The following is a 72,089-nucleotide window of genomic DNA, read 5'->3' on the forward strand; positions in this document are numbered from 1 at the left end:
TATCAGCGGCCTACCAACGAGGTGTACACCAGGCATCTGCTTGCTACCTGCACACAGCGACCCGGAGAGTCGCTAGAGGACTTTCTAGTCACCCTAAAAGTGCTTGGCAAAGACTGCAAATGCAAAGACGTGAAAGCCACGGTATACACAGACGAGCTTATTCGGGATGCCTTTATCGCAGGCCTTAGCTCTAATTACATCCGGCAGAGACTGCTAGAGAAAACGGGCCTAGATCTGACACAGACTGTGGACACAGCGCGATCGCTGGATGTGGCTCAGAAGAACTCTGACTCCTACTCTTCAGGCTGCGCGGCCCACGCCGCCTCGTACGCACCAAGGGCGCCGCCATGTTGGAAGACATCTTCCCCGCCCGGTAGCCCAACACCGTCGGGGCCCTGCTCTCCCCCCAGAAGCCCTACGACCGCCGCGACGCATCGGGGCCCCAAATGCTACTTCTGCGGGCAGCCGAAGCACACCAGGAACCTGTGCCCGGCGAAAGGCACCACCTGCTGTAAGTGCGGTAAGAAGGGGCACTTTGGGAAGGTGTGCAGAGGGAACCCCGCAGGCAAACCCGCCACTGCCGCGTGCGTGCCGTGGGAGCGGCCATCTTGGACGCCATCTTGTCCGACCTCGTGGGGTCCGCCATCTCGCGAGCAGACATCGTGGACGCCATCTTACCCGGCCTCGTGTGGCCCACCATCTTGTCCCGATCAGGGCCCTACAGTGGCGTCGATCACAGTGGACCAGTCCAGACTGCACCCACTATCCAAATCGATGGTGGACATCGAGGTAAACGGGTGCAAGGTTAAATGTTTAATTGACAGCGGGAGCACGGAGAGCTTCATTCACCCTGGTCTGGTACAATGACTCTCTCTAACTATAGTCCCTACTCAGGGCACGATCTCTATGGTCGACAAAACCCAGATATCGACTATTGCGGGTTACTGCGCGGTACGATTGTCCGTTAAAGGCACTGTATATAATAATTTTAAACTGTTAATTATGAAGGATTTATGTGTGAGCGTGATCTTGGGCCTGGATTTTCAGTGCCACCACCAAAGCATCACACTCAATTTCGGTGGGACCCAACCCACAGTGTGCGGTCTGGCTACCCTGAAGGTAAAGCCGCCTTCGCTATTCGCGAACCTTACCCCTAACTGCCGGCCAATAGCGACCAAAAGCAGGAGGTACAGCTGGGAGGACAGGCGGTTTATCGCGACCGAGGTAGACAGGCTCCTGAGGGAGCGCATTATTGAACGCAGCAACAGCCCGTGGCGCGCCCAAGTGGTGGTGGTGAGGGGTAGCGAGAAGAACTGGATGGTGATTGACTATAGTCAAACAGTCAACATCTATACCCAACTAGACGCCTACCCGCTACCCCGCATATCCGAGATGGTGAACCAAATTGCCCAATACCGGGTGTTCTCCACTATCGACCTCAAGTCAGTGTACCACCAGCTCCCTGTCAGACCAGAGGACCGTTCGTACTCCGCCTTCGAGGCAAACGGACGCCTCTACCAGTTCCTCAGAGTCCCCTTTGGGGTGACGAATGGGGTCTCGGTCTTTCAGAGGGAGATGGACCGCATGGTCGATGACCACCGCTTGCAGGCAACCTTCCCCTATCTCGACAACGTCACCATCTGCGGCCACAACCAACAGGACCACGACTCAAACCTCGCGAGGTTTCTGAAAACCGCACAAAAACTCAACCTCACCTACAACGAGGACAAGTGCGTTTTCAACACCACATGCCTCTGCATACTAGGCAGCGTGGTGGAGAATGGGGAAATCGGACCAGACCCCGACCGATTGCGCCCCCTACGGGAGCTGCCCTTGCCCAACACTCCCAAAGCCCTGAAAAGGTGCCTGGGGTTATTCTCGTATTATGCCCAATGGGTCCCTAACTACTCCGATAAAGCACGCCCCCTCTTGAAAGCATCCTCTTTCCTGCTCTCTGCTGAGGCCCATGCTGCCTTCAAAAGCATTAAGCAGGATATTGAGCGGGCCACGCTACAGGCAGTGGACGAGAACACTCCCTTTCAAGTGGAAAGTGATGCGTCTGACTTTGCCTTGGTGGCCACCCTCAACCAGGCGGGGCGGCCCGTAGCTTTCTTCTCGAGGACCCTCCAGGGGCCCGAGATCAGACACTCCTCCGTGGAAAAGGAGGCCCAAGCCATCGTGGAGGCAGTGCGCCACTGGCGGCACTACCTAGCCGGCAAACGCTTCACCCTACTTACCGACCAGCGGTCGGTAGCGTTTATGTTCAATAATAAACAGAGGGGGAAGATTAAAAATGATAAGATTCTTAGGTGGCGGATCGAGCTCTCCACCTTCGAGTACGACATCATATACCGGCCGGGGGCCCTTAACGAATCCCCCGACGCCCTCTCATGAGGGATGTGTGCCAACGCCACCGGGGATCGGCTACAGACCCTCCACAACGACCTCTGCCTCCCAGGGGTCACACGGCTGTTCCACTTCATAAAGTCCCGCAACTTACCCTACTCGATTGAGGAAGTTCGGTCTCTGACCAGGAACTGCCGCACTTGCGCTGAGTGCAAGCCTCGGTTCTACCGCCCTGATAGAGCCCACCTAATCAAAGCTACACGGCCCTTTGAGCGGCTTAGCTTAGATTTCAAGGGCCCCCTCCCGTCCGTCGACCGCAATGTTTACTTCCTGAACATTGTGGACGAATACTCCCATTTCCCACTCGCCTTCCCCTGCCCAGACATGACCAGCGCCACGGTCATTAAATGCCTCAACAGCCTGTTCTGCCTGTTCGGTATGCCAAGCTATATCCACACAGATAGGGGGGGGCGTCCTTCATGAGTGAAGAGCTACGCCAGTACATGCTGTCCAAGGGGATTGCCACGAGCCGTACCACCAGCTACAACCCCCGGGGTAACGGTCAGGTGGAGCGAGAGAACGGGACAGTATGGAGGGCAGTCACCCTAACTCTAAGGACCAAGGGCCTCCCTATCTCCCGCTGGCAGGAAGTCCTCCCAGATGTGCTCCACTCAATACGGTCACTATTGTGTACCGCCACTAATGCCACGCCTCATGAGCTAATGTTTGTGTTTCCCCGGAAATCCACCTCAGGCGTATCCATACCGTCATGGCTCTCCACCCCAGGTCCGATAATTTTGCGGAAGCATGTGAGGGGCCACAAGACGGACCCTCTCGTGGAGCCAGTGCACCTGCTCCACGCCAACCCACAATATGCGTATGTTCGGCACGCCGACGGACGGGAGGACACTGTGTCCATAAAAGACCTCACCCCAGCCGGTAACAACAGCAACAATGACCATGACTACAACAACAACAGCAACAACGACAACAACCACAACAACTATTACCCACCCACTCCACCCACTATTCTTTCATCACCCCTGGAAGAACACCAGCCAACGGTACCCCCACCACCTACTCCTTCAACAACCCCGGTGGCGCCCCCGGCAGAGACCCAGGAGGTCACCTGGGACACCCAGCCGGCAGCCGCGGCACCGCAACCATTACGTCGGTCACAGAGGACTATCACACCCCCGGACAGACTAAATCTGTAGAAGGGGTGAATGTGATGAAATATGTCATTCATCAGACTCTGTATTTAACTACATATATTGTATTGCCTGCTCCTGTGTTTTTACCTTGTATTGTATATAGTGCGCCGCCCCCTTTCTCCCCATTGGGTGTGTCGGCTCCGCCCATACCTGGCCCTACTTAAGACAAGCCCAGGCTTGTCTTGCAGCAGAACAGCAGAATGCTAGGTGAAGACACAGGCATCTTTCTTTGCTAATAAAAGCCTAGTTTTATCCAGTTAACTTTGAGCCTTGAAGTTATTGAGGCGCATCAAAGGGTATACAGGAACAAGAATAGGCATTAAATACAAATGCAGGGTGCTTTTGAGAAAGCTGTACATTTGTTAGGCACAGTTCCAGTACTGTTTGCTAGGTTGGCACCACATTGTAGAAAGAATATCGGAGCCATAGGACAAGTTGTAAAGTAGATTATGTACGATGATACCAGGGATGACGGAATAGTTGTGATGAGAGACTGGGAACTCTCGGTGCAATATTCACTGGAGCACGGGGGTGCTGCGTGGAGGGTGGGCTGGGGGATGTGTTCAAAATTTTGAATGGGTTTCAGAGGGTAAAGAGTGAAAGATTATTTCCAGTAGTCAGTGGCTCAGTAACCTGTAGCATAGGTTTATATATGGAGGCGGGTTGAGGGCGGGCCCGCTCCCGAATACCGCCTCCCAGAAGTTACTATTTTCGCTTGATTGGCCTCATTACGGCCGACGTGCGGGTCCCTCCAGGCCATTGGTTGCAGAGCGTCAGATTCTCGCCTCTGATGACGCGTTGTTTCAGGTAAAAATTTAAAGGGGCCATGTCCCCTTTGCAAAAGCAATAGGTTTTTCCTCTTAAAGGTGCCGGCTGCTGCAGGAATGGCAGCCCCAAAAACTAAGGCTGCACCCAGGTTCAATGAGGGCTCCCTCCATGCTCTTGTGAAGGCAGTTAGAGGACGTCAGGAGGTCCTCTTCCCTGGAAATGCAAGGAGGAGGCCTCCTCAGCAAACCAAGGCAGCTTGGCTGCAAATTGCTGAGTAGGTGAGTTCGAGGTCTGAGTGCAGACGCACATGGGTTCAGTGTGGAAAATGGTTTAGTGATTTGCTGAGATCACCTAAAGTGTGGCCTCTGTGTTCTGGGAAATGGAAGTTCAAGAGTGAGGGCTCAGGGAGAATTCCATGTAGAATGTTGGTGGTGACACTGAGCACAAACCACTGTTTATTGGACAGATGATGCCTGGGGTTTTGAAAATATCAGACTTATATTCATCTCCATGTGCCAGCCGCTTGAGGTTGAAGCGTAACTGTACGTGAATCTGGCATGGATGAGTGCATCTCTTGCCTGACGGCCAGCAATGTGTTTGCCTGCTGCTGGATTGGCCACATGTGGACCTGCAAGGTGTTGCTCCCCGTCCTCCTCCTCATCCTCCTCCTCGTCCTCTTCCTCTTTCTCCGAGGAGGCTGTGTGCTGAGCCATCTGTTCATCCGGCAGCACTAAGCCACGCTGCTGTGCGATGTTGTGCAGGGCACAGCAGACCACGACGATTCTGCACACCCTGGCTGGTGCATACGGCAAGGCTCCTCCAGATCTGTCTAGGCATCGGAAGCGCATTTTGAGCAAGCCGATGGTTTGCTCGATGATGCTTCTGGTGGATATGTGATTCACATTGTACTACTCCTCAGCATCATTTGATGGCCTCCTCATCGGTATCATAAGCCACTTTTTCAAGGGATAGCCCTTGTCACCAAGAAGCCATCCGGAAAGTTGGTTTGGCGGCTGGAAGAACTGAGGCACAGTAGACTGGTGCAGGATGAAGGAGTCATGGCAACTGCCAGGGTACTTTGCACAAATATGCATGATGATCTTCCTGTGATTACACACCAGCTGGATGTTCAGGGAGTGGAATCCCTTGCGGTTGTGATAGGGGGCCCTAATGGCTACACGTGTGCAGTCTATGATGCCCTCCACCATTGGCAAGCCTGCCATATTGGCAAAGCCAACTGCACGCGCTGTCATACTTGGGCCATCCACGGAGAAGTGGATGTAATTGTGCGCCTTTGCAAAGAGGGCATCAGTGACCTGCATGATGCAGGTGTGCGGCCGACTGGGAGACGTCGCAGATGCCTGCAGCTGATCCCTGGAAGGAGCCTGAAGCAAAGAAGTTTAGTGCGGTGGTGACTTTGACAGCAACTGGTAAGGAGTGTCCACATGCTCCTCTGGGCTCCAGGTGTTGGTGCAGCATTGCACAGATGTCAGCAACTACATCTCTTGAAAGTCTCAGCCTCCTTTGGCACTGCTGCTCAGTCATGCTGAGGAAGCTGATCCTCTGCCTGTAAACCCTGTGTTGGTGGTATCTCCTGCGGCGAGGTGCAGCCCTGCACTGAGGCCCTCTGCCCTATGCATCATCAGGTGGGTGAGGAGGATGTTGGTGCAACTGTTGTGGCTGGTTGTGGTGCTGCCGCGGCTGCTCTTCCTCTGTACTGATGGCCAGGGTGAGAGGATATAAATGGTTCCCATCCTGTTGCTATAGATTTCATTTGAGGCAAGAAGTTTGTAAGCGCACAGTCGAAATGGCCTGAAATTATTCTAATCAGGTCACACTACAGATGGCTGTCAGCTTGAACAGTCACAAGGTCAGTAGATTTGCAAAATCTTATCCCAAACCTCCAACAACAAGGTTGTTGCACTTAAATGTCAGCCATGTTACAGGAGTGCTTTTAAAATGCTGCAGCAATGACTACAAATCATGTCCTCCAGCAACTTGTCTCCTTGCAGCTGGCCTGTTTCTGACAAGACGGGAAACAGGAGCCAGAAGCACAAAAATGGGAAACCACTATAAAAATAGGATTTCAACTACCTGTCCCACCGGTTCCAGTCGGGTCAGTTTGGGAGTGGCTGACCTGACACTCACGAAAGTCGCGTGGGGGCGGGATAGAGGCGGGTCGGCAGTCTGAAGCCATTTTTTCCGATTTTCACTGCTGACCCGCCTCCAAACCCGCCTCCTCAGTGCCATTAAAATTGAGCCCCCACAGTCAGGATTCATGTACGAATCATAATGGGGAAATTTTAATAACTTTTCTCCTGTAAAGGATTGTTTAGAATGTGGAATGTATTATTTATTAACACAAATGATAATTGCAGCTGAAATAATCAGGATATTCCAAATCAAAGCAAAAACCTGATATTAAAAAATTAAAGGGTATGGGAAGAAAATAGGGAAATGGGATTCGAGTAGATAGCTCCAGTGTGGAGTTAGCAAGGGCACAGGCACAATTGGACAGCTAGCTTTCTTCTGTGCTGATATTTCGATGTCCTGATCAATGTTTATCACTCAACCCGCATCACTAAAAAAACTGATTATCTCATTGCTGTTTGTGGGAGCTTGCTGTGCACAAATTGGCCATCACGTTTCTTACATTAAAACAGTGACTACACTTCAAAAGTACTTCATTGGCTGTAAAGCGCTTTGGAATGTCCTGAGGTCATGAAAGGCGCTATATAAATGCAAGTTCTCTCCCTCACACATGTAGGAGACACCAATTAAATCTAAATTTCTGATTACAGGATTATGTCAAGGGGATCAGAAATATATCTGATCGACAAATAGGAATTCTTACTGGCTTTCATACAATTGCAATAAATCTACCGTTGCTTTGTATTATGCACTGTTCCCGATGGCGGGGGAGTCCAGAACCAGGGGTCACAGTCTAAGGATAAGGGGTAAGCCATTTAGGACACAGATGAGGAGGAATTTCTTCACCCAGAGAGTGGTGAACCTGTGGAATTCTCTACTACAGAAGGCAGTTGAGGCCAATTCATTAAATATATTCAAGAAGGAGTTGGATATATTTCTTAAGGCTAAAGGGATCAAGGGATATGGGGGGAAAGCAGGGACAGGGTACTGAATTTGGATGATCAGCCATGATCTCATTAAATGGCAGGGCAGGCTCGAGGGGCCGAATGGCCTACTCCTGCTCGTATCTTCTATGTTTCTATGTTTTCCGCCAGAGTCTCTGGGCCTCAATGCCATTTACAACATCATAAAGATGTTGCTCCACTGGAGGGTCTAAGGTGCCAAGCCAATAGAATCATCTTCTCATGATAGGGTTCCTGAATGATGTTTTGAGACAATTTGTCACATTTTTGAATGTGTTGTACCTGGTCAGACATTAAATTCCAAGTTTAATAGTGTTCTGGCCAATATTTATTCCTCAACCAACATCACTAAAAACTTATTATCTGGTCATTATCACATTGCTCTTTGTGGGAGTTTGCACTGCACAAATTGGCTGCCATGTTTCCCTACATTACAACAGTGACTACATTTCAAAAAAGTACTTCATTGGCTGTAAAGCACTTTAGGACTTCCGGGGGTCATGAAAGGTGCTGTATAAATGTGAGTTATTTCTTTAATACAGGTGATTCAAGGTTTTTAAGGTTTTGAAGGAAGGGAAGAGAGAGGAAGGAGGTGTGGCTTTTGAAGAGTGTTCCCAGAGCATGGCATTGGTGAATTAATGATAAGGAGTGAAAGACCAACTTCCACTTTCGGCATCCAAAATCCATATCAAGAGCTGCCAGATCGGACATGATGGATTTGACACAAGCTAAAGGACTGGCCATTCTGCACCAACATTGTATTTTAGAAGAACGCCTCCTACTGGTCTGAATGTTACCATTTCTCACAACAGCCATTAATTCGGAGGTGATCTCATTTTGCCCTTTTACTGTTACATAAAATACCCACTGCAAGGTTACATCTCTTCATTCACATTCTGGTCTACGTTAGCAGTTCTCCAAACTGTGACAATCTCCCTGCACTCAACCCAGAGCTCAATACAGCCAGCACTCAGAGGAATTAGCAGTGTAACAAGGAGGCCCACCATTGCTCAGTGGATAAATAAACTGTCTGGCGTGGTAGTGTGGAAATCAATGGCGAGTAAATAAAAATAACAACAGAAAATGCTGGAAAAACTCAGCAGGCCAGGCAACATCCGTGGAGAGAAATTAGAGTCGATGTTTCGGGTCGAAACCCTTTTTCAAAACAAATAAAACCAGTGTTCCACCCGATCCTGTGGGTTTCCCACTTGGCGAGTCAGGTTAAAATGATCCCCATTGTTTAGAGCATCGCCCGACTAGACACTTCCTCCCCAACCCCCCAGCAACCATGTAATCTCCTGGGAGAGGCAAAAAACAGGGCCAAAGGGGGGGGGAAGAGAGGAGATCTGGATAATTCCTCGCTGACCCCACACCCCACTTTTCTCTCCCCCTTTTCCTTTTGTCTCTATCCCTCCCTGACCGCTCCCTGCCTAAACTTCTCTACCTCTTACCTCCTTTAAGACACTCCTTAAAACCTACCTCTTTGACCAAACTTTTGGTTATCTGCCCTAATTTCTCCTTATATGGCTCGTGTCAATTTTTTTGTCTTATAATACTCCTGTGAAGTGCCTTGGGACATTTTACTACTTTAAAGACACTAAATAAGTACACGTTGTTGTTGTTGTTGTTGGTCGCTCCGGGCTGGCGGGCGTGACTTTCTTTCTGTTGGCTGGCCTTGAACCCACCAGCACATTTGGTCAGTCTGTAAAGGCAATGGAGGGGAAAGAGAGATTGGGAGAGGGAGGGGGCAGTATGGGTCCTGGACACCTCATTTACTGCCATTAACAGTAAGGCGGGCGGCACACTTTCGGTGCGTAATGAGCGCCTGCACTACGGGTACGCGCCATCGAATTTATTGGCCCACATGTTTCCCAGATGTACTCGGCCACTTGCCATAAGTATAAACAATGGGTGAAAGTATGTTCCAGATTACAATGAAGTAGATTTTAATCTTTACCGCCTGGGTGTTAAGTGTTGCTTGGGCAGAGCATTGAAAGGAAATCGTGGCACAGAGAATCATACGCTGATAACAGAACCTGCCTGAATTTCCTTCCATTCATTTCAATAGAGATTAATTTGGGGTTCTGTTACCAGTGTGTGATCCGCCCTACCAGATTTTTCTTTCTCCTCTCCGAGTCTCTCCTCAGGTGATGCCTACTGCCGGGTGGTAAAGACGAAAATGTACCCAACGTTGGATGTGATGACAGGGATGGAACATTTTGCATGGTAGCAATGCATACAAGATCTACACAACAGAACAATTTCCTTCAAATCAGCGTTGATCTCTCCCTTCCTCCTTTTCCTTGTCCGTTTTCCCAGCCTCAGTAAAATGCCGGTTTGTCGCTCAGTCTCACGGTGGGTGCACCCGGAAACGTCACAGACTGGCTTTTCTCTTTGTAAGTGCGATTCTCTTTCATCCAGATGTGAACGGCACTTGCAGGGACTCGAGTGATCTGTGAATGGGAACCGGGTCTGGATCCACCCACAGAACCATGACACCAGCAGATTGAATCAGCAAGGACTGAAACTGATCCAGGCAGCTATTTGACATTTATGACACTTTGTGTTTCAGGGTGAGCGGCTGCAATCATTTAGCACAATTCAGTTTATGGAACTATATATTACCCCGAGTTTCACCAAAGCGATTATAGTCGGCAGCGAGTTCGGTCTGAAGCAAAGTGCAATGATCGCCGCCCATCTCCGCCTCCTCCCTCCCTCTCTCTACCAACCCCACACTACCAGCACTCCATGGACCTTCCCCTTCCGCCTTCTAACACTGATTGTCCTTTATACTACTTTAGGTTTTCTCTCCCCGTGCAATAGTCGACGGGACATAGAAAAATGTATATAGTAATAATTCCCTGAGTATCGCCGTGAACTTCATCGGGAAGTCGCTGAACTGAGGCTGTTCGGCAGCGCAGTGAACGCGGAAACTGAAAGTGGTTTGAATCAAGAAGTGCTGAGGGTGAACATGGCTTCCAGACAGCAGGCCGAGAGTTTGACCGAGGAGGCAATTTGTTCCATTTGTCTGGATTTCTTCAGCGATCCGGTTATGCTGGAGTGTGGACACAACTTCTGCCGCTCCTGTATCACACAGTTTTGGGAAAAGAAGGAGACAAACTCCTGCCCGGAATGTAGAGCGGAGTTTCCGGAAAGAAACCTCAGAGCTAGTCGGGCCTTAGCGAATCTGGCCGAGAAAGCTCGAAAATTAACCCTGAATCCGAAAGAGAAGGAAAGTGAACTTCACTGTGAGGAACATCAGGAAGAGCTGAAGCTGTTTTGTGAAACTGACAAGAAACTGATCTGTCTGATTTGTAGAGATGCGCGGGAACACAAATCTCACAACTTCATGCCCATTGAAGAAGCTGTTGGAATCTACAAGGTAAAAGGAACAGGTTTGTTCACCTGATTATTTTATCACATTTTCATGGTCTAACACTTTTATTCTGTGATTTCCTCTCCCAATCCCAGGGTCAGGTGAAATTTTCCTTAGGTTCTCTCACAGAAAAGAAATCGGCGGTTCTGGAAATGGAGCGGGGGCAGAAACAGAAGATTTCCGAAATTAGGGTAAAGTTTCTCTCTTTGATTTTCTGGGATCTCGGTTAGTTTTGTCCCTTTATCGCGGTACTTATTATTTTTCACATTTCATTTGGTAGGAACAGTCGAGCAGTCTGCAGACCCACATCACATCCGAGTTCGCTAAAATGCACCAGATTCTCAGTGAGAAGGAGCAGCGATTAATCCGAGATCTCAGGGAACAAGAGGAGAGGATTCTAGAATCAATGGAGGAAAATCTCCGTGAAATTCAAGAGAATTTAAATTCTATTCAGGAGAAACTCTCAAAGTTGCGAAAACAGATGGAGCAAAAGGACGGACTGATATTTCTGAAGGTGAGGATTATATTTCAGTTTGGTTCAGTGACACAAATTTGACACAAAACGATGGGAAATAATTTTGAAAATAATGCAGCATTTCCCCAATAATTCAGAACAGATTTAAACCGATGGGGGTGGATCTGTCTTGGATATTAAGGGGATATGGGGATAGTGCAGGGAAGTGGAGATGAGGTAGAAAATCAGCCATGATCTCATTGAATGGCGGAGCAGGCTCGAAGGGCCAAATGGCCGACTCCTGCTCCTATTTCTTATGTCCTTATGTTCTGCCATTGTCACTGAGCTAACTCCCACAATATCTACAGAATCCCGGGACTACCTGCAACCTCCCCGGAATGAGTTATCGTAATAGTGACACTTAGCTTGTATTTACTCTCCTGAAGCTCACATTACAATCCAATTACAGTTACCCATAGTGAGTTTCTGGTAGGGTAGGTGTGAGAGTCACTGGGGGGAATTTTAACTCCCAAAAATGGGTGGGTTGGGATCGGGTGGGAGATTAAAGTGTTAAAAAACTGAATCCCGCCTCCAACCCACCCACTTCGGGTTTTAACGGAGGTGGGTTGGGGTGGGCAGCCAACCCACTCCCAGGCGGTGGGTCGGCCATTTAAATATTGTAATGAGGCTGGCATGCCTCACATTTATCCAGCATTTCAAATTTAACTACGGATGGTCGGGTTTCTAAGGCCTTGGAGAACCTGCCATCTAAAGTAAGGCAAGGACTACTGGATCCAGGAGGTAAGTGCCTTTACATTTACCTCCTGGATCCAGTGTCCCTCCCTCACCCACCCCCCCCCCCCCCCCCCATGATCGGAGACCTCCCATGAGGCCTCCGATCGCCTTCCCTGACTCCCCACCCTGATCCTCTGGCCCCGATGGTTCCCTCCCCCCCGATTCTCCAATCTTCTCACTCCTCCCCAATGCTCTAGCCGCACTCTTCTATCCCAATGCTCCGACCCTGATGCTTTCTCCCCCTTTCATAAAGCATATTAGGAGCAGAGTCAACATGGATTTATGAAAGGGAAATCACGTTTGACAATTTTGAGGTTGTAACTAGCAAGATAAGGTGCCATACAAGAGGTTATTAAACAAAATTAGGGCTCATGGGATTGGGGGTAATATACTAGCATGGATTGAGGATTGGTTAACAAAGAAAACAGAGTAGGAATAAACAGGTCATTTTTGGGTTGGCAGGCGGTAACTAGTGGGGTACCGCAAGGATCAGTGCTTGGGCCTCAGCTATTCACAATCTACATCAACGATTTGGATGAAGGGACCAAATGTAATATATCCAAGTTTGCTGATGATACAAAGCTGGGTGGGAATGTGTTGTGAGGAAGATGCAAGGAGTCTTCAAGGGGATATAGACAAGCTAAGTAAGTGGGCAAGAAAATGGCAAATTGAATATAATGTGGAGAAATGTGAAGTTATCCACTTTGGTAGGAACAATAGAAAAGTAGAGTATTTTTTAAATGGTGAGAGATTGGGAAATGTTGGTGTTCAGAGGGATCTGGGTGTCCTTGTACACAAATCACTGAAAGTTAACATGCAGGTACAGCAAGCAATTAGGAAAGCAAATGGAATGTTGGCCTTTATTACAAGAGGATTTGAGTATAAGAGTAAAGACGTCTTACTGCAATTATATAGGGCCCTGGTGAGACCACAACTGGAGTATTGTGTACAGCTTAGGTCTCCTTACCCAAGGAAGGATATACTTGCCATAGAGGGAGTGCAACGAAGGTTCACCAGACTGATTCTTGGGATGGGGGGGATTGTCCTATGAGGACAGATTGATTAGACTAGGCCAATATTCTCTTGAGTTTAGAAGAATGAGAGGTGATCTCATTGAAACATACAAAATTCTTACAGGGCTTGACAGGGTAGATATAGGGAGGATGCTTCCCCTGGCTGGGGAGTCTAGAACCAGGGGTCACAGTCTCAGAATAAGGGGTCGGCCATTTAGGACTGAGATGAGGAGAAATTTCTTCACTCAGAGGGTGGTGAATCTTTGGAATTCTCTACCCCAGAGGGCTGTGGAGGCTCAGTCGTTGAGTATATTCAAGGCTGAGATCGATAGATTTTTGAATATTATGGGAATCAAGGGATGTGGGGACAGTGCAGGAAAGTGGAGTTGAAGTAAAAGATCAGCCATGATCTTATTGAATGGCGGAGCAGGCTCAAAGGGCCAAATGGCCGACTCCTGCTCCTAATTCTTATGTTCTTATTTTCTAAGTGCCCTGTTACCACATCCATAATAATAAATTCTAGCATTTTCCCTACTATTGATGTCAGGCTAACTGGCCTATAGTTCCTTGTTTTCTCTCTGCCTCCTTTCTTGAATAGTGGAGCTGTGGTTGCTAGCTTTCAATCCACGGGGACCATTCTAGAATCTAGGGATTCCTGGAAGATCAAAACCAATGCATCCACTATCTCTATTACTAATACTAATTTCTTTAAGTTCTTCATTTTCGCTAGACACTTAGTTCCCCACTATTTCCAGAATGTTTTTTCTGTCTTCTAATGTGAAAACAGCTACAAAGTATTTGTTTAATGTCGCTGCCATTTCCTTATTTCCCATTATAATTTCCCCTACTTCTGCCTCTAAGGGACCCATGTTTACTTTTGCTAATCTCTTCCTTTTTACATACCTATAGAAGCTCTTACAATCTGTTTTTATCTCTCTTGCTAGTTTACTCTCATTCTCTTTTCTCTTTCTTTATCAATTTCTTGATCATCTTTTGCTGAATTCTAAAATCAACCCAATCCTCAGGCTTACAACTCTTTTGTCAACATTATAAGCCTCTTCCTTTCATCACGGTTCCCATGGATTGGAGGGTAGCTAATGTAACCCCACTATTTAGAAAAGGTGGTAGAGAGAAAACGGGGAATTATAGACCGGTAAGCCTGACATCGGTAGTGGGGAAAATGCTAGAGTCCATTATAAAAGATGTAATAGCAGAGCACTTAGAAAACAGTGACAGGATCGGACAAAGTCAACATGGATTTACAAAAGGTAAATTGTGCTTGACAAATCTACTGGAATTTTTTGAGGATGTAACTGGTAGAATAGATAAGGGAGAACCAGTGGATGTGGTGTATTTGGACTTTCAGAAGGCTGTTGATAAGGTCCTGCATAAGAGATTGACGTGCAAAGTTAAAGCACATGGGATTGGGGGTAAGGTACTGACTTGGATAGAGAACTGGTTGGCAGACAGGAAGCAAAGAGTTGGAATAAACGGGTCTTTTTCCGAGTGGCAGGCAGTGACTAGTGGGGTACCGCAGGGATCGGTCCTAGGACCCCAGCTATTCACAATATATATTAATGATCTAGACGAGGGAACTAGATGTAATATCTCCAAGTTTGCAGATGACACAAAGCTGGGTGGGCGTGTGTGCTGTGATGAGGATGCAGAGAAACTCCAGTATGATTTGGACAGGTTGGGTGATTGAGCAGATACATGGCAGATGCAGTATAATGTGGATAAATGCAAGGTTATCCACTTTGGTGGCAAAAACAGGAAGGCAGATTATTATCTGAATGGCAATAGATTGGGAGAAGCGGAAGTGCAATGAGACCTGGGTGTCCTTGTGCACCAGTCGCTGAAGGTAAGCATGCAGGTGCAGCAGACAGTTAAGATGGCAAATGGCATGTTGGCCTTCGTAGCGAGAGGATTCGAGTACAGGAGCAAGGATGACTTGATGCAGTTGTACAGGGCCTGTGAGACCACACCTTGAGTATTGTGTGCAGTTTTGGTCGCCTTATCTGAGGAAGGATGTTCTTGCCATGGAGGGAGTGCAGTGAAGATTCACCAGACTGATACTGGGATGGCAGGAATGACGTATGAGGAGAGATTGGGTCGATTGGGCTTATATTTGCTGGAGTTTAGAAGAATGAGAGGGGATCTCATTGAAACTTATAAAATTCTAACAGGACTAGACAGACTAGATGCAGGAAGGATGTTCCCGATGGCGGGGGAGTCCAGAACCAGGTCTAAGGATAAGGGGTAAGCCATTTAGGACAGAGATTAGGAGGAATTTCTTCACCCAGAGAGTGGTGAACTTGTGGAATTCTCTACCACAGAAGGCAGTTGAGGCCAATTCATTAAATATATTCAAGAAGGAGTTAGATATATTTCTTAAGGCTAAAGGGATATGGGGAGAAAGCAGGGACAGGGTACTGAATTTGGATGATCAACCATGATCTCATTAAATGGCAGAGCAGGCTCGAGGGGCCGAATGGCCTACTCCTGCTCCTATCTTCTATGTTTCTATCTAATACTATCTTTAACTTCTCTTGTTAGCCACAGTTGGACCACTTTTCCCGTGGAGTTTTTATTCCTTAAGGGAATGTATATTCATTGCGAATTATGAATTAATTCTTTGAATGTTTGCTATTGCTTATCTACCATCATATATTTTAATCTAGTTTCCAAAACTACCCTAGCCAACTCACCCCTCATACCTACGTAGTTTGCTTTGTTCAGATTTAAGACCCTAGTTTTGTACTTAACTAAATCACTCTCAAACTCAATATAAAATTCTATCATATTATGATCTCTCTTCCCCAGAGGCTCCTTTTCTACAAGGTTATTAATTAACCCTTTCTCATTGCACAATACTAGATCTATAATAGCCCTTTTCCTGGTTGGTTCATCAACATACTGATCTAGAAAACTATCTTGCATGCATTCCATGAACTCGTCCATCACCCTATTACTGCAAATTTGGTTTGCCCAGTCTATATGAAGATTAAAGTCCCCCATGATTGCTGTATTTGTTACATGCAACTCTAATTTCTTGATTTGTACTCTGCCCAACACTACAACTACTGTTAGGGGGCCTATAAACTACACCCACCAGTGTTTTCTGCCCCTTGTTGCTTCTTAGTTTCACACAAACTGATTCTACATGTATGCATCTATGCTATTTGCCTCATCTATTCTATGTGGTAGCGAGTTTCACATGCTAACCACTCTCTGTGTAAAGAAGTTTCCCCTGAATTCCCTATTGGATTCAGTAGTGACTGTCTTATATTTATGGCCCTTAGTTCTGGTCTCTCCCGCAAGTGGAAACATCTTCTCTACATCTACCCTAACAACCCCTTTCATAATCTTGAAGACCTCTATCAGGTCACCCCTCAGTCTTCTCCTTTCTAGAGAAAAGAGCCCCCAGCCTGTTCAATCTTTCCTGATAGGTATAACCTCTCAGTTCTGGTATCATTCTAATAAATCTTTTGGGCACCTTCTCTCGTGCCTCTATATATTTTTTAATAATATGGCTACCAGAACTGTTCACAGTCCTCCAAATGTGGTCTAACCAAGGTTCTACACAAGTTTAACATAACACCTCTGCTTTTCTATTCTATCCCTCCAGAAATGAACCCCAGTGCTTCGTTTGCTTGTTTATGGCCTTATTAACCTGCATCACTACTTTTAGCGAGTTGTGTATCTGTACCCGCAGATCTCTCTGTTCCTCTACCCCATTTAGACACTTATTTTCCAAGGAGTATGTGGCCTCCTCATTCTTCCAACCAAAATGTATTACCTCACACTATCTATTTTGAAGTTCATTTGCCAATTACACGCCCATTCTGCAAGTTTATGAATATCTTCCTGTATTTTGTCTCAGTACTCCTCTGTCTTAAACTACTCACCCCAATTTGGTGTCATCTGCAAATTTTGAAATTGTACTTCCGATTCCTGAGTCTAAATCATTTATGTAAATGGTGAACAACAGTTGTCCCAGCACCGATCCTTGTGGAACACCACTTCCCACCATTTGACAATCTGAGTAACTTCCTTTAACCGCTACTCTCTGCTTTCTGTTTTGTAGCCAGCTTGCTAACCATTCTGCTACTTGTCCCCTGACTCCACATGTTCTGATCTTAGTCATGAATCTACAATGCATTACCTTATCAAAGGCTTTTTGGAAATCCAAATATATTATGTCTACTAAATTACCCTTATCTATCCTTTGCTACTTCTTCAAAGAATTCAGTTAAGCATTACCTTCCCTTTTGGAATCCATGCTGACTACTCTTTATTATATTTTCAGTTTCTAGGTGTTTTTCTATTACATCTTTAATTAAAGATTCCATTATCTTTCCTACCACCAATGTTAAGGTAAATGGTCTATAGTTCCTTGGACTTGTTCCATCTCCTGTTTTATATATAGGAATCACATTAGCTGTCTGCCAGTCCTCCGGCACTATTCCCTTTTCTAATGAATTTTTATATATGTAATAGTGCCTCTGCTATCTCTTCCCTAACTTCTTTTAATATGTGCGGATGCAATGCATCCAGGCAAGGGGTTTTATCCTCTCTAAATTTGATGAGTTTATCAGTTATCTCCCCTTTTCTATCTTAAATGTCTTTAGATCCTTTTTGATCTCTTTTTCTAATGCCATGTCCACCATGTTACGACACAAAGCTGGGTGGGCGTGTGTGCTGTGAGGAGGATGCCGAGAAACTCCAGTATGATTTGGACAGGTTGGGTGATTGAGCAGAAGCATGGCAGATGCAATAGAACGTGGATAAATGCGAGGTTATCCACTTTGGTGTCAAAAACAAGAAGGCAGATTATTACCTGAATGGCAATAGATTGGGAGAAGGGGAAGTGCAACGAGACCTGGGCGTCCTTGTGCACCAGTCGCTGAAGATAAGCATGCAGGTGCAGCAGGCAGTTAAGAAGGCAAATGGTATGTTGGCCTTTGTAGCAAGAGGGTTTGAGGGTTTGAGTACAGGAACAAGGATGTCTTGCTGCAGTTATACAGGGTCTTGGTGAGACCACACCTTGAGTATTGTGTGCAGTTTTGGTCGCCTTATCTGAGGAAGGATGTTCTTGCCATGGAAGGAGTGCAGCGAAGTTTCACCAAGCTGATACCTGAGATGGCAGGAATGATGTATGAGGAGAGATTCGGTCAATTGGGCTTGTACTCGCTGGAGTTTCGAATAATGAGAGGGGATCTCATTGAAACTTATAAAATTCTAACAGGACTAGACAGACTAGATGCAGGAAGGATGTTCCCGATGGTTGGGGAGTCCAGAACCAGGGGTCACAGTCTAAGGATAAGGGGTAAGCCATTTAGGACAGAGATGAGGAGGAATTTCTTCACCCAGAGCGTGGTGAACCTGTGGAATTCTCTCCCACGGAAGGCAGTAGAGGCCAATTCATGAAATATATTCAAGAAGGAGTTGGATATATTTCTTAAGGCTAAAGGGATCAAGGGATATGGGGAGAAAGCAGGGACCGGGTACTGAATTTGGATGATCAGCCATGATCGCATTGAATGGCGGAGCAGGCTCGAGGGGCCGAATGACCTACTCCTGCTCCTATCTTCTATGTTTCTATGTTACTTTCCCTGGTAAATACCAAGGCAACATAATTATTTAATATTTCTGCCATTTTGCTGTCATTACCTGTTAGTGGCACTATCCCTATCCTGATTTTTCTTTTGTTTTTTGTGTCTGTAGATCACTTTACTATTTCTTTTTATATTCCTTGATAATTCAATTTTGTAGTTTCTGTTTGCCTTCCTAATTTTTTTGACTTCTTTCCTAACCTTTTCATATTCTCCTTTGTCATCCTCTTCTTGGTTGTCTATGTAATTAGTGTATGCCTTTTTCTTTAGTTTCAATTTTGCCCTTATTTCTTTATTCATCCATTGTGTGTCATTACTGGCTAGTTTGTCCTGGCTTTTTAGTGGGATACATTTCTCCTGGACTCTATTGATCACTATTTTAAATGTTTGCCACTACTGTTTGTCTAGTTCTATTCTCATCCCCTTAAAATCAGCTTTTTTCCCAATTTACTACGCTGGTCTTTGTCTTACTTATGTCTTTCTCAATCTTTATCGTAAACCTTATTGTGCTGTGATTGCTATTGCCTAGATGTTCCCCTACACTTACTTTTCTTATCTGTTCTGGTTCTTTTCTCATTATTAGATCCAGTCATGCTCCCTCTCTTGTTGGACACTTTACATACTGGGTGAGAAAGGAGTCCTGCACAGATTCTAAAAACTCTATTCCCTGTAGCCTTTTTGCTGCCTCTTCTTGCCAGTTTATTTGGGGGTAGTTAAAATTTCCCATCATTATTATTCTATGTCCTTTACTCGTTTCACATATTTGCTTACATATTTCTTCCTCCAATTCCTTTCCACTGTTCAGGTATCTGTAGTATACCCCTTTTTAGAGTGATCGATCCCATATCTTTTATTTCAATCTGTATGGATTCTGTTTTTAACCTTCTGTTAGTTATGTTTCTAACCTTCTGTTACATTCTGAGTAAAGAAGTTACTCCTGAATTCCTTATTGGATTTATTAGTGACTATCTTATATTGATGGCGCCTAGCTTAGGACTACCCCCAAGTGGAAACATCTTCTCTACATCAACCTTGGCGAACCCTTTCATAATTGTAAAGACCTCTATTAGGTCACCTCGCAGTATTCTGGTTTCTAAAGAAAAAGAGTCCCAGCCTGTTCTGTCTTTCCTGATAGTTGTACCCTGCCAGTTCTGGTATCATTCTTGTAATTTTTTGCACTTTCTCCAGGGCTTCTATATCCTTTTTGTAACATCCTCTTTCTATCTGTGTGTCAGCAGCAGTGAGAATTGGGAATTATCAGCAGCTTGTAACAATCTGTGTACAGTTCCTACTGTCCGGATATAGACGCTCAGTCTCTGTCAACTCAGATTGTGTTTTATTTATTTCAGGAGGAAACTCGTCAAAAGAGGAGGTAGGCCATGTTCTATACTGAAACTCTGCACCGTTTGGTAAAATAGCTCAGAAAAGTGTTTATTTTATATCCAACTCTTTAATATTTGCAGGATTAGCGAGGACGGTAATATGTTGTCATTAGTAGATGCCGCCCTGTCTATCGAAAAATTCAACGGCCCTTTACAGTACACCGTGTGGAGAGAAATGATTGATGCCATTGACCCTGGTAAAACATATTCTCTTGTTCTGATTCATAACTCATTTCTTTGTATAACAAATCAGATTGTACCAGAGTATCTTTTAGTTCGAAGTGGTTGCAAAGGAACGCGTTTTATATTGGCCCTGAATAGAATAGAAGTGGTGAACCATTGTTTGGTGGACTGGAGGAAGGTATACAGTGGTGTTCCCCAGGGGCCATTACTAGGACCACTGTTTTTTGATTATATATTAATGATTTGGACTTAGGTGTATAGGGCACTATTTCAAAATTTGTGAATGACACAAAACTTGGAAGTATAATGAACAGTGAGGAGGATAGCAATAGACTTCAAGAGGACATAAACAGGCTGGTGGAATGGTCGGATGCGTGGCAGATGAACTTTAACGCAGAAAAGTGTGAAATGATACATTTTGGTAGGAAGAACGAGGAGAGGCAATATAAACTAAGGGGTACAATTCTAAAGGGGGTGCAGGATCAGAGAGGCCCGGGGTATATGTGCACAAATCGTTGAAGGTAGCAGGGCAAGTTGAGAAAGCGGTTAAAAAAGCATACGGGATCCTGGGCTTCATAAATAGAGGCATAGGGCAGAATTTTCATTGGGTTTGGAGGCGGGATTGGAGGCGTGAGGGGGTTTAAAATCATGAAATCGGGGGGCTCAAACCCATCCCGACCCAACCCGCCTCCATGCCAGTTTCAAAGGAGGCGGATACCCGACCTGTGCTGGGACCCGCCTTCCCGAAGCGGGAAGGGGATTAGTGCCAATTAACTGCCTGTTAACAGGCAGTTTTTAGCCCAATCCTTATTTTTATCCCTGAAATGTGGGATTCCCGACGGCTCCAAACCACGCCAAGTTAGCGCGGCGGACCGTCGGGCTGAAGGACTTGGAGGGTTCGAGATGTCAGTGATTGATGAGTGCAGAGGTGTGTTTGGTGTGTGTAAAGTGTTTAAAGAAGTTTTACTTACCTTTACAGCCTTCCTTCCTTCAGGTCTCGGGAGTCCCTCATCTCACCGGCACAGAAAGCAGAATGGCCACGAGCTGTCAAAATCTGCAGCATTCAGTTTTCTGTTCTGGCGCGATCTCTAAATCAGCCTGAGAGGAAGGAATTAACTTGGAGTACAGATTGTCCATGTTTGACAGCTTCAAAGCTCTTGACAGATGAAATGTCAATCTGTGATGTCACCTGTTGCCGGGTGGCCCTTAATTGGCCTGCTGAGCGGGCTCAACAAGGTCAATCGAGTGAAAATCGCGTGGGTTGGCCACAACTCGATGGAAGCGGGACTACAACCCCAAAAGTTGTAGTCCCGCCTTCTACACGCCGCCAGTATCAAAATCCAGCCCATCGAGTGCAAAAGCAAGGAAGTTATGATGAACCTTTATAAAACACTGATTCGGCCATAACTGGAGTATTGTGTCCTATTCTGGGCACTGCACTTTGGGAAGGATGTGAAGGCTTTGGAGAGGGTGCAGAAAAGATTTACAAGAATGGTTCCAGGAATGAGGGACTTCAGTTACATGGATAGACTGGAGAAGCTGGGGTTTGTTCTCCTTAGAGCAGAGAAGATTGAGAGGAGATTTGATAGAGGTGTTCAAAATCATGAAGAGTCTAGATAGAGAGAGAAACTGTTCCCATTGGCGGAAGGGTCGAGAACCAGAGGACACAGATTTAAGGTGATTGGCAGAAGATCCAAAGGCGACATGAGAAAAAACTTTTTTACGCTGCGAGTGGTTAGGATCTGGAATGCATTGCGTGAAAGGGTGGTGGAGGCAGATTCAATCGTGGCTTTCAAAAGGGAATTGGATAAGTACCTGAAGGAAAATAATTTGCAGGGCTACAGGGAAAGGGCTGGGGAGTGAAGCTAGCTGAAGTGCTTTTACAGAGAACCGGCATGGGCTCGATGGGCCGAATGGCAATGATTCTATGAAAAGTGCTATTCAGGCACCAAATCCACCTTCTAAAAAGTATCACCTTCAACTAGTCAGCTGAAAATTTCAGCTCTTGCAACATGACCAAAACAGGGATTCTCAGATGAACCACTGCCTCCAGAAACCAGAAATACTTTGCAGAATTCAGCAAGCGGTAATCCACCCCCACTCCCTTCCCTTCCCAGTGGAACCATTCCTCTTCTACAGTACGGCATCCTCCTGATGTGCCATTCTCATGTCCATGACCAAGGTTGGGACAGGAAGCCTGGGAACAGGCTTGGCCTGCCCGTTGAGGGAGGAGGAGTGGCGAGGGGTATGGAGTTAGCTGGTGCTCAATGTGGACATAGTTAGCAAGCACTGGATTGCAATCCACTTCCTGAAAGTGACACCAAGGCTCATTCTCTCAATTGTCTTGAGGAAACATTCCACTCGCCCTAGATGAATGTCTTTTGTGCATCTGAGGAGAGTATCAGGATAGAGGTGTGACGGTGGTGCATCACATTGAATAGCCGCTGGTGTTACGCCTCTGTGGAGCGGTTCTTGTTTACGCTCCCTCTGCAGAGTTTTTTAAAATTTAGTTTCCCTTCACTCTCTTTCTGCAGTAGTTCCCTTCCTTACTTTTTCTCTTCTTTTGCTATTTTTCTTAGCTTCTTTCTTTCTCTCTGGTTTCGGTATCTTTCTCCCTCTCCCCTCATCGGTCGCGCTTATTGGTGATGTCGGGGGTTATGCCTGCAGGGTGAGATTGTGTCTCCGAGCCACATCGGAGCCTCTTGGCGCTGGTTCCTTGTGTATTTCTAAAGGCCTGTGGGTCATTCTATCGGCGCTGAGACCCACAGGAGACTGGGGGGGGGGCCCACAGGAGACGGGGGGGGGGGCCCGCAGGAGACTGGGGGGGGCCGCAGGAGACTGGGGGGGGCCGCAGGAGACTGGGGGGGGCCGCAGGAGACTGGGGGGGGGCCGCAGGAGACTGGGGGGGACCGCAGGAGACTGGGGGGGGGGGGCGCAGGAGACTGGGGGCGGGGCGCAGGAGACTGGGGGGGCCGCAGGAGACTGGGGGGGGCCGCAGGGTTCCTTGTAGGGGGTCAGAATCGAAGCAGGACGCCAGGGGCTGAAGAAAAGGCAAAAATAAAACACAATATTTGTCAAGGAAGTCGAAGCCCTGAGTCCCGAGGAGATTTACCAGGATGATACCAGGGATGAGGGAGTTCAGTTATGTGGAGAGATTGGAGAAGCTGGGATTGTTCTCCTTAGAGCAGAGAAGGTTAAGGAAAGACCCAATAGTGGTATTCAAAATTAGGAGAGGTTTTGATAGAGCAAGAAGAGAGAAACTATTTTGTGGGTCGGTAACCAGAGATCATACATTTAAAATAATTGGCAGAAGAACTAGAGGGGAAGTGAGGAGATTTATTTTCACAGAGGGTTGTAATGATCTGGAACGCGCTCCCTGAAAATGTGGTGGAAGCAGATTCCATGGGAACTTTCAAAAGGCCATTGGACATGTACTTGAAGAGGACTAATTTGCAGGGCTATGAGGAAAGAACTGGGACTAAATTGGACAGCTCTTTCAAAGAGCTGGCACAGGCACGATTGGCCAAATGGCCTCCATCTGCATTGTAAAATTCTATGATAACATGCGCCTGGTCCCCATTCAGCACTTACTGGGTTGGGAGATCAGAGAGGTTCCAGGACCATAAACCCCTGTGGGAGCAGGTTCCAATAACAAGACCTGGAGCCCTTTAAAAACACTGGAATTCCCAGGAATCCCCTGAGTGGGCACTTTAAAAAGAAAGTGTTTGAATAAATCACAGCAAGAAACTAAATCACTGACTGTGTTTTTGTAACTTTCCCCCAGCTCCAGCCTCTCTGACTCTAGATCCGAACACAGCGAATCCCCGGCTCATCGTATCTGCGGACCGGACCAGTGTGAGAGACGGAGACAAAGAGCAGCACCTTCCTGATACCCCGGAGAGATTTGATTCCTGGGCCTGTGTGCTGGGATCGGAGGGATTCACATCAGGGAGACACTACTGGGAGGTAGAGGTGGGGGACAAGACTGATTGGGTTGTGGGAGTGGCCCGAGAGTCTGTCAACAGGAAAGGGGAAATCAGACTGAGACCGGAGACTGGATTCTGGACTGTGTGGCTCTTCCCTGGAATTGGCCATGTTGCCTTCACCTCCCCGTTATGGACTCCCCTCATCCCGAATTTGAAGCTGCGGAAGATCGGGGTGTTCCTGGATTATGAGCGCGGACAGGTGTCATTTTACAATGCGAACAACATGTCCCATCTCCACACTTTCACCCACACTTTCGCTCAGAGACTCTTTCCGATCTTCAGTCCAGGATGGAATTATGGCGGGAAACAATCAGCACCGATAACAATCTGCAGGGTTAAAGGTCACTGACAGGCACATTCCGTAATTCCAAACTGCCTGCCCGCCTCCTGCCAGCTGCAAACTGATGGGTGTCGGTCTCGGTCACAGGTGGTGCGGGTGGTCCCAATGTCACCTGAGGTCAGGGCGGCTACAACCGAGTGACATTATCTTGTTGGTGAAATTTGTTGTAAACACTTTTTGTGAAGATTTCTTGGGCTCGTCAACAGAATTCTTTCAGATCGTGCTGATAATTTTTTCCAGAAGAGGAAATTATCATGAAAATATTTACACCATTGTTACATGAAAGAACAAACTTGCATTGATACAGCGCCTTCCAAGATCTTGGAACGTCCCAAGGGACTTTACAGCCTGTTTTAGTTAGTCACTGTTGTAATGTAGGGAAACATGGCAGCCAATTTGCAGCTAGATCCCACAAACATCAAAGTGATAATGCCCATATAATCTACTGTATTTCTTTACTGTTGTTGGTTTAGGGATAAATATCAGGAGAATGTCCCTGCTCTTCATGAGGGTGTGAATCTGCTGTGGCAAATACTTATTTTAAAGAGTTAGTGGTTGTGTGAGAATAGGTGATAGTGAGATGTCACCTAAGCATTCAACTGCTAATCGCGCCAATATATTTTAAAATTTGTTCTCTGGATGTGGGTGGTGCTAGCAAGGCTGCATTTACTGCATTGCCCTGAGAAGGTTGTGGTGGGCCGCCTTAAACCCTTCAATGGTCATAAGTTGGGAATTCCAGGATACTGATCCATAATCATGAAGGAAAGAAGACTCGCATTTATACAGCGCCTTCACGACCTTAGGATTTACCAATGCATTTTACTTCTGAAGTGTGGTCACTGTTGTACTAGAACAAACACGTCGAACCACTCTCTGCTTTTCCATTGCCCTGCTCCACCTATTTTATGATCAAATCTGTCTCACTTTACACGGTGTTTAACCTTCCGCGACCGGTGGGCACTGTGGGGACTGGAGTGCATCATCACCCCGGCCAACACAATTTAAATTTAATTTGTTAAGGTTCTTTTAAAGTTAAATTAGTTACAGTTTTTGTTTAACCACCCAATCAAAAAGAGTACACGGTGTTTATCGGCCGAGCAGAGGAGCGCGGAGCGGCCGTGGAGCGAGTGAAGGCAGCTGGAGAGCGGGCGCGAGCGGAGCGCTCAAAGCGTGATCGAGAGAAATGGGAGGCTGTGATTGGAGGTGGGGCGAGCATGCGCAGAGGGAGGGGCTGAGCGCTCAAAGCCCAACGGTCAAAGCGTGAGTGGCTGGTGTGTTCTCTAAGGCACATTCTTTCTAAAGAAGGAGCGGTCGGATTTACAAAAACAAAAACAGAAATTTCAGGGGTGTTTGAACAGCCTGAACTCGCTCCCTCCCTGCCAAGGCCCTTGCGGTGCACTAGAAATTACAATATGCAGGACATTAAACCATTACAGCATACAGGAAGTTGTAAAGCACCAGATATTACTTTGGTGGTGTTCAGGCAGCTTTAATAAGCCAAACTGGTGGCCCTGGTGGAGAAATTTAGACATTTTTGAATATTTGAATTCAAATTTAATATTTACCTACCTCTTACAAAGGGCAGACTAATAACATATAGTCATCGACACTAACCTTATTAATATGACATAGTTGGCATAATAAAATGGGAATATAAACATTTGGGTAAATTGAGTTACATAAAGCTTATGTAAAGAGCATGTATTATTTCCTGTTCTGATAAGCTGCCTTCTAATCTAATAAACACAGATCTTCGCTCACACTGAGTATGTTCTGTGTTTAATTGATTTACTACCACTAGCCTGAAAATCTATCATCAAAGTGATTGTAAAAGTATCAACTCCACGATATTCTCACTGGAACAATGACAGAAACAAAATGTATCCGGAAATTTACATTTCTGTGTAGTTATGGACATTGACATGAAATTAGTCCCATTGAGACTTGGAAACATACATGGGAAGCAAAACAAGATTCCAAGATAATTACAGACGAGGAACGTCATTCTGCCCATCTTGATCCATTCATCCAGAGCGATCTTCACATCATCCCATTGTAGCATCAACATGTTTCTTAAATGATTCCAGGGTTTTTGTCTCCATCACTCTATCTGGAACTTCACTCCACATGTTGATGACTCATTGGGGTGAATTTTCAGGCCTCCCACTGGCGGAAACAAGGTGGTTTTGCCCCCAAAAAGATGGGCAATGACGTACCGCCTCATAGCTGTGGCCACAGCGATATTTCCCCGGAATGATTGCTAGGTGGCCGCTGTACCCCCCGAGTCCATTTAAAATATAATTCAGGGTCATATAGAATCATACAGCACAGATGGAAGCCATTCAGCCGATCGTGCCTTTGCCGGCTTTTTGAAAGAGATATATCATTTTTTGAGAATTTTAGCTATGAGGAAAGATTGGATAGGCTGGGGTTGTTTTTTTGGAACAGAGGAGGCTGAGGGGAGATTTAATTGAGGTGTATAAAATTATGAGGGCCCCAGATAGAGTGGATGGGAAGGATCTATTTCCCTTAGCAGAGAGGTCATTAACCAGGGAGCATAGATTTCAAGTAATTGGTAGAAGAATTAGAGGGGAGTTGAGGAGAACCATTTTCACCCAGAGTGTGGTGAGGGTCTGGAACTCACTGCCTGAAATGGTTGTAGAGGCAAAAACCCTCATCGTATTTAAAAAGCACTTGGATATGCACTTGAAGTGCCGTAACCTACAGGGCTACAGACCAAGAGCTGGAAAGTGGGATTAGGCTGGATAGCTCATTTTCGGCTGGCACAGACACGATGGGCCAAATGGCCTCCTTCTGTGCTGTAAATTTCTATGATTCTATAATTAGTTGCACTCCCCTGCTCTTTCCCCATACCCCTGCAATTGTTTTCCCTTCAAGTATTAAACCAATTCCCTTTTGAAGGTTATTATTGAATCTGCTTCCACCAGCCTTTCAAGCAGTGCAGATCATAACAACTTGCTGCGTAAACAAAGTTCTCATCTCCCCTCCGGTTCTTTGCCAATTACTTTAAATCCGAGTCCTCTGGTTACTGACCCTTCTGCCAGTGGAAGCAATTGCTGCTTATTTAATGTATCAAAATCCTTCATGATATTGAACACCCCTATTAAATCTCCCCTTAACCTTCTCTGCTCGAAGGAGAACAACCCCAGCTTCTCTAGATGTACACATGACCCTGATTGACATGTTTTGACTGAGCTGGGCAGAGCATGCACCGTGCACACTCCAAGCACTATCAGCTGCCAGCCCAGCCAAAGGGAATCCCAAAGGAAAGTTCCCCTTCATTACTGTAGGACTGGGAAGAGCAGGACCGCTTCTCCCAGCTTCCCAAAATCAACCTTTGCTACAGCCGCTCTGGTTTCCCCCCTCTAAACATCGTGTAGTTCAATATGCTATTAAGTTGTTGATTGCTACTCTGCATTATTTGGCCATAATTAGCATTGTGTTTACTCTCCTCAGTCTCTTACAACTTTATCCTCAGCTATTTCAGCCCTATTCATGGAGTGAGAGACCTGGGTGTCCTTGTGCACCAGTCGCTGAAGGTAAGCATGCAGGTGCAGCAGGCGGTTAAGAAGGCAAATGGTATGTTGGCCTTCGTAGCGAGAGGGTTCGAGTACAGGAACAAGGATATCTTGCTGCAGTTGTACAGGGCCTTGGTGAGACCACACCTTGAGTATTGTGTGCAGTTTTGGTCGCCTTATCTGAGGAAGGATGTTCTTGCCATGGAGGGAGTGCAGCGAAGATTCACCAGGCTGATACCTGGGATGGCAAGAATGAGGAGAGATTGGGTCGATTGGGCTTATACTCGCTGGAGTTTAGAAGAATGAGAGGGGATCTCATTGAAACTTATAAAATTCTAACAGGACTGGACAGACTAGATGCAGGAAGGATGTTCCCGATGGCCGGGGAGTCCAGAACCAGGGGTCACAGTCTAAGGATAAGGGGTAAGCCATTTAGGACTGAGATGAGGAGGAATTTCTTCACCCAGAGAGTGGTGAACCTGTGGAATTCTCTACCACAGAAGGCAGTAGAGGCCAATTCATTAGATATATTCAAGAAGGAGTTAAGATATATTTCTTAAGGCTAAAGGGATCAAGGGATATGGGGAGAAGGCAGGGACAGGGTACAGAATTTGGATGATCAGCCATGATCTCATTGAATGGCGGAGCAGGCTCGAGGGGCTGTATGGCCTACTCCTGCTCCTATCTTCTATGTTTCTATGTGTGCCTTGGCTCACTGATAGCCTTCACTCAGTGGGGACACTCTTGTCTCTCTTCCACTCCACACAGACTTGAGCACATAATCCAGGCTGACACTTCAGCGCAGTACTGAGGGAGCACAGCCCGTGTTTTACTTCTCCTCTGTCTCTGGGCCCCGATGATTCTCGATGTTCTGGAGGTTTTTATTTAATTTTACAGGAGTCTCTGGAGCAGTTGCCACGAGTTTGTTCCCCTGCACCGATTACATAAGAACATAAGAAATAGGAGCAGGAGTAGGCCAATCGGCCCCTCGAGCCTGCTCCGCCATTCAATAAGATCATGGCTGACCTGATCCTAACCGCCAATCTACTATCACAGAACCATCTCCTGAATCTAACAGAATTAGACACACGAAATAGGAGCAGCATCAGGCTACATGGCCCCTGGGCCCGCTCCGCTACCCACAGGGCCATGTCCGATCCGAACCTAGACTCATGTCCAAATTCCTGCCCGCTCCCCGTAACCCTTAATTCCCTTTACTTCTAGGAAACTGTCTATTTCTGTTTTAAATTTATGTAGGAGTGTTTTTATTGCAGTGTGGAGATAACAACTGGTCACATTGCAGATGATACCAAACTAGGAGGGGCCCCGGAATCAGAGGAGGCAGCTCAGACACTACAGAATGAGTTGGACAAAATGTGTGAGTGGGCAGAACAAAAGGGCATCAAGTTTAATGCAGAAAAGTGTGAAGTACGACAGGTAGGAAGGCAAAATAGACAACACGTGTTTTCCATGAATGGTACTGTAATAGATGAAGCTGAAAGAGACATTGGAATCTTTGTAGACTCGACGTTAAACATGTCCAACCAATGCAGATAAAGCCAACAGGATGTTGAACTACTTTCCAGAACAGTAAAACAAATGTCAGAAAGTAATCGACCTTTATAGTTCTCTGGTCAGACTGCACCGTCAGTACTGTGTCCAGTTCTGGTCACCAAGTAGTAAGGGAGACATGCAAGTGCTGGAGTCAGTGCAGAGAGGAGCCACAAGACTAATCCCCAGTGTCAAGAGTCTGAATTATCAGGAAAGACTGGAGACTTGGGCTTTTCAGCCTAGAAAGAAGGTGTCTGAGAAGTAACCTTAGGAGGTAAATAAGATTGTTAAGGGTATAAAAAAGTTAACTGGAATATTACTTTAAATTAAACTGTAGGAGAACAACTAGAGAACACAGGTTCAAACTGGTAAACAGTAATTTTAGGGCTGATAACAGGAAGTTCATCTTGACACACTGATCAACACATGGCTTAAACCTCCAGATAGAGTAATGGAGGCAAAAACCCAAGAATCAGTCAAGACATATTTGAATGTTAGAATTTGATGCCCCTTCAATCCAATTGTATCTTAAGGGATCAACTAAGACGGACCGAATGGCCTTCTTTATCCATAATTATCCTGTGATAATTCTAACAGCGGGCTGGAAAGCGAGAAGAGGGTCGGATGGGTAAAACCCATCTAAAAAAGATCAGAGGGAACCTTCAGATCAGTCTGGCAGTGATAGGCTTACAAGCAGTCAGAACAATATATTTCTCCCAAGTTTTATTGCACCGAAAGACATAGCTAGCATTACAGGGAGTACATCGCCTGAATACAAGTGATTGCTGGGTTTGTAATTGATCCTAACCAACTTTGCAAAAAAGATCAAACGTTAAGAACAAGGTTGTAAGTGAAGTGTAAAAAGTGATTACATAATTATTTGAGACCAGAAATGGCTGTGTTGTGAAATTAGCTTGTAGCTGTTTAAACAGTGATGCTACCCTGTAGGGATGTGTTAAATTCACCCTTCTGTTAAAATAGCAGAGAGAATATCAAACAAACATGTTAAGCATTCATCCTTTAATATTGCAGTCATTTCTAGGTTAGATATTTCTGTAAAATGTCTCCATTTTAGGATTCAGCTCATCAATTTGACAGTGCAAATCATTTGCTTCTTTGCAACTGACCATTACAACAGTGATTTCACTTCAAAAGTACTTCATTGGCTGTAAACCGCTTTGTGACATCCTGATCCCTGAAAGGTGATATATAAATGCAAGTCTTTCTTTTTTATTAAGACGTATAGGGTACATTTATTCTACTTGTTGAGGGGAGCTCTGTTCATGGCAGCATCATTGAAAATGGGATTGTTTCCTTTTCTATTTAATAGGGCCTTCAGTGGAGTTGGATTTTTGTTACCATCCTAAACTCCAAATATACCACTGTACACATTCTTCCTCCTCCACTGTATTGAAATCAAGACTCATTTCATGGATTCCTACTCTGGCTCATCCTTTCCCATGACCTCAAAATTGTGGAATTCCATAGCTCTTTGTCTTCCCTTCCTTCTACAATCTACAGACTTTTAAAATCCCAGTTCAACATAATCTAATCACTACCTCTTGATTTCTCAGATCCAGAAAAATGGAAAGCCTAAAACAATGGACTTTGATCTTGAGCAGGATCAACAGAGGAACTGACCATAGAAGAATCTAAGCCATCACACTACTCTATTTGAATTCATGAAGCTGTCAGATTGTCGTAAAAACCCAACTGGTTCATAAATCTCCTTACCCAGTCTGGCCTATATATGACTCCAGTCCTACACCAACGTGGAGGACTCTGAACTGCCCTCTGAAGTGGCCTGGCAAGCCACTCAGCTGTATCAGGCCACTACAAAGGTTCAAGAAGGCCACCTGACCACCTTCTCAGGGTCACATCCTGAGAATTAAAAAAAAAATTAAATTTCATGGTAGCTGATAAAGGGCCAGAAATTGGGAGAAGCCAGGGCCTGTGCAAGTGCTCAGGGAAGACTGCCTTGCACAGGCCCAAAAAGCAGGAACAAAATATTTCCCATTAACAAATTGAAGGCAGTCTTTTTCTGAAGGCCTGCCAAGTTGAAACTCCATCCTATTTTTAACAAGAATCACTGGCAGAGGCCAGGGAGCCAGTCTCCAACTTGTTAATTACCCTAAGGCTAGAAAGTCGGCCGGGGCTAGTGGGGCATCTCTGGTGAGTAGGAGTCCCGCCCACAATTAGTTGCGAGAGATGTGGGGGGGCGGGGGGGGGGGGGGGTGGGTTAGCAGTGGGGTGGTGGCCTGGAAAGCCTGTGCCTCACTGTCTACACTTATACAAAAAGAATGGCCACTTGGGTAAGGAAGCAGCCCCCACTGCTGTTGGGCTGCACTCCAGCATGAGACACTGGCTATTGGGATAGCAAGTAAAAAAAACAAATCCTCATAATATGGAGCAACGAGCCACAATTTCTATTTCAGGACTTTTGTCACACACAAGGCCCTTGTGTTCTTGTACAACCTATTAAATAATAAAAATAATATGGATTTACTGATCCAACTCTACAGCAGAGATCATCATGTAACCTCTGGGACCACTGACATTCCACCCTCCCCAAAAAGGTGTCCTGCCCCCATTTGTTCCTTCTGCAGAATACAGCAACTGAGTATTGTCCCAGCTTTGATTGTGAACGGATACTGGATCGCTCCAAGGTGAGATTTATGGGATTGTGAGGGCTGAGCAGCTTAGAAGGAAACGATTCAAGTGAAATAAAGAGAAACATAAAGTAGACCCTCACCACAAGCTGCTTGTTATACTCCTGATCTTGGTCACTGAAGGAGCGCTTCATGAAGAGGTCAAAGGCCTCCTTCTAGCACTGCGAGTGTATCTGTCAGCTTTTCATTTTCAACTGGCAACTTGACCATCTCTTCCACCTGTTTCTTGTAGGGAAACCATAGAAACATAGAAGATAGGAGCAGAAGTAGGCTATTCAGCCCCTCGAGCCTGCTCCGCCATTCAAAGCGATCATGGCTGATCATCCAAACTCAGCGCCCTGTCCCTGCTTTCTCCCCATATCCCTTGATCCCTTTAGCCTAAAGAAATATATCCAACTCCTTCTTGAATATATTTAATGAATTGGCCTCTACTGCCTTCTGTGGTAGAGAATTCCACAGGTTCACCACTCTCTGGGTGAAGAACATAAGAACATAAGAAATAGGAGCAGGAGTAGGCCAATCGGCCCCTCGAGCCTGCTCCGCCATTCAATAAGATCATGGCTGATCTGATCCTCACCGCCAATCCACTATCACAGAACCATCTCCTGAATCTAACAGAATTAGACACATGAAATAGGAGCAGGATCAGGCTACACGGCCCCTGGGCCCGCTCCGCTACCCACAGGGCCATGACCGATCCGAACCTAGACTCATGTCCAAATTCCTGCCCGCTCCCCGTAACCCTTAATTCCCTTTACTTCTAGGAAACTGTCTATTTTTGTTTTAAATTTATGTAATGATGTAGCTTCTACAGCTTTTTGGGGCAGCATATTCCATGGACCTACCACCCTCTGAGTGAAGTAGTTCCTCCTCATCTCAGTTTTGAAAGAGCAGCCCCTTATTCTAAGACTATGCCCCCTAGTTCTAGTTTCACCCATCATCGGGAACATCCTCCCCGCATCCACCCGATCCAACACCTTCACAATCTTATGTGTTTCAATAAGATCGCCTCTCATTCTTCTGAACTCCAATGAGTAGAGTCCCAATCTACTCAACCTCTCCTCATATGTCCATCCCCTCATCTCCGGGATCAACCGAGTGAACCTTCTTTTACTGACTCGAGAGCAAGTATGTCCTTAAGTATGGACACCAAAACTGTACGCAGTATTCCAGGTGCGGTCTCACCAATACCTTGTACAACTGAAGCAATACCTCCCTATTTTTATATTCTATCCCCCTAGCAATGAAAGCCAACATTCCATTGACCTTCTTAATCACTTGCTGCACCTGCATACTAACCTTTTGAGTTTCGTGCACCAGGACCCCCAGATCCCTTTGTACTTCAGTACTTTCCAGTTTCTTGCCATTAAGATAATAACTTGCTCTACGATTTTTCCTGCCAAAGTGCATAACCTCACACTTTCCAGTATTGTATTCCATCTGCCAAATCTCTGCCCACTTACTTAGCCTGTCTATGTCCCCTTGCAGGTTGTTTATGTCCTCCTCACTCACTACTTTCCCTCCCATCTTAGTATCATCTGCAAACTTTGATATGTTACACTCGGTCCCCTCCTCCAAATCGTTAATATAGATTGTAAAGAGTTGGGGACCCAGCACTGACCCCTGCGGAACACCACTAGTTACTGATTGCCAGTCTGAGAATGAACCATTTATCCCAACTCTCTGCCTTCTGTTAGATAGCCAATGCCAGAATATTACCCCCAATCCCGTGATTTTTTATCTTTTGTACTTTCTGGCTTCCTGAGCAGCTCTTGGTCAGGCCCTCGATTTGTTTATCGATTCCCAGCCACCACACATAAGCCCTGGCTAGGCTTTTCATTTTTACCCCTCCCAGATGACACTCATGAAGCTCATTGAGCACTCTCTCCCTTAACTTGGGTGGAATTACCACTCGGGATCCACACACCAAGGTCCCCCGGCACACTGACAGCTGTTCTCTCCTTGTCGAGAATGCTGGCAACAGTGAGTTGCCATATGCTGGCCATCCCTTCACCGTCAAATCATATACCCGAGACAGTGTCTGGTCATTTCGGGTTTCCTTTTCGATACAAGCGTTAGTTACCGGTAACTATTCAACTATAGCCGAATGGAATATTTCGACAGGATCCACCGCTGGTGCTTCCTCCGCAGTAGGCAGTGGCAGGCGTGATAGCCCATCAGCATTTCCATGCTGTTTTGTGCCCTTATATTCAATCTCATAGTGGTGCGCCCCTAGAAAAAGTGACCATCTTTGTAGTCATTGCGCAGTCATCACCGGAACGCCCTTCTTCGGATTAAAAATGGAGACAAGAGGCTGGTGATCAGTCAGCAAGGTGAATTTCTGCCCGTGCAGATAGTGATTGAACTTTTTCACTCCCTACACTAGGCTGAGTGCCTCCCTGTCAAACTGGGCGTAGTTACGCTCGGCTGGGGTTAGTGATCATGACGCAAAGGCTATTGGCCTCTCTGAGCCGTCCGAGAATTTGTGCGACAGCACCGCTCCAATGCCATAGGGTGACGCATCACAAGCCAACCGAATTGGTAATGCTGGGTTGTAATGTGCCAATACCTCTTTTGATGTGATTAGTGTTTTGCTCTTCTGGAAAGCTCGTCTACATTCGTCATTCCACTTCCATGGCACCCCAGTTTGCAGTAGGGTGTTCAGTGGGTGTAGTACTGTAGACAAATTCAGCAAGAACTTCTGGTAGTAGTTCACCAGCCCGAGGAACGACCTCAGTTGTGACACATTTTCCGGTGCTGGAGCCTTGACTACTGCCTCAATCTTCTCTGGGGACTTATGTAACCCCTTTTTATCGATAACGTGGCCACAATACGAGATCTGTTTTCTAAAAAACTTGCATTTGGGGCGGTTAGCTCGGAGCCCATATTCCTGCAATCTAGTGAGCACCTGCTCCAGGTTGGCAAGGTGATCACTGTCATTTTCGCCCGTGACCAGGATGTCGTCCAAATAACACTGGGTCCCTGGGATCCCTTGCAGGACTTGTTCCATTGCCCTCTGCCAAATAGCCGGAGCTGATGCTACCCCGAATACCAGCCGGTTGTATTGGTAGAGACCTTTATGGGTGTTGATTGTGAGGTTTTTTTTGATGCTTCTTCTACCTCCATTTGCAGATACGCCTGGGCCAGATCAATCTTAGTGAAGCGTTTCCCTCCAGATAGCGAGGCGAAAATATCTTCAATCCGCGGAAGTGGATATTGTACGGTGTGAAGGACCGGGTTCACTGTTACCTTAAGGTCCCCACAGATGCGAACCTTCCTTGGTTCCCCAGGCGTGCTGCTCAACGACTTTTTTATCACAGGGACGATGGGTGTAGCCCACTCGCTCCAGTCTACCTTGGACAGTACACCTGAACGTTCCAGACTCTCCAGCTCTGCTTCGACGGCTGGGCGGATTGCATAAGGTACCGGTCTGGCCTTAAAAAATTTTGGGCTTGTGTTTTCTTCAATTTTAATCGTCGCTGTCATGCCTTTTAGTGTTCCGAGTCCTTGCTGGAACACTTCTTTTGCGTCAGTTAGGATCTTTGACACTCGCCCAGGTGTGATGTCGTCATCCTTTTTGTCAGCCACAGTCAGTGCCTGTATGGAATGCCAATCCAGTTGTATTTTCCGGATCCATTCACGTCCCAGTAATGGTGGTCCTCCATCTTGCAATACATACAGGTCTAGTTTTGGTGTTTCCTTACCATTATATATAACGGTCACCCTTATTTTTCCTTTGGGGTAGACTTTTTGCCCCGTGTACGTCGTCAAAATAATTTTTGTGTCTCTCAAGGGTATGTGTGAGAATAGCCGCTCATAGTCCCGTCGGTTTATGACTGTTTGGGCTGATCCTGTGTCCAATTCCATCTTTACCTGGACTCCTGCTATCTTGAGAGTGACCCAAATGGTTCGGTGATCCTCCGTTGTGATCACATTATGTAGTTTCAGACAACTCAGTTCCCTGCTTTCGGAGTCGTTATCACTCTTTTGTTCGTCTGAACTATTCTCCGTTATCTTATGTACCTTCTTGTACTTCCCTTTGGTCGGTTTCTTATTGCTGGTTTTCTTTCCCGACCTGCAGACTCGTGCTATGTGTCCTACTTTTCCACACTGTCTGCACACTTTGTCTTTGAACCAGCAATCATTCTGGTCGTGTGTTGTTCTGCCGCAGCGATAGCACTTCTCTGTTCCATATGACATTTTGTTTGTGCCATATTCTTGCGGTCTCTGTTGTATCTCTACAGCGCCCCGTGCTGCTGCTTCATATGATACCGCAATGCTGAAAGCCTTTTCCAGCGTAAGGTCCTTTTCAGATAAATGCCGTTTCTGGGTTCCTTCACTTTGAAGCCCACACACAAACTTGTCCCTTAAGGTATCTGCCAGTCCCGCTCCAAACTGGCAGTGTTTCGATAGTTTGCGCAGTTCTGTTAAATAATCAGCATTGCTTTCATCCTTATGCTGGTTCCGTTTGTGAAACTTAAATCTTTCTGCTATCAGCAGCGGTGTGGGGTTTAAGTGGTCCTGTAGGATTGACACTATGTTTTCAAAATCCTTTTCTACTGGCTTCTCTGGGGTTACTAGGTTTCGTAGTAAGCCATACATTTTTGCACCCATTGAATTCAACAATACCAGCGCTTTCTTGTCATCTGGCACGTCATTCGCCTTGCAGTATACTTCTATGCGTTCGACATATGTCGTCCAATCTTCGACTTCATTGTCGAACGCTGTGATACTGCCACTCTTCGGCATTTTTGGGTGTGGTTAGCCTGGCTTAAAATGGCGTCTCCCGCGCTTTCCCTTCTTCCCCGCTGCGGCTTAAAATGGCGTCTCCCGCGCTTTCCTTTCTTCCTCGCTGCGGCTTAAAATGGCGTCTCCCGCGCTGCTGCTAACGCCGCTCTCGGCGGTCCTCGTGGCAAATGGCGACGCCCTGTGGGTTTCGTGCGCTGCTCCTGCGCTGCTGCCAACACCGCTCTCTGCGGTCCTCATGGCAATGGCAGCGCCTCGCGTTTTCCTGCGCGCCTCTCTCCCCCGTTGATGCTGCTCGGCCCTTGAACACCGGCTGCGCTCTGCTCTCTCTCACCTCTCTCCCCCGTTGACGCCGCTCGGTCCTGAACTCCGGCTGCGCCCTGTGCGCTCTGCCCTCTCTCTCTCCCCCGTCGACGCTGCTCGGCCTTTTTCTGGTCCGCTCGGTCGGGCTCTAGCCCGTCGCTGTCCGGGAAGGGTCTGCGCAGTACCTGTTGCCAGCCCATTTCGCTGGACCACCGTGACTGGAAAGCCAAGCCTGGCTCTTGACAGCCTCCCCTGCGATGCTCAAATCTCTGCTGGATGACTGGGCGGTTGCCCGTGGTCGATGCCCGTGCTTCTGGACTTGACCTTCTTCCACTGTTCTCCAGGAGCGAATCCCTGGGAGGTGATGCAGAGTTGCAGGTAGGTTCGAACTTGCTCGTCGCCACTTTTACGTCCGTGTAATAATAAGAAAAGGACTGCAGAGAACGGTACAACAGGTGTTTACTCAACGTGGTTCAAACTGCAACTGAAACAACAGATTACTACTCAGCATTATATACAGGTGTGGTCACTGCCGGTACTACAGTATACATGAGCTGTAGAAAGTAGTTCCCCCCTTAAAGGTACATACATTACAGTCGTGTGTTTGGGAGGTGCTGCTGAAGAAGCCTTGGTGAGTTGCCGCAGTGCATCTTGTAGATGGTATACACTGCAGCCAGGGTACGCCGGTGGTGGAGGGAGTGAATATTTAAGGTGGTGGATGGGGTACCAATCAAGCGGGCAGTTTTGTCCTGGATGGTGTCGAGCTTCTTGAGTGTTGTTGGAGCTGCACTCATCCAGGCAAGTGGAGAGTAATCCATCACACTCTTTACTTGTGCCTTGTAGGTGATGGAAAGGCTTTGGGGAGTCAGGAGGTGAGACACTCGCTGCAGAATACCTAGCCTCTGACCTGTCCAGTGCGCTCAGCCGTTTCTTGATATCACATGGAGTGAATTGAATTGGCTGAAGACTGGCTTCTGTGATGGTGGGGACCTCAGGAGTAGGCCGATATGGATCATCCACTTGGCACTTCTGGCTGAAGGTGGTTGCAAACGCTTCAGCCTTGTCTATTTACTATATTTACAAGGCAGTCTTTTCAAATATTTAAGTTCTCATATTCTGTTAACCTCATTTGTACAGAGATAGAAATGCAGGAAGAGGAGTAGGCTATTCATAAGTACATAGAAATAGGAGCAGGAGTAGGCCATATGGCCCAATCAGCCTGCTCCACCATTCAATAAGATCATGGTTGATCATCAACCTCAACTCCACTTTCCTGCCCGATCTCCATATCCCTTGATTCCCCTAGAGTCCAAAAATTCAGCCCCTCAAGCCTGTTCTGCCATTCTGTTGCATCATGGCTGAGCTGTACCTCAATTCCATTTACCTGCCATTGCTCCATATACCCTTATCCAATAAAACTCTATTGATCTCAGTCTTGAAAATTTCACTGGACCCAGCATCCACAGTCTTTTAGGGAAGAGAGTTCTGGATTTCTACTACCCTTTTTGTGAAAAAGTGCTTCCTGTTTTCCCTCCTAAATGGCCTGGCTCTAATTCAAGTTTATGCCCCTTTTTTCTAGACACACCCTTGTCTATCTTATTATTGACATCCTCAAAAGATTTAACTAGATTAGTCCGACATGACTTACCTTTAACAAAGCCCTGATCAGCTCATATTTGTTCAGTGAGAAGTCACTATTCTTAATGACTGAAAAATTTTCACCCCTTCCATTGTTTCTACCTTTTCCACCTCTACTGATATTTTGTCAGCATCCACCTCCTTAGTAAACACCGATACAAAGTACTCATTGAGTATTCTAGCCTTGCCCTGCACCTCTAAGCATATATCACCTTCTTTGTCCCTAATAGGCCCCACCCCGCCTCTTACTACCCGCTTACTATTTACATGCTGGTAGAAGATTTTTGGGTTCCCTTTTATGTTAACCGCCATTCTACTTTCATATTCTCTATTTGCCAATCTTATTTTCATCTTCACTTCCCTCAAATACAATACCATCAACTTATTTTATTTGGTCTGGTTCTCCCTTGAAGAATTCACCTGACATGCATCATACACCCTTTTTTTTTGTTTCATCATCTTCTCTATCTCCCTCGTCATCCAAGGAGCCCTTGCTTTGGCTCCCTTACCCTTCCTTCTTGTTGGAATGTACCTAGCCTGTACTTGGAACATCTCCTCCTTAAAGATCACCCATTGTTCCGTTACAGTTTTACCTGTCAGTCTTCGGTTCCATTTTACCCTGGCTAGATCCTTTCGCATCCCATTGAAGTTAGCCCTATTCCAGTTTAGAAGTTCCACTCTAGATTGTTCCTTGCTCCTCTCCATTGCTAATCTAAATCTTATGAAACGATGATCATTCGTACCCAAGTGTTCTCCCACAGACACTTGGTCGACCTGGCCCACATCATTCCCCAGCACCAGATCCAGCAATGCCTTATTGCTAGTTGGGCCAAGAACATATTGATCAAGGAATTTCTCCTGAACACATTTCAGAAATTACGCCCCCTCCTTTCCCTTTACCCTAGCATTATCCCAATCGATATTTGGGTGATTAAAGTCCCCCAATATCACCACTCTATAGCTCTTGCATATCTCTGTGATTTCCCTGAAGATTTGCTCTTCTACTTCCCTATAGAATACCGCCAATAGCATGATCATACCCTTTTTGCCCCTCAACTCTAACCAAATGGATTCTGTCCTTGTCCCCTCAAGGACACCCTCCCTTTCCAACACGACAATGTCTTCCTTATTCAGCATTGCCACCCCACCTCCCTTTTTTCCTTCCCTATCTTTACTGAACGCCTTGTATCCTTGAATATTAAGTTTCCGTTATTGCCACATCATATTGCCACACAGCTAATTATGCTTGTAGATCACCAAACTTATTCACCACACTTTGTCCATTTACATACATGCATTCTAAATGCATTTTTGAATTTTTCGTAGTCTTTCTTAAGTCTACTCCTATCTAATTTAGTACTACTTCTGCTTCTAGTACTACTTTCTTCTCTAGTACTATCCAACACACTCACTCTTTTATGCACCTTATTCCTCTTTTTCTACTCCTATATGCTGGTGCCCATCCCCCTGCCAAGCTAGTTTAAACCCTCCCGAACAGCACTAACAAACCCCGCGAGAATATTGGTCCTGGCTCTGTTGAGGTGTAACCCATCCAGCTTGTACAGGTCCCACCTTCCCCAGAAACAGTCCCAATGCCTCAGGAATCTAAAGCCCTCCCTCCTGCACCATCTTCCAGCCACGTTTTCATCTGTTCTATCCTCCTATTTCTGTACTCACTAGCACGTGGCACCAGGAGTAATCCGGAGATTACTACCTTTGAGGTCCTGCTTTTTAATCTCTCTCCTAGATCCCTAAACTCTGCCTGCAGGACCTCATCCCTCTTTCGCCTATGTCGTTGGTACTGATATGGACAATGACCTCTGGCTGTTCACCCTCCCCCATCAGAGTATCCTGCAGCCGCTCAGTGACATCCTTGACCCTGGCACCAGGGAGGCAACATACCATTCTGGAGTCACGTCTGCAGCAACAGAAACGCCTGTCTGCTCCCTTAACTATTGAATCCCCTACCACTGTTGCTCTTCCACTCTTTTTCCTCCCCACCTGTACAGCTGAGCCACCCATGGTGCCATGGACTTGTCTCTCCCCAGAGGAACCATCGCCCTCACCAGTACTCAGAACCGAATACTGGTTGGAGAGCGAGATGTACTCCAGGGACTCCTGCACTACCTGACTGGTCCTCCTCTTCAGCCACCCATTCCCTCTCTGCCTGCATACTCTGAAGCTGCGGGGTGACCACCTCCTGCTATCCACGTAACGCTCAGCCTCGCGGATGCACCGCAGTAACTCCAGCTGCCGCTCAAGCACCGAAACCCAGAGCTCAAGTTGCTGTAGCTGGTGACGCTTAGAAACATAGAAGATAGGAGCAGGAGTAGGCCATTCGGCCCTTCGAGCCTGCTCCGCCATTCAATGAGATCATGGCTGATCATCCAAATTCAGTACCCGGTCCCTGCTTTCTCTCCATATCCCTTGATCCCTTTAGCCTTAAGAAATATATCCAACTCCTTCTTGAATGCATTTAATGAATTGGCCTCTACTGCCTCTGTGGTAGAGAATTCCACAGGTTCACCATTCTCTGGATGAAGAAATTCCTCCTCATCTCTGTCCTAAATGGCTTACCCCTTATCCTTAGACTGTGACCCCTGGTTCTGGACTCCCCGACCATTGGGAACATCCTTCCTGCATCTAGTCTGTCTAGTCCTGTTAGAATTTTATAAGTTTCGATGAGATCCCCTCTCATTCTTCTAAACTCCAGCGAGTATAAGCCCAATCGACCCAATCTCTCCTCATCCGTCATTCCTGCCATCCCAGGTATCAGTCTGGTGAATCTTCGCTGCACTCCCTCCATGGCAAGAACATCCTTCCTCAGATAAGGTGACCAAAACTGCACACAATTCTCAAGATGTGGTCTCACCAAGGCCCTGTACAACTGCAGCAAGACATCCTTGCTCCTGTACTCGAATCCTCTCGTTATGAAGGCCAACATACCATTTGCCTTCTTAACCGCCTGCTGCACCTGCATGCTTACCTTCAGCGACTGGTGCACAAGGACACCCAGGTCTCGTTGCACTTCCCCTTCTCCCAATCTATTGCCATTCAGATAATAATCTGCCTTCCTGTTTTTGACACCAAAGTAGATAATCTCGCATTTATCCATGTTATATTGCATCTGCCATGCTTCTGCCCAATCACCCAACCTGTCCAAATCATACTGGAGTTTCTCGGCATCCTCCTCACAGCACACACGCCCACCCAGCTTTGTGTCGTCTGCAAACTTGGAGATATTACATCTAGGCCTAGAAATTGAGTGGGCTTAGCGCCCATTTTGCGGCGCTAGAGGGCATTGCGCTGGACTTACAGCCGGTTTTGAAATTGACTAGGGCCCAACATCGGCGTTACACCGGTAGCGCTGCGCCGGCACCGATGACGTCATCGGTGTGCGCAGCGTCCCGGTTGCCGTGGTGACGGGCCCCAGCGCCGAAATTCAGTTGCGGCCGCCTCGCCCGTGGCAGCCGCAACTAAGACTCTGGCAACAGAGTCTTGCACGACTTTGCGCCGGCGCATAAAGGTGGAGCGGCGGCCGGCCGCTTTCCCGCCGGCCGCCTGCCCGCACCTCCCTTCCCGGACTCCCCCACCGCCCCCCCGCGGAACAGACGCTTCTCGGCTGCGAGCCCGGCACTTCCCCGAGGTGCCGGGCTCATTTTTGTGAAGATTTTACCGGCCAGCGGGCGGGTGCAGGCAGCTCCTCCTTAACTGAAGGAGGAGGCCTGCACTTCCCGAGCCTGCCGCACCGCATCGGGCGCCGCAGCGCCGGAATAGCGCCGCAATGCGGCGCGTAGCGCCAGTTTTCAGGCGCAAACAGCCTTCAGTAGCGCCGGCAGCCGTTTGGGCGCGGCGCTACTGAATTTTTGGCGCGCACAGCGCGGCTTAGCACCGGCGCTAAATTTCCGGCGTTAAGCCCCGGCGCAGCGCAACCTCAATTTCTAGGCCCTAGTTCCCTTGTCTAGATCATTAATATATATTGTGAATAGCTGGGGTCCAAGGACCGATCCCTGCGGTACCCCACTAGCCACTGCCTGCCACTCGGAAAAAGACCCGTTTATACCAACTCTTTGCTTCCTGTCTGCCAACCAGTTCTCTATCCAAGACAGTACCTTACCCCCAATCCCATGTGCCTTAACTTTACATGCTAATCTCTTATGTGGGACCTTATCGAAAGCCTTTTGAAAGTCCAAATACATCACATTCACTGGTTCTCCCTTATCTATTTTACCAGTTACATCCTCAAAAAATTCCAATAGATTAGTCAAGCATGATTTGCCTTTTGTAAATACATGTTGACTTTGTCCGATCCTGTCACTGTTTTCCAAGTGCTCTGCTATTACATCTTTTATAATGGACTCTAGCATTTTCCCCACTACCGATGTCAGGCTTACCAGTCTATAATTCCCCGTTTTCTCTCTACCACCTTTTTGGAATAGTGGGCTTCCTGCACATGTGGTCGGGAAAGGCTACGCGAAGCGTCCAAGACTTCCCACATGGCACAGGATGTACACTCCCTGGGACTATATAATAGACTAAGAACGAGCCCATTGATCTAACGTAGAGAGAAAAAGACAAAGGTAATACTTACTAAGCAATCACTTACCTGCTGTCCAGTGACGTCACTCCTTGAATGATTTTTTTCACCAAATATATACTGCCGCCTCCGCTGCTCGGCTCCTGCTCAGGTCCGCACTCTGTCCTGGGCCTTCTCCGCCGCTCCCTTTATGCTGCCGCCGCCTTCGCTGCTTGGCTCCTGCTCAGAACTGCCCTCTGTCCTGGGCCTTCTCCGCTGCTCCCTTTATGCTGCCGCCGCCTCCGCTGCTCGGCTCCTGCTTAGGCCCGCACTCTGTCCTGGGCCTTCTCCGTCGCTCCCTTTATGCTGCTGCCGCCTTCGCTGCTCGGCTCCCGCTCAGGTCTGCACTCTGTCCTGGGCCTATGTTGCTGCCGCCGCCACTACTCGGCTCCTGCTCAGGTCCGCACTCTGTCCTGGGCCTTCTCCGCCGCTCCCTTTATGCAGCTGCCGCCTCCGCTGCTCGGCTCCCACTCAGGTCTGTACTCTGTCCTGGGCCTTCTCTGCCGCTCTGTTTATGCTCCCGCCGCCTCCACTGCTCAGCTCCTGCGCAGGTCCGCACTCAGTGCCAACACGGATTTGTAAAAGGCAGATCATGTTTGACTAATTGAATTTTTTGATGAAGTAACAGGAAGGATTTATGAGGGGAATGCAATGGATGTTGTCTACATGGATTTTAGGAAGGCGTTTGACAAAGTACCACATAGAAGGCTGGTGAACAAAATTGAGGCTCATGGAATAGGTGGGTCAGTGGCAGCTTGGATAAGGAATTGGCTTAAGGACAGAAAACAGCGAGTTGTGGTAAATGGCTGTTTTTCAGACTGGAGGATGGTAGACAGTGGTGTTCCCCAAGGGTTAGTGCTGGGGCCACTGCTTTTTTTGATATATATAAATGACCTGTATATTGGAATATGGAGTAGAATTTCTAAATTTGCCGATGACACCAAACTTGGGCGTGTGGCAAACAGTGAGAATGATATCAATCGACTGCAACAGGACATAGAAAGGCTGGCAGAATGGGCGGACAAGTGGCAGATGGAATTTAATACAGAGAAGTGTGAGGTGATGCATTTTGGCAGAAGGAACAGGGAGAGGCAATATACACTTAATGGCACAGTTTTAAAGAGTGTGCAGGGACAGAGGGACCTGGGAGTTAATGTAGGTCTCTGAAGGTAGCAGGACATATTGAGAGTGTGGTTAACAAAGCACATGGGATCTTGGGCTTCATATATAGAGGTATTGAGTACAAACGTAGAGAAGTTATGCTGAACCTTTATAAAGCGCTGGTTAGGCCACAACTGGAGTATTGCGTCCAGTTCTGGTCACCACACTTTAGGAAGGATGTGAAGGCCCTTGAGAGGGTGTAGAAGAGATTTACAAGAATGGTTCCGGGGATGGGGGATCTTAGCTACAAGGACAGGTTGGAGAAGCTGGAATAGTTTTCATCAGAGCAAAGAAGGTTGAGGGGTGATTTGATAGAGGTGTACAAGATTATTGGGGGTTTGGATAAGCTAGACGGGGAAATGCTGTTCCCACTAGTTGATGGTACAAGGACTAGGAAAAACTTGTTTACGCAGCGAATGGTGAGGACCTGGAACTCGCTGCCGATGGGAGTGGTGGAAGCAGAGACGCTCAATGTTTTCAAGGGGTGACTGGATAGGTACCTAAGAGAAATAAACTTGCAGGGCTACGGGGATAGAGCGGGGGGATGGGACTGACGGGATTGCTCCTCAGAGAGCCGGCACGGACTCGATGGGCTAAATGGCCTCCTTCTTTGCAGTTATGACTCTATGATAACTGACGTTAAACTGACTGGCCTGTAACTAACGGGAACGGTAGCATAGTGGTTATGTCCAGAGGCCTGGACTAATGATCTAGAGACGGGAGTTTACGGCAGGTGGGGAATTTAAATTCAGTTAATTAAATAAATCTTAAATTAAAAAGAAGCTTGTATTAGTAATGGTGACAATGAAATTATTGGATTGTCATAAAAGCCATCTGGTTCACTAATGTCCTTTAGGGAAGGAAATCTGCTGTCCTTACCCGGTCTGGCCATGTGTGACTCCAGACCCACAGCAATGTGGTTGATTCTAAGCTACCCTCTGAAATGGCCTAGCAAGCCATTCAGTTGTAGCTAACCGCTACAAGAAACGATAATAAGAATAAAACCAGATGGACCACCAGGCATCAACCTCGACACCGGCTACGGACATGGCAACGGCACACCCAGCCGAGTCAACCCTGTAAAGTCCTCCTCACCAACATCTGGGGACTTGTGTCAAAATTGGGAGAGCTGTTCCACAGATGAGTCAAGCAACAGCCTGACATAGTCATACTCACAGAATCATACCTTTCAGCCAATGTCCCAAACTCTTCCATCACCATCCCTGGGTATGTCCTGTCCCACCGGCGGGACTGACCCACCAGGGGAGGCGGCACTTTAGTTTATCATGGATTCATACAGCACAGAAGGAAACCATTTGGCCCATAATGTACCAACTCATTGAACGAGCCATCCAATACAGGGCACCTAACAATGGGCAATAAATACTGTGGGTGCATTTCTTAAAAATGAGAATCGCATTTGACAAACCCACCATGAACGATGTAGAATAAATGAACCACTTCTCAGTGCTACCAGCAGATGGCAGAATTGTTCGTTATTTGCTCTGACGCTTGGCTTTCACACAGTGTAGAGAACGTGCCCATCACATTCTGAGTACAGGCTGAGAGATCACTCCTGTCTAGCAGCACGGTGGCATAGTGGTTAGCACTGTTGCCTCACAGCGCCAGGGACCCGAGTTCGAATCCGGCCTCGGGCGACTGTCTGTGTGGAGTTTGTACATTCTCCCCGTGTTTGCGTGGGTTTCCTCCGGGTGCTCCGGTTTCCTCCCACAGTCCAAAGATGTGCGGGTTAGGTTGATTGGCTATGATAAATTGCCCCTTAGTGTTAGGGGGATTAAATACGTGGGGATCGGGTGGGGTATGTGTTGGTGCAGGCTCGATGGGCCGAAATGGCCTCTATCTGCACTGTGGGGTTTCTGATTGATTGATTGATTGAACTGTGGATAAGTATTTTGGTCAACAATCTCTTGAGATATTTATCCATATTCTTTTTAGACAGGAGGCATCAGCAGACAAAGCAACAAGAACAGATCACAAACAAATGCAGGAAACATACAGCAGGTCAGGCAGCAACTGTGGAGAGAGCAGACAACAAGAAGAGCAAGGGGAGTGGGACTAACTGGATCGCTCTTTCAAAGTGCCGGTACAGTCATGATGGGCCAAATGGCCTCCCTCTGTGCTGTGAGATTCTATGAGGGGAATTTTAACCTGAAGGAGCACGTGGGTTTGGGTGCAGCTGGGGGTTTAAAACCGGCAGAAATGTCAGCGCTCGCAGGAGGCACTACCCGTGACAAAGGCTGTTCAGGCAGAGGATGTGGTTCCTTGGCATGTCCAAACAGCAGTGTCTCAGGTGGCTCAAGTTGTCGCGTCAGGTGATGGCAGGCAACTGCAGCCTGCTAGAAGAAGACCTACTCCCTGGTGGCCACGCGATATCAGTGGCTGTAAGGTCACCACTGCCCTCAACTTTTTTGCCTCCGAATCCTTCCAGGGCTGTGCCAGAAACCTATCAAGGGTCTTCCAGTCGGCGGCCCACAAATGCATGAGACAGATAACTGATGGCTTATTTTCCAGGGCCGGCAATTATGTGGGCTTCACTTGCGATGATGCCAGTCAGAATGAGTGGGCGCTCGGGTTTGCATCTCTGGCTGGCTTCCCACTGGTGCAAGGCATCAGTGACTGCACACAAAGCTGGCAATCCGGGCACCCCCATATCAACCAGGAATATTTGTCAACCACAAAGGCTTCTACTTCATCAAGGTGTAGCTGGTGTGCAACCAAAAAAAAGATATGTCTGCAGGTGTGCGCAAGATTCCCGGGGAGCTGCCATGATGCTTTCAGCCTGCAGTAGTCCAAGCTCCCTGACTTTTTTGGACCTACAAGCAGACTTGAGGGGTAGCTGCTAGGAGATAAGGGATATCCACTTCAAACTTGGTGACACCCGTCAGAAACCCGACCAATGAAGCCCAAAAGCGCTACAATGAATGCCATATGACCACCAGATGTGTGATCGAACAAGCCATCGGCATGCTGAGGATGCGCTTCAGGTGCCTAGACAGATCTGGAGGCACCCTTCAGTGCGCACCAGCCAGGGTTTCCAGAATGGTCGTGGTGTGCTGCACTCTGCACAACAGCGAGGTTTGGACCTGCAGGAGGAACAAGACACAGAGCTCAGATCCTCTTTAGATGATTCAGAGGAGGAGGAGGAAGGCAGGTGTTGAGGGAAATGCACCACCAGCTGCCTGAGATGCCAAGGATGCTCTTATTAATGCAAGGTTCACTTACGTTGCACCTGTGGACCCATGTCACAAGCACATGCAACAACCACTCTTCCCAGGCTGCTCAAGATCCCTGCTTTGACTGCTGAGATGCTCTTGGCCGAGGACCTCTGGGTTTTGGAGCCCATGAGGGCCCCGCCAAAGACTGCTCCACCTGCACCTGTGCAGGGATAGACTCGACCATTGGGACACGAGGCAGCATGTCAGCTACTGACTGAGGTCGGTGAGAAGTGGAAGCGCTTTGAGTAGAGTCCCCACTTCGCCATCATCCCTCTCATGGCCCAGCCACATTTCACTGCTACAAGGCTAAGGTATCTGTCATCCTATTTAAGGTGGCAGACATGTTGTCATCCAGAGTCTGCACGGCCATGGTCAAGGCATGCATGGACTCATAATAATAATAATTCAACTTTATTGTCATTGTACAATGCACAAGTACAACGAAATGTGATCTTGCAAGCTCCCATGAGCCCAGTACAAATAACATTAACATTAAACGTAAATAGCACCGTCCTGGGAGAAGCAAAGCTGCTGCGTCTGTGCGCGCCGCCATTCCATTTCCACCATTCCTCCTGTCCGACAATCTTCATCCCAACGCCTGGACCTGCTCACCAGCCACCCCTCCCAGGGCCTCCTTCCGCGACCTTCTCACCAACCGCCCCTCCTCGGGGCTCCTTCCGTGACCTTCTGCACCTGGTCTTCCCTGATAGTCACCCCTCCAGGTACTAACCAGGCCTGGCTCTAGCTTAGCTTCCAAGCCTTGCCAGTGACCCTGTCCCTAGTCCCAGGAACAGGGACATTTGATGTCTCATGGCGTTGGCCACTCTATCTATGCAAGAACACATCATCACAATGCCCTGCGACATCATCACACTCATGCTTGAGGGGGGTCTCCTCTATTCTCTCTACAATCCTGGTCCCTGTCATTGGAAGGCCTGTCAGTGCATCACACATTCTCTAGTGCTGCTCAATGGTTCTTCTTTTCATCAATGGGCCTCAGGGTACAGCATCTGTGTTCAGCTGACCAGAGCTTGGAGAGGGCTGTGCTCTCTGATGCGGACTCTCCACTGCTGTACATGCTACCACCATCTGCTCTTGCTCATTTGTAAAGTGTGAGTCACCAGGTGAAAACCCAACTGTCTAGGTGGTCCCACCAAAGTGCGAGTATCTGAGTTAGTGCATGGCCTGCATGAGTCCGGTGACGGTGCACCCTCAGACGGATTCAGCTCCGCTGAGGAATCGGTGGCAGCAAACTCTACCGACTACTGCTGCTACATTCCTGAAGGCCCTGTCAACGATAAAAGACATGAATTAGTACTGGCAAGGTAAGAATGTTGCAAGTTATCATTATGAAGATGATCATATTTCACTCGCTGTTGAAATCAAGTCAACATGACTGAGTGCCATATGACATGTGGGTCACTGATATTTAATTGTGTCACCAGGTATCTGAGAGCTCCCCATCTACCCATCTCTGATGGCCAGAGACGCTGCAACTCCACTGATCTTCAGTGCCTCCTCTTCTGCACTTGTGAGCTGGGAAATGTGTGGAGGCCCACATCCTGTTTTCTCCCTCTCCCTTGTGTTCTGCAACTAGCAGAACAACAGACCTATGAGTGACTGTAATGGCATGTGTTCACCCGAAGGATGGAGTGAAATTGGTGAGGGTGACTATCAGGAAGAGGTAGAAATTGCATTAGGGTGAGTCGCAGCGGTAGATGGATAGATGGGGGTGTGAGGAATTGGATAGAAAGAGAAGGATGAATGCGCGTGCAAGGTAAGTGGGCTTGAGGTAATGATGTGACTGAGTAGACTTGATAAGGTAGAGTTGGGGGTTGAGATGATGCACACAGCTGATGTAGGTGAAGGTGCAACTGTACTCATCTTTCTTGACCTGGTTAGGTCATTAATGCGCTTCCTGCACTGAATCCAGGATCGTGGCACTATGCTCCAGCTGCTCACCTCCTGGGTCACCTCCAGTCATGCTTTCTTGGTTTCCTCAGCAGGTTTCTTCTTCCCATTGCTGTGGAAGAGTATCTCTCTCCACCTCCTCACAGCCCCCAGCAGTACATCAAGGGAGGCGTCTTTGAAATGCAGCGCAGCCTTTGCCCGTCTCAAATCCATTCTTATACTTCCTTTTTCATTGTTGCAAACTCCAACTCCTCCAAATTGCAGGTTCGGATTGGCCCTTGAAATACTGGAGTTGAGATTGCGCTATGTGGGTCCCAATCACGCCTATTGCCGCACACTGGACGTCAAACCTGAAAGTAAAATGCTAATGAGCTGGCTTAGTTAAGAAAACCAGACAGACGCACTGAAGTTACGTCTGGGTTTCCCACATGATATTGGACCCCCCGTTGAGATTAAGCCAATCAGTAGCTTATCTCTAGTCCCTCAAATAATCGGCATCGACTGTGTAAGATTTAGGATCACAGGTCACACACAGATTACCCAAAGGGTCTTAGGAGTTGTAAGGCATTTTATTAAGTGGCAACAGTTTAAGTTAAGTACAACACGCAATCAAGATAGACATAGTCGACATACGACCGTGACAAGCAGCTGGTATCGGTCCTGATCGGACAGACGGCTGGCGTGTGCGAACAGCTCTTCCCTTCCCTTCACCGTCTGTGCTAAAAGCTCTTTAGATATCTCTTTTACTCTCTTTTTAGTTGTGGGCCTAGGGTTGTATTGATTTCTTTGTGGGTTCAATGATGAGACATTTATTAAAGAGAATGTCTTTTAATCCAAAGTCTGTTCAACTCTTTATACAGCATTTACAGGAGACATTATGTTAGTGATGCATCTGGAACGAAACTGAAACTAAACTCAACTGCCTTGCTTGTCTCGGTCACATGACCTCTGCTGGTCAGGCATAAGTAATCAATAGATGCACTCATGCTGGTAAGGCATCATAATCGAACAGGCAAATACCATCTCTATTTGCTGATATCATTACATCTCCTTTTCTTAAAACAAAAGTATTTTACTTTTAACTAACAACATGTTTTCTTTGTATTAATCTGCATTTTAACTGTAACACTTAATGAACTTACATTATCATTATCATGATCAAGGTTTTTAAACCTTGCTTTGTGTGTTCACATGAAATATATAAATACACTAGAACTTGAAGAAAGAATAAGATAACATTACTTCCTTCTATAACAGTAGTCCTTAAATTTGCTCAATGAGTCTCTCAGGAGGCTTCACGTGTCTTGAGGATTTTCTGATTGATTGTCCTTGAATCTGAGTTGTTGCCTCAGTTGATGTGTTCTCAGCTGTGTGATCAGGTTGTTCAACAGTATCAGTCTCTTGACCTGCTGTGGCTGGTCCCATGAGAAGATCTCGATGATTTCTTCTCAGAACAGCACCCTCATCTGTCTGAATGGTGTATGATCTTGGTTGAACTTCACTCAGGACAGTTCCCTTCTGAGTCCATGTGTTTGTTTTGTCTTTCAACCTTACTTGGTCACCAGTGTGGAGTTCAGGTAGGTTTTGTGTTCCTCTGTCATAGTCGTACTTTTGCTTTTCTTTCTGTTGCTCTTTGAACTTCCTCACTTTCTCCCCCTCTTTTGTTTTCAGGAGGTTCTCCGGGATGGGTAGGTTTGACCTTAGCCGACGTCCCATCAGGAGTTGGGCTGGTGACTTACCACACTCGAGCGGCGTTGTGCGGTATACAAGCATGCTTTGGTAGAAGTCAGTTCCTCTGACACCATGTATTGATTTCTTTGTGGGTTCAATGATGAGACATTTATGAAAGAGAATGTCTTTTAATCCAAAGTCTGTTCAACTCTTTATACAGCATTTACAGGAGACATTATGCTAGTGATGCATCTGGAACTAAACTGAAACTAAACTCAACTGCCTTGCTTGTCTCGGTCACATGACCTCTGCTGGTCAGGCATAAGTAATCAATACATGCACTTATGCTGGTAAGGCATCATAATTGAACAGGCAAATACCATCTCTATTTGCTGATATCATTACAAGGGTAGATTATCAAAGATACAGTCAACAACCTTTCTAGCACACAAACAGCAGACAGCTAGTCTGGAAACAAGGTCACCGCCACGTTGCAGAATGTTATAACATCTGCAGGAAACCAAGAACATAAGCAAATTCTAAGCATCTATCCAATTATTCTAATAAGACTACACGATAACATCAACAAGTTCCATCCCACCATCAAACTCACCATGGACTACTCCTCAGAATCGGTTTAATTCTTGGACACACGAATCTCCATCAAAGACGGACACCTCAGCAGTTCACTCTACCGCAAGCCCACGGACAACCTCAGGATGCTCCACTTCTCCAGCTTCCACCCTAATCACGTTAAAGAAGCCATCCCCTATGGACAAGCCCTGCGAATACACAGGATCTGCTCAGACGAGGAGGAACGTGATAGACACCTACAGACGCTGAAAGATGCCCTCGTAAGAACGGGATATGACGCTCGACTCGTCGATCGACCGTTCCGAAGGGCCACAGCAAAAAATCGCATAGACCTCCTCAGAAGACAAACACGGGACACAACCAACAGAGTACCCTTCGTCGTCCAGTACTTCCCTGGAGCGGGGAAACTACGCCATGTTCTTCGCAGCCTTCAACATGTCATCGATGATGACGAACACCTCACCAAGGCCATCCCCACACCTCCACTACTCACCTTCAAACAGCCACCTAACCTCAAACAGACCATCGTTCACAGCAAATTACCCAGCTTTCAGGAGAACAGCGACCACGACACCACACAACCCTGCCACGGCAACCTCTGCAAGACATGCCAGATCATCAACACAGATACCATCATCACACGTGAGGACACCACCCACCAGGTACATGGTACATACTCATGTGACTCGGCCAACGTTGTCTACCTCATACGTTGCAGGAAAGGATGCCCCAGAGCATGGTACATCGGTGAGACCATGCAGACACTGCGACAATGGATGAACGGACACCGCGCAACAATCGCCAGGCAGGAGTGTTCCCTCCCAGTCGGGGAACACTTCAGCAGTCAAGGACATTCAGCCTCCGATCTTCGGGTAAGCATTCTCCAAGGCGGCCTTTGAGACACACGACAACGCAAAATCGTCGAGCAGAAACTGATAGCCAAGTTCCGCACTCATGAGGACGGCCTCACCCGCGATCTTGAGTTCATGTCACGCTACATGTAACCCCACCTGACGTAGGGTCACCCGGACTCGAGTCGTCGTTGGCTTGTTCTCTCTACACAGATGCGGCCGGACCTGCTGTGATTTCCAGCAAAAAAAAAAATGTTTTTTTGTCTGTTTTTCGTTTTTCATACAGACTCCAGCATCTGCAACATTTGACCCCTCGTGACCCCACCTCATTATTCTTTGATGTAATGTTTTCCTGACTCACCTGTTTGGACACCATTCACACCTTTGATCGCTGTGATTATCTCTCTGCCGAGGTATGATAAATGGCAGTTAGAAAGATTACCTGTAATCATCTGGCATTATTCTCTGACTATATAAGCTGTGTCTTTATGCATCTCTCCACTTCACCTGACGAAGGAGCAGCGCTCTGAAAGCTTGTGATTTCAAATAAAACTGTTGGACTATAACCTGGTGTTGTGTGACTTCTTACAATTATTCTAACACCAGTCTGAAGATACTTTTTTGTCCCGCCTGGGGTATCCTCTGTTTCTTCTATCTTTCCTGATTTTACCTCACCTGAGGTCTCCTCTACCTTGCTTCGGATCTTCTCTTTTGCTGTGCTCAATTAATTTGTTAGTGCTGGTTAGTTATAGGCATGAGTACACAATTGGCTTAGGTATCAATGTCTTACTACATGGGTTACAAGTTGGAGAACTACCAGAGCGTGTGAAATAATATGAACATAAGGGTGTGCTGATGTATTAAACCCAATATCCCACCAGTGTGAGTCGCCCCCGATACTGTAAATTTCAATATCTATTCTTGAGTTGTCTTGCTCCAAATCATAAAAGTGCTTTAGGGAGGAGTTCAGTCACATCACGAGCTCACTGAAGCCCTTAGACAACAGGGGAATGTATTACCCGAATTGTGCCACATAATTGTGCAGCTCATACTTAAGTATCTCATTTACAGTTAGTTTCACTTGAGCATAGGTTTTGATATTGAGTAAAACGTGTTGGTTGATGGGGCAGGTCCTGTTAGACCCGTAAAGTATGGTAGTAGTGACACAGGATGCACCACCAAAACCACCTCATACTGGATTCGTACTGGTTTTTCCCACGCTCTGTTATCTACAAAACACAATTATTACAGTCACAGTTAAAATCAGTCTTACAATCATTTCAAGCGACACTACAGTTTAACATCTAATCAATAAGTCATGGACGTAAAAGATTCTCCAGATCTCTTTTACTCATATCCATCTTGTGGATAATTCTTGTTAAACATGATTTCTCCTTAGCCCTCAATTGTCCCAATTCAAATTCCATGTAACTCTCCACTTCAACTACGATTTCATTCCCTCTAACAGGTATCAGTGTGTTTAACTCTATTCTGATTGTTTCATTAATTAGATAGTTTCTCGATGGAGTACTTGTCAATGCTTTAAAAGTTGTCTCGCTCTCCTGAGTCACATTAACCATTTTATGTCGTACTGTTGTCAAGTAACTGAGCATGTCTGAGACCCGTTCTTTAGTGCAAATTCACCATACATTTCCGGATGGTAATTGTTTCATACGTAACAAATTACATTTGCACACTTATTGGTATCTCCATATCATGCCACACTGCCATCCGATACAAGCCATTCTCGGGCTTTCAGGTGACCCTATCAAAAGATTGTAGTCATCTGGAGATCTTTGCTCATCTCCCTCTGCATGGTCCCAATGCCTTGGGTAGTGGCCAGGCTATCAATTAAGTTTTCTTAAAATGTTCATTATAGGCAGGGACACAAATGTCTCCAAGAGAAAGCTATCAATTTACTATTTGTAACTACACTTTCCTGACTTACACTAGAATGAAATTCCCATTAATACCAGATTCTATCTCATTCATGAGCGACTGGAGAAACTTTACTGTCCAATACAATATTAAAGATAGAAAACATAGATCAAAGTTGTTTGGTGAACCAATTTAAAAAAAAGCTGCCAGCGGAAAGGGTTAACTCCTTTGCAGGTTTATAAGGCGGCGGAGCAAATATTCTTATTAACTAAACATGATACAGATCAGAAAATAAAACAAAAAAACCCAGTAAGTTACTTAATATTTCTCTTTGTTCTTTCTTCAGATGCGTTTTCAAATGACTGTAAAAATACTGAATACAACTGAAGAAAAATTAGTTTTCTCATTTAAACAAAACAAATCAAACTGCTTTGGAAAATTCACGATAGCAACCACAACTCCAAGGTTAAATCTTAGACTGAAACTTAGGCCGCAAATTTAATTCAGCTGAGAGAGCGGGTTTGGAGGCGGGTCAGCAGCGGAAATCGTAAAAACTGCCAGCGGGATGCGATCCCGCCTCTGTCCTGCCTCCGCGCAACTTTCGCAAGTGTCAGGTCAGCCGCTCCCAAACTGACCCAACACCAAAGGGCGGGGAAGGCTTGTTAACTGCCTTTCTAAACCTATTTTAGTAGGGGTTTCGGATTTTGGTCCATTTTGCCTGTGTTTCCCGTCTTCGGAGAAACACGTCAGCTGCAATGAGTCGGGTTTCTCGAGGTCATGAGTTGGTGTCAGTTGCTGCAGCAGTTTAAAAGCGCTCCTGCAACATGCCTGACATTCAAATGCCACAACTTTGTTGTTTGATGTTTTGGCAAAGATTTTGCAACTCTACTGAACTTGTGAGTGTTCAAGCTGAGAGCCACCTGCAGTGTCACCTGTTTGGAATATCCTCAGGCCACTTTGACTGTGCGCTTGCAAGCTTCTTTCCTCAACACAAATCTATAGCAATGGTATGGGAACCATTTACACCCTCTCATCCTGGTTGTCAAATTCTGAGGAAGAGCAGCAATGGCAACAGCGCAACCAGCCACAACAGCAGCAGCACCAGGAGCGCCAACCTCCTCCTCAACCACCTGATGCTGCACAGGGCAGTGGGCATCAGCACAGGGCTGCATGTCGCCGCAGGAGATAGTCCCAACACAGGGTTTATAGGCAGAGGATGAGCTTCCTCAACATAACTGAGCAGCAGTGCCAAAGGAGGCTGAGACTTTTGAGAGACGCAGTCGCTGACATCTGCGCAATGCTGCACCAACACCTGGAGCCCAGCGGAGCGGGTGGACACCCCTTACCAGTGGCTGTCAAAGTCACCACTGCAATAAACTTCTTTGCTTTGGGCTCCTTCCAGGGATCAGCTGCAGACATCAGCGGCATCTCCCAGTCGGCCGCACACACCTGCATCACGCAGGTCACTGATGCCCTCTTTGCAAAGTCGCACAATTACATCCATTTCTCCTCGGATGGCCCAAGTGTGACCGCGCGTGCGGTTGGGTTTGCAAATGTGGCAGGCTTGCCAATGGTGCAGGGCATCATAGACTGCACATGTGTAGCCATTAGGGCCCCCTATCGCAACCCAGCTGTATTTGTTAACCGCAAGGGATTCCACTCCCTGAACGTCCAGCTGGTGTGTAACCACAGGAAGATCATAATGCATGTTTGTCAAAGTACCTTGGCTGTTGCCATGACTCCTTCACCCTGTGGCAGTCTACTGTTCCTCAGCTCTTCCATCCGCCAACCCAACTTGCTGGATGGCTACTTGGCAACAAGGGCTATCCCCTGAAAAAGTAGCTCATGACACCGATGGGGAGGCCATCAAACAAGGCTGAGGTGCGGTACAATGTGAGCCACATTTCCACCAGAAGCATCATAGAGCAAACCATCAGGTTGCTCAAAATTCGATTCTGATGCCTGGACAGATCTGGTGGAGCCCTGCAGTATGCACCAGCCAGGTCTCCAGAATCATCGTGGTCTGCTGTGCCCTACACAATATCGCACAGCAGCGTGGCTTAGTGCTGCCGGACGACCAAGTGGCTCAGCGCACGCACTCCTTGGAAGAAGAGGAGGAGGATGAGGAGCCATGCCTTGCGGGTCCGGATGTGGCCAATGCAGCAGCACGCGACCACATTGCTGGCCGTCAGGCAAGGGATGCACTCATCCATGCCAGAGTCATGTAAACTTATGCTTCAAACACAGGTGGCTGGCAGATGGAGATAAATATAAGGTCGAGATTCTTAACACACCATACATCATCTGTCCAATAAACGGTGCTTTACGATCACTGTCACCACCATCATTATAAATGGAATTAACCCTGAGCCCTCACTGTGCAACTTCCATTTCCCACAACACATAGACCAGAACCTCAACTGCTTGCCATCACTTTTGTTTAATGACATCACAATAAAACACCCAAGTGACTACCTTTGTGACTATTTGCGTGTTAACTTCCTCTTAAGTGTGCTTCTACATGGTGCTTCCCCTGTGGTTTCAGCAGATGTAGAGGCACCTTGCACACTTTGATGCTGCGCCTGCTTAGATGCTTTTGGTGGGCATCCTCTGGGTTTGGAAGCCTGGGAGGGCTCCTCCACAGTCTTCCTGCGGCTGTGCAGGGACTAAAATGGCCATCTCAGTTGGGTGAGGACTCGTGGGCTCTGACTGAGGGCTCCACAGTGGCATGGTCATGTGAGTGCTTGGAGAGGAGCCCACACTTCCTTGTTGCCTGCCACCAACATCCCTCTTATGGGTCAGCTGCACTTTAGTGCAAGCAAGTGGCTGGAGAGCACCTTGCTGCACATCTGGGGGGCCATGAGGACCCGTCTCTGTACTGACAGTCCCCATAACAAGGATGTCCATTAACCTCTGGTGTCTCTCCTCAATAGATGCCCATCTATCCTCCATAGCAGACAATCTATTTTGAAGTAACAACAGAAAATGCTGGAAAAACTCAGCAGGCCAGGCAACATCCGTGGAGAGAAAATAGAGTCAACATTTCAGGTCAAAACCCTTTGTCAAGACTATTTTGAAGAGTCATCATGTTTTCATGACTCTGGTGACTTATGTCCTCCATGGCGGTTGCCACCCTCTCCATGGTGGAGCATTCATGTGCCATTGCCTCCGCAAAGGCAGTGCTTAGAAATGGACTCCTCCATTCTCTGCACACTTGCAGTTACCCTGGATGCAAACCCTGTCAGAGACTCCTGCACTTGTTCCTGGAGTTCCAGCACCACTCTCTTTCTGGATGGCCCCAGAAGCAAAGCGTCTACATGCAGCTGAGCAGAGCTAGGAGAGTCCTGCGACCTCCGACAAGGACTTTCCACTGCTGTTGCTGTCTCCACAATCTGCTGATTCTCACTTGTGAGCTGTGATACACCAGGTGACAACACTACTCTATGTCACGAAGGCCTCACTGAGGTATGGGTTGCTGCGCTGGTGCTGGGTGCGCTGAGTCCTGGTGATGCTGCTCCCTCAGAGGCTCCAAGTTCCTCTGAGGAATCATCTGGCTCTTCCTCCTGGACAGTGGGGAGGGGGACTCTCGATGGTCCTTGGGAGAGTAAAGGCATGAGTTAGACATCAGATTTTCATGTAGCAGACACATCCTTTTGTGCAGATTGTTGTAGGTGTTTTGCGGACCAAGTGATATGCAAGGTCGACGCTCACACCATCCCCGGAAAAGATGACAGACTCAGAGTTATGGTTCAAAATGATCTTTACTTGCAGGCCTGGGGAGAACCTTTCAGATCGCTGTCTGAATCCGACTCCACCGATATCCTAGCAACATTCCCAATTATACAAAAATTAAACCCCTGCCCTAAGGGTGGGTGCAAAGCTTATCAGAATATACAGAGTTATAGCTAAATGGCAATTATAAACTGTGACATTTAATCCTTCCTGCCGCCTACAAACTCGCGGTTCTGTTATCAGTTGGTCCTGTCACCTTCTGTGACTGCGGGCCTCATCTTAATTGCTTTACAACCATCCATTTGTCTCTAGCGAGGTGGTTTGCTTGTTACATGTTTTCTTAAGATAAGTCATCATTCAGTCTGTGCAAAGCACAGACTTTTGGCATTGTCTCGGGTTACTTCTGCAAAGCAAGCACATCCTGATTAGTCCCACCATACTTTGATGTAATGGAACCCTGTTGTGAGTTTACAACAAATGAATTCTTAGGTGTGTTATCTTGCATATGTGTTGCCTCGCCTGGCCGAACAGACATCCTCCCCAATCTTCCCACAAGTTGCTCTGCAGTTTAATTTCTCAGCATTCGAAGTCACTTAATCATGTTCTTAAAGCTTAGCTGGGTAAATGCAATATACAGACCTATATATCGTTTTAACTCAGGGTATGAATTAACTCCTTACCTCCACCTTGTACACTGGTGCTACATTATACATATCCGAACCTACAAAACTAAAGTATAATAGTAATTTGGTTACTTCAGTCCCCCCTTATGGCCCATTGGTCACTTTGACCCAATATGGCCAATATGCTGCAGTTTTAGATTGTTTGCTATGAGGACCGTCGCCCTAGTGGTACCAAGCCAGGGTGTCTAGTACTCATACTTCCGCAATCCTAAACACAGTTTTCATAATAATTCTTCTCATGCCCTACCCCTTGTTTGTTGGTGGTTAGCAACAGTGTTTCTTTCTCTCCTTCCTTCTTTATTCATTTGGTTATGGCCTGTGCTAGGTTTTGGTTGTTTCACCACCGACAATATCCACAAAGTAAGAACAAAAGGATCATTAATACGGCACCTTGCACAACTACCAACACGTGTGACATGATCCTTATCCAGGGGTGTTTATCGACATTTAGCCCCCAGTTCCAGATCTTATTGTACCAAGGAGTTTCCACTAATGTTGTACTAATGTCTTTTTGTTGTTTCTTTAAGTCTTCCTCTATTTTATGATAATACTTTAAAACTTCCTTCATTTCCTGCTGTAATTTCTTCCAAGCTTCCTCTTCCTTTAACTTAGGAATTGCCTTGGGCTCTGGTATGACATAAGTTTCAACCTCTTTATTAAGTCCCATATTATCAAGTGACCAGGTTTTAATTTCCTGTGGTCTTGGTGGGTGTATATATTGGTGTCCTATCTGTGTAGATAATTTGGATCAAAACAAAAGTTTGGTTGGAGAATGGGACAAATCAGATCTTGATATTCATATTTCTGTTCAGTTGTGGTGACACAAAATGTCCCATTGTTCCTTGGTGCTACCCTTGTCCAGTGTACCTCAAGGGTGCAATTGGTGATTTTTGTAAATCTGCACTCGGATGTGTCTCCCTCGGTGAGCAGTGTGTGTGCATGCCCATGTCCTTCCCTTGTGGTGGCACCCATCCATTACCACCCCCCTTATGGTTCCATTCTTCTGGTTATTGTCTTCATCCCTTTCCCAAAGTGCCTTGGTGGGGACATCATGATATTTAACCCAACTTTCCCTTTGTATCTCTCCTACATTAATCACAAGGGGAGGCGGTGGTGTAGTGGTTATATCACTAGACTAGTAAGCCAGAGGCTCAGTCAAATGCTCTGAGAATATGTGTTCAAATCCCACCATGGCAGCTGGTGGAATTTAAATTCAATTCAATTTAATTCTGGAATTAAATGTAAGTCTTAGTAATGGTGACCATGATACCATTGTCCTTTGTCAATTGTTGCAAAAACCCATCTGGTTCACTAATGTCCTTTAGAGAAGGAAATCTGCCAGTCTGGCCTACATGTGACTCCAGACCTCACAGCAATGTGGTTGACTCTTAATGGCCTAGCAAGCCACTCAGTTGTAAACAACTGCTACGAAAAACAATAAGAATCACCATATGGACTGCAGCGGTTCAAGAAGGTGGACTCACCACCATCTTCTCAAGGGCAATTAGGGATGGGCACTAAATACAGGCCTAGCCAGCCAGTGACGCCCACATCCCATCAATGAATTAAAAAAAACATCATATAGGGGCTGTCCCATTTGTGGGATAGCCAGTACAAAGCCAATCACCTTAGTCCATGGGGTCAGACAATTGCCTGCCCGGTATACTTGTCCCATTTTACGCCCCTTACATAGGCTTTTATTTGTGTCAATCCAAGGTTTCAGATCCTCATTAGTAATCCAGTCAGGGATCTGTCCATTATTTATTTGCCTCATGTTATGCTGAGCATTTGACAATAGCCATGAGCCATACATGGCACATATTAATTCCTTATGGGTTTGGCGAGATGCATTGTTAAGTCGATCATTAATTGTGTTGATTGTTTCTGCATGGGTGGCTGCTATCTCTTCCACCCCCAACAATTGCATTATTGTTTGTTTTCCTGCCAGTGCCAATTGCTGGCTATTTCCGATGGCTTGTTTTAGTAACTTCTCTATTTTTGTTTGTAGTTCTTCTACTCTTTCGTTTACTCCTTCTATGTCCAAGCTATTAACTGTTGCTAACCCGGCCACATACCCTGCTCCGGCCATTTCCAATACTCCCCGTTTCTTACGTCTCTGTAAGATAGATTTTCCCTGTGGACCCTCCAATTGTTTTACCCACAGGGAGTTCCATATTTGTTTTGTATGATTGTCACACATCGTGGGCATCTCAAAAGTACTCATATTAATGGCAAGCTTAATAACTCTATGTGCCACACTAAAATACACCTCATCCTGTGTTTTCCTTATTACTAATCCCCCTCGACAACGGCAATACTTATGTTCATCCCTAGGATCAAGGCGAGGATGTTCCACCCGATTCCGGACGTCCAATACTTCTGTAATTACAAAAGGGGGCTGGTCGTCACCAGCCAATTAGAATTATTCTATTCTTATCCATTCTATCAGTTCAAACTGCTGTACATCTTGTTCATTTCTTGGTCTGTGGCTCTGTCTCCAAACATACCTGAAGATGCAAACTATGGCATATACCATTATCATCATACACAGCCCTATCATTGATATATGTAGAAACTCCCCTTCTTTATACCTTCTAGCACACTCCTCACTCTCCTCAAAAGGCATCATCTCTGGCTTACTCATTGTCTTTGTTATATACTTTTAACTGAGTCCAGTGCTTCCATCTTCCTTTACCTGTTCCAGACTCATCTATACAAGCGCATGTGTCACTGTTCATTAATACTTCGTAAGGTCCTGACCATCTGTGTGCTAACCCTGGTTTGGCTGGTATTATTTTTGCCATCACCTTGCTACCTATTGCTGGGACTTCTTTCTGGTCGTCCCGTGTATCCTGTTCTAGATCTGTTGGTCTTTGGCCTCATGTCTGAGAGCGTGTAATTGCATACACAATTGTTTAATAAATCTCCTAATTCTATCCTTCAGGGGCCCTACATCCTCACCCCCAGTAATGACTCCTTCCGGCAGTGTAACGGCTGCAGTGGCACTTCCCTCTGCTCGCCGCCTGAGGGCGGTTTTTGAGGCCTCGGTGCACTGCTGCCATGACTTTTGGACCCCTCTCCTCACCTGTTTCTCGAGTAATTGGTCTCATCAGCGTAATCAGGCTAGTTAATAAAGTTGTTCGGTTTTGTCCCTGTTTTGTCTCTGTGCCTCTGACCTCACCTGTGTGTTGTTAAAGTATTTGTCTCCCTGTCTCATTTGAATAATTATGTCACATGACCACTCTGGCCTGTATTTAAGCTTCCTGTTTCCTGTCCTCTTTGCTCAGTCCTGGGTTCGCCTGCCTGCAAGTAGCAGCTCTCTCGAGTCTCTGTGATTTCGAGTCTCAAGTGAAACTCCTTTCGAGTGTTATCCTGTTTTCTATGTTCTCGAGTCTCAAGGAAGCATCTTTCGAGTTCTACCCGGTCTCGAGTCCTTGGATAGGTTTTCTGCGCTTGGGTCCACCACCGAAACCCTAGCATAACGGCCCCGTGAATGCACGGCCCCGTGACAGGCAGTGTCATTGCTCGTCCGGTCATTCGTTCAAAAGGTGTCAGCCCCGTGGTTCTATTCGGAGTTGCTCTAAGTCTCATCAGTATACTCGGGAGTAGCTCCGCCCATCCCTTCCCCGTGTCTTCTATTGCTTTAGCTAAGGATAATTTCAAAGTCCGGTTCATCCTTTCCACCATCCCTGAACTCTGAGGGTGGTATGGTATGTGGAACCTTTGTCTGATACCTAATAATGCGCATGTTTCCTTTATAACCTTCCCTGTAAAGTGTGTTCCCTGGTCTGAATCAATCTGCAGCGGGACCCCCCATCGTGGTACAACCTCCTCTGCCATTATTCGTGCTACTGTTGTTGCCGTACAATCTCTAGTGGCGAATGCTTCAACCCATCTAGTAAATTGATCTATTATTACCAAACAGTACATTCTTCCCTTTGATTTCGGTAGAGGTCCAGTAAAGTCTATCTGCAACTTCTCCCATGGGCCTCTTGGTCTCGGCTGATGTCCCCACTTTACCTTGACAGGTTTCCCTATGTTATACTGTGCACATATGGGGCAGTGTCTACAGAATCTGTCCACAGCTTGTTTCATTCCGGGCCACCACCAGCATCGCTGGAGGTTGTTTAACATATTGGATATACCTGTGTGTTGCCTACCATGGTACATTTTCATTAATTCTTGTTGTATACAGCTTGGAGTACATATTTGCTGCTCTTTCCTCCATATTCCCCCCACCCTTTCTCTTGCACCCCTTCGTTCCCATAGCTGCTTCTCCTCCTGGGATACTTCCTTATGTAATTTGGATATGTCTATATTCTCTGGCAATGCAGTAATAGCAGCTATGTCTATTTGGGTTTCCGGTTCTATTTCGATCTTGTTGCCACTGCTATCTGTTGCTCTACCACTTTTCTGGCTGCATGATCTGCGGCTCTATTTCCCTTTTCTGTGGGGGAATTCCCTCGCTGATGGGCTTTTACCTTTACTACTGCTGTTTCCATGGGTAGCCCCGAGGCTACCAATTTCTTTACTAAGTCCTCATGCTGTATGGGTTTGCCCCCCCCCCACCGAGGCAATATACCCCCTTCTACTCCAAGCTGCCATATAATCATGTACTATGCGGCTATCGGTACAGATATTCACCCGTTTCCCTGCTGCCAATTTTAATGCCTCTGTCAATATCGTTAGCTCGGCAACTTGAGCTGAACTATCCCCTGGTAACCTTCCTTCCCTCTGGACGATGCCGTCTCCCTTCACCACAGCCCAACCTGTTTGTGGTGTTCCGTTAACATATTTGCGGGACCCGTCCACGTATAGCTCTAGGTCTGCCTCTTTCAAAGGTAATTCCCTGATCCTGTCTACATACTCTAATTCCTCTTCACTGGTGCAACAGTGTTCTTTCCCTTCCACTCCCATCATAGCTGCGGGATTCTGACTCATGTCTCTAACTATCTGTATAGATTTATCTTTGGGTAACAGGACAGCCTCCCAAGCAGCCTTCCAGCCGTTTGAGACGGTGCTGCAATTAGTTTACAAGATAACTTCCATTTATCAAATCATAATTTTCCTTCTATCACTGTGGGGAAATATTAAATTAACATTAAGAAACTTAAATTTAATAATGTCCAATATCTTTAAATTTTATTCAGTAATACTGAAGTTGTTGCTTGGTGAACTTAAACAGCTGTCAGTGGAAAGGGTTAACTCCTTTGCAGGCTTTTGAAGGTGGAGCAAAACATTGCGTCACTTCATGTAACTAAACACGAACACTTGGGCTTCATTGGTCAGATTCAGTTTCTCAGCTGCCCGTGAAGTGCATTCCTTGGTCAGAATCTATTTGTAAGGGTACCCCCCCTTTGATAAAATCCTGTATAGGCTGGGCCATTTCTGCATATTCTGGGATAAAGTTCCGGCAGTAATTAAATAGTTCTAATATCTGCTTGACCCCCTCCCCTCTCTGGCACGGTCCCTTCCTGCTGCCATCTCTAGCTGCTTGTAAGTACGGGACTGTGATAAATCAAAGCACACAGCCAGTGATTGCGTGCTGTTCCCCTTGGTCCTAATGCCCCTCCCATCTGTTTTCGGGCATTTGTCTCTTCCCTTGTGTTATTATGTATCCTAGGTAGATGTCTTCTTCCTTCCCTACCTGTACCTTTCTAGGGTTTAACTTTAGTCCCACATTCTGTAGGGCTCCCAGTACCGTAGTCAATTAAATATTGTAGAGGGAACTGCCACTATCGGATGTTCTTGCGGAGTGGAGTTATCTTATTCAATTCGGACTACACCAATTTACACCAACCAGAATTTCACTGTGGCCACAATGAAAGTCTGGTTTTAATAGATTAATTTACCTCATAACTCCAAGGTTAAATCTTAGACTGAAACTTAATCTTTTGTTAAACAAACTTTTTGTTGCTCCTCTCAGTGTTTACACACCAGCTTAACTTAAATTGTAGTAGTTTTTTTTTCATTCTGGGGGCACAATCTTATTTGCACATTCTTAAAACTTCCAAAATCCAAGACAAGACAAAAGGGTTAAATGCCTTTTTCAACACAGAAGTGGGTGGAGCTAAAACACACAACAGACATTTTTTCTTTTTTTAAGGACAGACTTTCAGACAAAGGAATATTGTAACTTCTTAAACATTCATAGTCAGGAAAACATTCACACTTTAACACACAATTTCATACAACCTGAAATTCCAGCATATTTTTAAGGTTCCTTTCACTCAGCAATTGTGTTTTATTTGTCACGGTACAGATGTTAATAACTTCCATGTTGGTAAAGCTTTAAGTTTATCTTTTTTTTCCTTTTTAAAGCGGTGACTCAGCAGCTTTTCCTGGCTTTCCAACTCCCAGTTTTTTTTCCCTTCCTTTGCTGAGTTTTCAAATTGGTTAGCCTGAAAATTAGATCTTTTTCCTTCTTTATCTCTCCCTTCTGTTTCGATTCCTTACATTGTTTCTGGTAACAAGCTAAGATTACCACTCCCCCTTTTCTTCCTTATCCTTTGTTTGTCCTTTCCACCAAGCCCTTTGCTTTCCAGCACTGTCTTCCGGGTCCCATCCTTTCCTTTTGATTGATTCAATTAATTTTTTATTTTTATCTACCAGGAATCGGGTTATGGAATCCAGGTCCCCCCACAGTGGGGAATCCAGGTCCCCCCACAGTGGGGAATCCTTCTTTCCATCTCCTGTTGTTTCCATGATTCTAAATTCACTCGTCTCACTTTATATATCTCGTCTCAGATTTCCTTCTTTAATTCCTGTCAATCACTCCATTTCGTTGAACACATACACCAACCCTTTAGTCACAAGATTCTAATACTGTGGGGTCTGTATCTTTGTGACTATTGGGTTATTTCATTCACTCATGATTGTACAATCATTCATTCCTTTACTGAGGATTTGCTGCCTCCCAGCTTAAGAGGATTTCCCGCCCTCCGGGTTAGGGGATTTGCCACCCCCACCGACCTTTTCCTTTACTGAGGATTTGCTGCTTCCCGGCTTAAGAGGATTTCCTGCCCTCCGGGTTAGGGGATTTTTCCGCCGCCACCGACCTTTTCTGAGACTGCACCAGTTCCTCCTAGTCTGTTTCTTTTAGTTCTTATTTCACCACCTTTCTGAATCTTACAGCATGTCTGAACTCTACCGAGGGATGGTAAGGTAAAACGTACTCACCCTTCTCAGCCCGACAATACTGCGACTCGGAGAGGGTTGATGATCCTGCCGACTATGCCAATTGTTGTAGGTGTTTTGCGGACCAAGTGATATGCAAGGTCGATGCTCACGCCATCCCCAGAAAAGATGACAGACTCAGAGTTATGGTTCAAAATGGTCTTTACTCGCAGGCCTGGGGAGAACCTTTCAGATCGCTGTCTGAATCCGACTCCACCGATATCCTAGCAACATTCACAATTATACAAAAATCAAACCCCTGCCCTAGGGGTGGGTGCAAAGCTTATCAGCATATACAGAGTTATAGCTAAATGGCAATTATAAACCATGACATTTAATCCTTCCTGCCGCCTACAAACTCGCAGTTCTCTTATCAGTTGGTCCTGTCACCTTCTGTGACTGCGGGCCTCATCTTAATTGCTTTACAACCGTCCATTTGTCTCTAGTGAGGTGGTTTGCTTGATACATGCTTTCTTAAGATAATAGTCCTCGTTCAGTCTGTACAAAGCACAGAATTTTGGCATTGTCTCGGGTTACTTCTGCAAAGCAAGCACATCCTGATTAGTCCCACCATACTTTGATGTAATGGAACCCTGTTGTGAGTTTACAACAAACAAATTCTTAGATGTGTTATCTTGTATATGTGTTGCCTCACCTGGCCGAACAGACATCCTCCCCAATCTTCCCAAGAGTTGCTCTGCAGTTTAATTTCTCAGCATTCAAAGTCACTTAATCATGTTCTTAAAGCTTAGCTGGGTAAATGCAATATTCAGACCTATATATCGTTTTAACTCAGGGTATGAATTAACTCATTACCTCCACCTTGTACATTGGTGCTACATTATACATATCCTAATCTACAAAACTAAAGTATAATAGTAATTTGGTTACTTCACAGATGATCAGAAGTCAGTCTCTATGAGCATCATATGCCACTTACTCAATCATGAATTGTAAATGCAAGGGATGAAAATGCATTCCGTCACCAGCTTCCTCAAATATGCCCATCTCTCCATCCCCCACTTCCAGCTCCTCGCCACCTCCCGTAATGTCGTGAGCAGCCTCCTCAGCGTTTGTTAATGTGGCCAGGGATGGTGTGCCTCCTCCTGTCTTTGATCTCTCCCTCTTATTGTGGGCTAGCTTTTCCTGCAAGGAGGGACACAAGTGGAGTTTCAGCGAGATTGATGGAGTGAGTGTGAAGAATCCAAAACCTAGAAGCTTAGAGGAAGACCAAGATCGAGTGAGGTGGCAAGAGGAAGCTGCTTCCCTGTGCATTGTTAGTTGTTGTCATTGCATAACAGTGAGTGTGTGTGTGAGGGCTGCATAGTAGGATGGTAAAGTGATTCAGTACAGAGAGATAGAGAGGTAAGGGTGCAAGAAGAAAGGTTAAGGTGAGATGTGGAGGGTAAGGTGAGATGTGGAGGAGCAGGCTGACAATGCAGAGTGCTGGTGATGAGAAGAGAAGGAAAGCAGATTGAAGGTAAGTGTGATGTGATACTCACTTTTGATGTTCGCAGAAGATCATTGAAGCGTTTCGGCACTGTAGCTAGGTGCGTGTACATAGCGACTTTGCGCTTACCTCCTCAGCAATGACCAGCCAGGCTGCCTTTGTCTGCTGAGGAGCCTTCCTCCAGCCATTAGGAGGGAACAGCATCTCCCTGCATCCTTTTACTCCCTGCACAAGAGCTTGCAGGGAGTCCTCAGTGAATCGGGGAGCAGTCTTGTCTTTCGCAGCACTCATGGTCACCTTGGCCCATTGAAGATGCAGCAGTAACAAGAAATGAGAGGCTGAGGCTACACGGAGCCCTTAAAAGCAAGTGCAGCAATGACCTCATCAGTACAGACCAACAGACCCGCTCCCACGCATTGCAGCAGGCAGCACGAGCAACGTGACTAATTGGTCCAATTAAACCAAAATGGGACATCGGGAGTGACTGAAACCAGCAGTTGTGGGTCCAATACCCGGCCACCAGGCAACCTGACTCCATCCCGCCTCCTCCATTAAAATCGAGCCCTACGTCTTTTGTTAAACAAACTTTTTGTTTTTCTCAGTTTTCCACACCAGCTTAACTTAAATTGTAGGTCAAAGTTTTTTTTTTCAATTCTGGGTGCACAATCTTATTCGCACATTCTTAAAACTTCCAAAATTTAAGACAAGACTACAAAGGGTTAAATGGCTTTTAGCACAGAGAAGTGGGTGGAGCTAAAACAAACATAACAGACACTTTCTTTTAAAGACAGACGTTTAGACAAAAGGAATACTGTAAATTCTTAAACATTCATAGATGCTTTGTAAAAATACATTAACATTCATACTGAAAACAAATAAAAACCTCTAGAACAGCAGAAAAGCGACATGTAGGTTGATTTAACTCAAAAACTGGGGGCCGGGGCCGGGCCCCCCTGCCTGGTTCCCAACCCCGAGCCATTTTAACCCAGTCGTGTCTGATTGACCCAAATCAGTCCCGCCTCCAACAGGTGGGACTGGTCTTTAAGGCCCTTAATCAGCAATAATTGGCCTTTATAATCCCATTTTAACAGGCCCTTGCACTTTTAACCCTTTTCCCACGTAAAACACGCCTGGTGGGGATCACGCCTGTGAAACCTGGCGTGAGCACGATTGGCTTGCTGACTATCAGCTGCAGGTCCAGCATTAAAGAGGAGATTTGATCAGTCATCATTTGCAGGTGGCAGGACTTTGTTGTTTCACACCTGGGGCAACTTTTACCAGGCTTAACCACACCTGTGGAAGGTTGGAGCCTCACACACATCTCCAGTGTGACCTCCTGGGAAACCCCGCTCGCCACCTTCACTCAGCGCTTCCTCAACGGAGGAATATACCAGAAGCATGGGAGCCATTTATTTCCTTCCCTTCTTGGCATTAGATGAGCTCGAACACCAGCCACGGCACCAGCAGAACCAGGAACAACAGCAGCAGCAACAGGAGCACCAGGCTGCTGCTCACCCATCTGAAGCTGCACAGGCCAGAAGGGGCCAGCGCTTGGAAGTGGCTTGAGAGCACCTTGCTGCACATCAGAGGGCCACGGGGACCCGTATCTGCACTGGCAGTCATACTCAGAAGGACTTCCATGAAGGTCTGGTTTCTCTGTTCAATAGATGCCCATCGCTCCTCAAGAGATGTCATTCTATTATGAACACTCAGCATGTTTTCCATACTCTGGCGACTTAGCTCCTCCATGGAGGTTGCCATCCTTTCCATGGTGATGCGTTCATGCGCCAATGACTCCACAAAGGCTCTGTTCATGGTCGCTATGGACTCCTCCATTCGCTCCACACTCACATCGACCCTGGAGACAAAACCTGCCAGAGACTCCTGCACCTGTTCCTGGAGTTCCAGCTCTGCTGATCTTATGGATGGACCCAGAGGCAAAGGATCGACATGCAGCTGAGCCGAGCTGGCAGAGTCCTGTGCGACCTCCGACTTGTAGTGTATGTACCTTTAAGAGCCCCTGTGTACTGTAATACCGGTAGTGACCACTCGGGTATATAAGCCTGTATAGCGTCTTGTACCTTTTAGTTCACCTCCAGACTTTATTCAGTAAACACCTGTTAAACCAACTTCTGCATTCCGTGTCTCCATTAACACACGGATACAACAGTGGTGACGAAATGGAAACGGACTTACCTGCAATTTGGCAGCACCTCAAGGAGATCGATTCCTCAGACGAAGGTCGAAGAAAAAAAAAACTCTGGTTTCACCAGCTAGCCGGGCTGGTGGCAGGTACTGCACTAATCCTTCCTGGGCGGCGGGCTGGGGCTCGATCAGGTGGCTCTGCAGCGGGGCCGAGCAGCGAGTCAGAAGGCTGAGGCAAACAGAGACGGAGGGTGGAGAACTCGGGAGATGGCCGGCGCTGCAAAGCAGGTCGGCGTTCGGATCAAGCAGAGGGAGGGAAAAGTCCCAGAGAGTCCGGCGGGAACGAGTCTCCAACTGTTAAAAATATATGTCTAAATAAAAACCGCGGAGAACAGCGTTGTCAGCAGCGGCAGCGGCGGGAAAGCGCGGGAGGCGCCATTTTGACTCGGCAGGGAAGAAGGCGCCATTTTTGATTTTCAGGATGCCTAAGACTGGCAATATTACTGCTTTCGATAGTGATATAGAGGATTGGACCACATATGTGGAAAGAGTGGAGGTATATTGCACAGCGAATGAAGTAGAGGATGATAAAAAGGCATCGGTACTTCTAAATCTGATGGGCGCAAGGACATACGGGCTGTTACGAAACTTAATCACTCCAGCCAAACCGATGGACAAGAATTTTAAGGAGATTGTTGATACCCTACAGGAGCACTTAAACCCAACACCGCTGCTGATAGCGGAACGATTCAAATTCTTCAGGAGGAATCAGCACAAGAATGAAAGTAACGCTGATTACCTCACCGAATTAAGAAAGCTGTCAAAGCACTGCCAATTCGGGACAGGACTGGCAGATTCTCTACGAGACAAATTCGTCTGCTGTCTCCTAAGTGAAGGAACACAGAAAAGACTACTTTCTGAGAAAGATTTGACACTGGACAAGGCTTTCAGTGTGGCTGTGTCATACGAAGCAGCAGCAAGAGGAGCTGCTGAGATACAGCAAAAGCCACAGGACTTCGGCACCCATGAAATGACACGGGGTTTCGAGAGATGTTATCGCTGCAGCAGATCCACCCATGACCAGATGGACTGCTGATTCAAGGACAAAGCATGCAGGCAATGCGGAAAGATGGGACACATTGCACGTGTATGCCGATCTGGAAAAAAATCCACTGACAGAACAAAAATCAATAAGGAAAAGTACAGAAAGGTACAAATGATGACGGACAGTAGCTCCGAAGACCAGAAGAGCGATAGCGACTCTGGAAACAAGAGACTAAGCTGTCTCAAATTACATAATGTAATTGCCAAAGAAGATTACCAGACCATTTGGGTTACCCTCATGATAGCGGGGTCCCCAGTTAAAATGGAGCTAGATACAGGATCAGCTCTGACCGTCATAAGTCGACGGGATTACGAGCGGCTATTTCCGCATATACCTTTGAAAGACATATCCATTATCTTGAAGACATATACGGGGCAGAAAATATACCCCAGAGGGAAAATAAGGGTGCCTGTTGTATACAACAGCAAGGAAATACAGAAGTTGTATTTATACGTTCTGCAAGATGGTGGTCCACCGTTGTTGGGACGTGAATGGATCAGGAAGATACGTTTAGACTGGCACTCCATTCAGGCACTGACGGTGACCCGTAAGAAAAAAAATGATGATGACGTCATACCTGAACGATTAAAAGACATCTTGGCTAACGCCAAAGAAGTGTTTCAACAGGAACTAGGAACCTTGAAAGGCGTCACCGCCTCAATAAAAGTGGAAGATGCGGCAATTCCCAAGTTTTTTAAGGCAAGACCGGTGCCATACGCAATTCGTCCAGCAGTCGAGGCAGAGCTGGAGAATTTGGAAAAAGCAGGCGTGTTATCCAAGGTAGATTGGAGCGAGTGGGCAGCACCCATCATCCCGGTCATGAAGAAAACGTTGAATAATGATAAATCTGAAGAACAGAAAAGTTCGCATCTGTGGGGACTTCAAGGTG

The 72,089-nt window shown here is 46.6% G+C and overlaps 1 pseudogene across 1 annotated transcript; it reads left to right on the forward strand.

The window, feature by feature from the left end:
• Positions 1 to 10,304: 10,304 nt before the first annotated feature.
• Positions 10,305 to 26,347, forward strand: LOC147096188 (zinc-binding protein A33-like; annotated as a pseudogene). The gene is made up of 6 exons (XR_015074866.1): positions 10,305 to 10,823; positions 10,913 to 11,008; positions 11,098 to 11,331; positions 20,044 to 20,066; positions 20,158 to 20,273; positions 24,044 to 26,347. The product of XR_015074866.1 is annotated as a zinc-binding protein A33-like (transcript).
• Positions 26,348 to 72,089: the final 45,742 nt, after the last annotated feature.

This window comes from Somniosus microcephalus, unplaced genomic scaffold, assembly GCF_052327205.1.
Source record: "Somniosus microcephalus isolate GS21.2 unplaced genomic scaffold, FLI_Smic_1.0 unresolved_chr1, whole genome shotgun sequence".
Lineage (NCBI taxonomy): Eukaryota > Metazoa > Chordata > Chondrichthyes > Squaliformes > Somniosidae > Somniosus > Somniosus microcephalus.